Source organism: Macrotis lagotis, chromosome 1 (genome assembly GCF_037893015.1).
Source record: "Macrotis lagotis isolate mMagLag1 chromosome 1, bilby.v1.9.chrom.fasta, whole genome shotgun sequence".
Classification (NCBI taxonomy): Eukaryota; Metazoa; Chordata; class Mammalia; order Peramelemorphia; family Peramelidae; genus Macrotis; species Macrotis lagotis.
This window is the reverse complement of record NC_133658.1, coordinates 166,513,286-166,585,374: the sequence shown is the minus strand read 5'-3', so window position 1 is coordinate 166,585,374 and position 72,089 is coordinate 166,513,286. Positions and strand designations below refer to the sequence as shown.

Genomic DNA, 72,089 nt, shown 5'->3' with positions numbered 1-72,089 from the left:
TTGAGCAGTTGCAATGGGAAACATACTATACACAAAGTAACAGCAAGGTTGTAGGATGATGAATTTTCTCAACAAAGACCCAAGAGACTCTGAAGGTCTTATGATAAAGAATACAGTCCATCCCAAATACAGACCTGATGGTGTCTGAATACAGATTGCAGCATACTTTTTTTAACTTCATTTTTCTTGAGATTTTTTTGGGGGGGGTATGTTTGCTTTTACAACATGACTATTTTTGGTAAGATTTTTCATGAATACATATTTTTTTTTGTTTTTGCAAGGCAATGGGGTTAAGTGGCTTGCTCAAGGCCACACTCCAGCTAGGTTATTGTTAAGTGTCTGAGGCTGGATTTGAACTCTGGTACTCCTGACTTCAGGGCTGGTGCTCCATCTACTGCGCCAACTAGCTGCCCCTATGAATACACATTTTAAGCTACATCATAATAACTTGCTTTCTCAATGAGGTGGATTGGTGTGGGAGGAAGGGAGAGAATTCAGAAATCAAAGTTTTAAAAGTGAATATTGAAACTTATTTTTGCATGTAACTGGGGAAAATAAAATAAAATAAAATAAAATAAAAGCTATAGTTATTGACATCTCTAAACATTTTTCCTTATTTGGAACTTTCTGCAATTTCCATCCATTACTGTCTATTTCTCTATTGGTTTTCTCAGTCAAAAGGGTTTTATTTTCTAAGTACTTGGGGAGAATTCTCCTTCCTCTTTTCCTGAGTCTTTTCTTTTGAAAGCTCAAAGATTCTCAACCCCTCATTTTCTTTCAATGATTCTTACATTTCAGCTTCTCCTAACATTCTGCTGATCCTCTTCTGAATACCTTTGACTTTTCAATTTGATTCTTTGCATGTGACTACTAGGGTTAAAAGCAATGTATTAGGTATTTATTGCCTGTTAGGGACTATCACATCTCTTTTCTGAACATTATACTACTGGAGATTGCATTGACTATTATTGTCTTTATTTTAAAGGAGATGAAATAGATGCATTTTAAGAGACTTGGTCAAGGTCACATGATTAGTAAAGGCTAGAGACAGGACTTTTAAACCAGTTCTTTCAGCTCCAAGTGTATCCTTTCTATTATTCCAACTTACCTCCTATGAGCTCTATTGCTCTTTACTTTTTAAAAAAATCTCTTTCTCTCTTACATAGATCTTGGTTCTAGCAGGATAGATTATGTATGTTTCTTGGTGAATATTCTATAGGTTGTCTTAGATAGGATGTAGATAAAATAATAATATTCATGCAATAAAATTCCTTTTGTGTAAAGAGATACATCCCAATCTGATACCGTCTATGGATTATGTTTCAAATACAAAAGAAAGACATCAGAACTAAGCCTACCTCTGGTATCTTTATCCTCCATCCATAAAATATAAATATATCAAAAAGTAAAAAAAAAAACAAAAAAACAAAACTTCCTAGAGCTTAAAGAAGGAAAAGTCTCCCTCAAGAAGGCTAGCTTTTTCTGACCTGCTGGTTTGACAGGTTTCCTTTGGTGTACTGATCCTATCAAGTTCTTCAGACTCTCTTGATGGAGGGCTTGTTGACAGAAAGGTGTTGAGGGATAACATTTTTGTTGGAGAAGTCACCAAGGGGTGAAAGAGATCTCAACCATAGGCTGAGTTTCTGTGGGATAAACAGTCACACGCCTTTATTTGAACATTGCCATGGAGAGGACAGGGCAGGGTAACTGTAGGAACAGCATTCAGATGTCTGAAGAGGACAGAACTTAATCACAGAAAGCATGAATAAGACAGTAAAATATTTTGATAAGCTTAAATAAGTTTCCTCGTAAAATGAAGGTATACAGGTAAGCTAACAATGGGCTATAATAGAAAAACCACTAGATTTGAATATTCACAAGAATTGGGTTCAAATCAATTCTGATACTCATAATTTATGTGGGTTTGATCAAGTTGCTTCTCCTGTATAGACCTTTACTCACCTTACTATACACTTGGCATATAAAAAGAGCTTAATAAATAATTGTTGCCTCTCTTTGCTTTACTTGTAAAATGAAGGACATGGACTCAATGGTCTAAAGTTTCTTCTAGTTCAAATTTTTAAAGAGATAATACTCTGATTTATGGAAAGAAATAATTTAAAAATCAACCTAGAAAATGAAGTAACCTATTTGAATGTTACACACACACACACACACACACACACACACACACACACACACACACACACACACAAAGTCAGTAGAATTTTATCGGTGGTTCATTTTGCAGTTTTGGCTGCCAAACAGCTGCAGACTCTTTGTTGGTAAACCAGGTGAAATTGGCCACCAAACCACAAGTTCCAAATAAGGTGTGTCTAGTGCTTTCTGAGAACTTGATTTTTTAAAATTTTCATTGCTTTAAATTCCTTTGTTTTCCACTTTCATTTTCTCTTCTTTGATTTGAACTTTTTTATTTACCATATTATTGAAAAATGGACCAAGGAGACTGCTCTATTCACCCCTATGTCACTGGAAGGAATAAATTCAATCTTTCCCTACTTTGAAATGTGTGTGTAAGTTCTATTCTAGGAGTTCATAGAAAAAGAGTTTGCTCTGGGCAAGAATTGGGAAGGAGGCAAAATTTATAATGAATGCCTATTTTTGACCCCTTTCCATTTATTCTTCTCTCTCATCCTATGGGTACCTATCTCTACTGTCAGGAAGGAAAAAATATCTATAACCTTGCTAAATTTCAAGGAGTTTAATGCTTGATCTCTCCTAGGAGTTTTTTTGTACTTTGAAAGAGGAGTGAAGAGAAAAGGTATTACAAGATGCCTTTCATATTGTACACTGAGTTGGAAAATGTTTGTTGAACTCAAAGAAATAAATCGCCAAAATTTTAGGCATTAATGAGGAAGGTAGAAATATTTTTAGGGGGAAGGATGGCTTCATGTCCCTCAAATAATGGTAAGCAAAACATACTCTTCCTCTAAAAAAGACTGACTTTAGTCATAGGGTCAAAATATATCAAAAGCCTATTGTAATATCACCATGAAGGAATATAAATAGCCAGAAAACTAAGTAGCATCTTGTCAAAAACAGAGAAACACAAAAATTGGGGCTCGAGAAAACTCAAATAATATTTTGTTTTAGGAATTAATACCTCTGGCATACATTTCACTCTGTTTTTGGCATTCAAGGCCTTTTGAATAAAAGTGTCTACAGTATTGAAATAGACTTTTTATAGGTTTTATTACCTTGACCCTTTCCCTCACCTTCTTCTCTCCAATAGATTCTTCATACAAATTCCAGACTAATCTTCCCATTGAATAGATCTTGTCATGTCACTCTACAGTTTAAAAAGAAAAAAAGAAAATTTTTTATGATTTGTTATTGCCTGCCAAGTAAAGTTCAAATATCACTGCCTAGCATTAACCACCTGTGCTTCTTAGGTATACTTCTGCCAAACTAAAATGTTCTCTTTCTCCACACTTTTGCTCACACTTTTCTTTATGTCTGGGGTATATTATTTCTTATGCTATTAGATATTATATTTCTGCTAAATTATAACTCTAAAAGGATTGTCTACCCAAGTACCTATCAGTGATCAGCTCACAATAATTCAACAAATGTGTGTTGAACCTGAGTTAACTGAACCAACCTCTCATTATGAATCAAATATTGGGATTTCAGGTAGTTTAAATTTAGCTAACATTTCTCCAAGGAAAAACAATTCTGTAGGGTTCAGAAAATGAGTTAAAGTCCCAGGAAATGTGTTTTAAAGCCTCAATTGTGTGGGAAGTGCTGCTGTTCCAGGTTCAAGTTTGTTCTCTTTCTCCGTTTAAAGTTGAATTTATATCTAGTTATCCTCTTGCCTCTTTATAGATGAGACAAAATTCAGGTGAGCAGAAACATAGATAAATAAGTGAGAGCATGTACAAAGTTAATTGACAGTCACTGGGAGAAGCTGGGGAAAGAGGAAAGCAGGCCTTTTATTGGGGGATTTCCTTAGTAATTTCCTTTGCTCAGTAAGTAAAACCCATAGATTCAGCAGATGACTTCTACTTTGAGATACCCATAGATACTTCTCATTGATCTTTCCCTCTTTGTTGTGACTCAATTCTTCTATTTCTTTCTCCCTATAGTTTCATTACTGATGATTCAGTTTACATTTTTGGGTAAGGCTAGAAAAGGTAATGCAATTACTACTACTCTTATTGCTTTTCAGCTATTGAGATATTCACTACTCAGTTCATCTCCCTCCAGAATGTGTATATCTCTTTTTTTCTTTTAACAGTAATTTTTCTTTTTGCTTATCTTCTTCTAGATTGTCCTTCATTTCTCTGTATTTATATTCCCAATGTGTTGTTCTTTCTTTTGCTTCTTTGATGTGGCTTACCATTACAGTTTCCACATTTTCCATGACACTCATTATTTTTATTGAGCAGGTCAAGAATTTTGCTCCCATAATTATAATTTTTCTTTTGATTTATTCAGAAATAGCATGTTGTGGTTTTGCATTCTCTTTGAATTCCACATAATTCTTTGTGTCAGCAAATGATGTATAATTTTCTTTTTTCATTATTTATTCAGAGATGCTTAAATTAAAAAAACAAACTAAATCTATAGTATGCATTTTCTTTTATTATTACTATTTTCCCCTGTTAATTTATCATTATATATGGTCATCTTTGAATTTTCTTCTTCCTGAAATGTTTGGTAATTGAGTCTCGCTTCCCTCCTCTGCCCCCCCCCATCTTATTTTTCTTATCAATCACTTTCATACTCCCTTTCCTCTGACTTTGATTTCTTTTGGAAGCATCTCAAAATATCTCAGCCTCCTCTCATAGGGGGCAATTCATGGTTCATAAATACAGGACTCTATCTAAATTGACTTTGACTATCTAAATCAACCCAACTGGATACTGTGGTCTTTCCCCGAAGCTTATGTATGGGGGTATGACACAGCTCCCCACCTCCTTCATACAGTGTCCTGTCCTGCTATTCTCTATTATGCCACACTCCCTCTATTCCTTAGATCTTTGACCTAGCACTGGTAGTTTTGAGCTTTTCCCTGGCACCAGCACTGCTGGCATTACTGACTCTTGATAGACTGACTCTACTTGTGCTACAGAGTTTTTTTCCTAGGCACTGGAAGTTTGAGCTTTTGATTTGTTGAAGCTGTCTGTCATAGCCAGGGCAAATTTCTGAGGCCTGGAGTTGGGGGGGGGTTCCATGATTCTGAAAAGAAGGAAGAGGAAGAGGATATGAAGGCTGCTTTTGTTGTAAATCTGTATCATGTTCTTGAGTCTATTAGTATAGCCTCTCTGCTGGTACATGGAAACTGGGGGAGTGGTGCTGAATGAAGTCAAGGTCAGTATCAGTTTATTTTTTAAAGTACAAAGGACATATGAGGGAAGATGCTATCTGCATCCAGTAAAGGACTGATAAATAGAAGTATGTATAGAATTAGTAGGTGGATTTCAGAAAATCATGGAAAGACTTACAGGAACTAATGCTGAGTGAATCGAGCACAACCAAGGCAACAATGTATTTTTTAACAATTACATTGTGTGATGAACAGTTATGATAGACTTAGTTCTTCTCACCAGTATAATGATGAAAAATATCATTCAAATTCAGAGAATGAACTATGCAGTCTGAATGCAGACCAAAGCATATTCTTTTGACTTTTTAAAATTTGCTTTTTTTCTTCTCATGATTTTTTCCTATTGTTTTGACACCATAATGAATATAGAAATATGTTTAATGTAGTTGTTCATGTATAACCCATATCAGATTAGTTGCTGTCAGATGGAGAGCTGAGGGAAGGAAGAAAGAAAAATATTGAACTCAAAATCTTACTAAAGATGAATGTTGAAAACTGTCTTTACATGTAATTAGGAAAATATTTCAAAAATAATTAAAATATCCCTCAGTGATCTATCCATTCATTCCTACTTTCATTCTATATTTCTTCTGAGATAAAATGTTCAGAAAATCTCATTTAGAATAGAATCCTTCACTTTGTCTCCTCTCACGCTCTTCTTAACCCCTTACAGTCTGTTTCTGACCATAATTTCATGAAAAATACTCTCTTCAAAGGTCTTACTAAGATCTTAGCTGCCAAATCCAATGACCTTTTCTCAATCCTCATTCTTTTTGACCTTTCTGTAGCCTTTGGCAGTATTAATCATTTTTTCCTTGATACTCTCTTCTCTCTAGGTTTTTTTTGAACATCACTTTCTCCTGGTATTCATCTTACTTATCAGACTGCTTCTTCTGTCTCCTTTGCTGGATCATCTTCCAGATCCTTCCAACAATTATCCTTCAGGGTTCTGTCCTGGGTCTTCTTCTCTTTCTCTCTATATCATCTAAGACTTCCATGGATTTAATTACCATATCCAAGAAAATGCTTCCTAAATTTACCTAATCTGCCCTAAACTCCCTGTGACAGATATCTCAAACTGAATCTCCAGTGGATATTTTAAACTCAAGATACCCTTCCCATCCTAAATTCCCCCCCCCTTTCCTTAATACTGTGGAAGGCAATGCAATTAGGAATTGGCAATTAGGAATCATCCTAGATTTCTCATTATCTCTCACCACCCCCTCCTAACCAATATCCATTTTGTTGTCAAGGCCTTTGCAGCATTTCTGTTTCCAGCACCTTCCTCCTTCCATCTTAGGATAACTGTCACCACTCTAGAGTATTCCTATTTCACCTCAAACCTGTATCATTGAAATAGTATGCTGATGAGTCTGCCTGCCTTTAGTCTCTCCATTCTAATCTATCTTCTATCCAATCACCAAAGTGATTTTCCTCAAGCAAGATCTGATTATATCATATCTTTACTCAATAAATCCTACTGTCTGTAAGGTAAACTTCTATTGTCTGCAAGATAAATGTAAAGTTTCAACATTCAAAGCTATTCATGACTTGGTCCCCAGGCACCAAGACTTCTTAAAACTTACTCCCTTGTGGATACTCATTGATCCAGTGACACTGACCTTCTGACTGTTCCATAGCAACACACTCTGTCTCTCAGCCTGGATAATTTTCTCTGGGTGTCCTCCTGGGATGCTCTCCCTTCTTTGCTCTGACTCCCAACTTCCCTGGCTTCCTCTAAATCCCAACTTAAATCCTACCTTCTACAGGGAGTCTTTCTCACTCTTCTTTAACTCTAATGCTTCTCCTCTGTTGATTATTCTGTTCTTATCTTGTTTGCTCATACTGTTACCATGCTGACTCCCCCATTGGACTGTGGGCTCCTTGAATCAGGACTACCTTTTTCTTTGATTCCTCATGACTTAGCAGAGTTCCTAGAACTTACTAGGGACTTAATAAATGTGTATAGATCTACTGACTGCCTTCTATTAATCATATATCAGTGTTTTTCTTCATGCTATTCTGTTTTTTTAAGGAGAAGCTGGATCAAAGAATGAGAAAAATGAGTCTGTCAATGCAAGATTATAACTGAATCATCTGTAAGAATGGAAATCAGGGAGTAGTGGCTAGAATACATCCCTTTGGAGAAGGAGAGATTGAGGGGGGGATTCAGTGCTTACTTGCTTTGGTAAATCATGAAAATAGAGACAGAGAAGGAGATAATATAATATATGATGGGGGAGATGAAGGGAAGCATGAGGGATGTGACAGTTTGGTGATATGGGAGATACAACTGGTGAATAGGATAGGAAATAAGAATGTTGAATAGAAAGTGAATTTTAAAAATGAAACAGTATTGGGAATGTGGGATTATGGTCTTCTGTAGAGGTACTCTGTGTGTGTGTGTGTGTGTGTGTGTGTATAACAGCAGCCAAATTCATCTTCAGTTTTTTAAAAAAATTATTTATTTAAAGCAATAGTGTTAAGAGTGACTTGCCCAAGGTCACACAGCTAGACAATTATTAAGAGTCTGAGGGAAAATTTGAATTCAAGTTTTCCTGACTCCAGGGTTGGTGTTCTATCCACTGCAACACCTATCTTCCCCCCAAGCCAAATTCATCTTGAAGCTTTCTATAAACCAATTTAAATCCCAGTACTCTTCTAACTACAAAACCAGACAAATATTGACACATTTGATCTAATTCTTATTTAAGAAACAGGTGGTATAATGGATAGAACTGACCCTGCACAAGTCATTTAACAACTCTGTCTGATAGTTTCCTTATCGTTAAAATGGGATAAAGTAGCACCTACCTCCCAAGATCATTGTGAAGATAAAATACTTTGTGAGCCTTGAAAGTGTTATTTAAATACTAACTACTCTTTTTGTGGAGTTCCTTTAAAACCAGCAAACTCAGAATTATCCTTTTTTGTTTTGTTGTTGTTGAAGGTGGTGATAGGGGGAGATAGGGGAGGGATGATAGAATCTAGAGGAACATGGCTGGTGATGGTAATTCTTCTAATATTTTAAGTATTATCATTCAGCACTCTTTCCTTGTCCTATATAGACATGAAATTATTAGACATAGTTCAACTTTATAAAATTCCCCCTTGTTCCTTGGAGTTTTTAGCAGGCTTGCATTTTTGAACCAATGTGTAACATATTTGTTCAGGGAGGTTCCCCCTCTTTCCTTCTATGTCTCTTGAGTGTCAGTGGCACTTTTTTTCTAAGCAAACATTTTTAGTCAGTAACAGAGTGCTCCTGTTTGAAAAGTCAACCCCCCCCCCAATTCATTGTGAACTCCCTGAGCCCCATAAGAAGGGCACTGCCCTATTTGGGGGAAAAATTGTGAGACATTCTTAAGCTCTTCCCTTATTCTCTCTGGTATCACCTTGGAATTTCCAATAGAAGTGGGCTAGGAAAGAATGTCTTTGCATCACTGTTAAACAGGCATTATTGTCTGCCCTACCTGCTTGCCAGCCAAATAATACAAACTTATTTGAGATTTTTTTCCCTGCCCCAGCATCAGTTTCTATTAAAAATGCTCCTCTTCAATCAACTTTAAAACCTCTTATGGGTTTGTTGATAGTCTCACAGGATCCTTCTATTCATTATTTTTAGGAGTATTTGAGGCAGTAATGTTCAATGGAAAGAACTGAACTTGGAGTCACAAAACTTGAATTCAAATCTCAACTCTTCTACTGTCTACCTATGTGATCTTTGACAAGTCATGTTAACCTCTTCAGGCTTCAATTTTCTTATCCATAAAATGAAGGGGTGATGAGTGATGAGTGAGATGAGTAGTTAGAGCACTTATTATATAGTTCCTAAACACTGTGCTGAGATTTAGAGATTCAAATAAAACAAGAAAGAAAATTTCCACCCTCAAGGAACTTACATTGTAAAATGGGACACTAACATGTAAAGTGAAGTTAGAGGCAGAGAGATGTGTCTAAGATGTGTCTAAGAACTGGAGTAGACTCCTGGAACTGAGCAAGGTAAGGTCAGAGCTATTCTATCAAAGTATAAGAGGTTGACTCACAAAGAGGAGTAATTTTGTAGAGCTGTGATCTTACTGCATTTATTCAAATATATTTCCTTGAACATGTTGCCTTTATTTTGAAAAGAAAGTCAAGAAGAAGAAGCATTAATACAAAGAGCACTGAAATAGTTCTGGTAAGGAGACCTGAATTCTATTCTCTTCCATGAATTAGGCTACTTTATTTCTCTAGAACTTCATAGTTTCTTCATCTATAAAATAAAGGGTTGAAGTTGATAATATCCAATCATACTTCTTTAGAGATATTCTATACTTTTCAGAAAAAACATTTCCCCAGGTGGTTTGACCTCACCTCACAACCCTTTTACCACCAGTTAAAGTGCTAAAGGTCATTACCTGCCAAAATAGACAAAGAAGCCAGTTATAGTTCCTGTCTCAAGTGGAAATAAAAAACTGCTCGGTATTATACACTTTCATATAGCTTTTCCTAATTCCCAGGTCACCTCTTTTCTCTATAAGAGTTCTCTTATCCAGGGAAAGGAGAGGAAGCTTAGAGATCATTGACATTGCTATTCTCCACTGAGTTAGAGATACAATACCATCTTCTCCCCAGAGCATATACAACCTAAAACTGTCTATTAATCCCTATAAGCACAATTTCTTGATTAGAAGCTGCTAAATGAAGTCTACAATTTCTCCCAGATGTCAACAGCCTCAATATAAATCATTCTCCATAATACTAACTCTCCCAGACCTCAAAACAGTTTAGTAACTTTTCCAGAACTACTAAAGGAACATAGATGGGATATACCCTTTTGGGGTCCACTTTAAGAGGAAAGCTTCCTGGCAGAGTTAAATAAGCCACATAAGGCTTGAAACAACATACAGTGGGCATTCTGGACTACCAAGTTTCTATGTTATCTCTCCCTCATCTCCTCCTGTACCACATTTACTACTTATCTATACAGTGGTATTTACTCACTGAAGAAGAGCTTAACAATGATCTAGAGATTGAACATTTCATACTTCTAGCACATCACCCCCCCTTCTTTTAGGCCAGTTGAGTTTCTGCCCACACTGTCTATGACGTGATGATGCATTTGCTGCTTCCTCCTCTCAATCTAGGTACTTAAAACCTTACATCTAAAAACCAAACAGTTTGAGGTGTAATTGATACCTTGCAAATAACCCTTTTTTGTCTTTGCATGATTTATGTATTTATGTTGGGTAAGTGCTCTTCAGTAACACAGAAGCCATTGGAATGTTGTTTTTCATGAATTTGAAATCCCTGAATAAAAAGGACCTTTCCCCCTTACCCTTTTTTTCTGAGCCTGGATCTCTCTATCCATCCAGGCTAGAAGCTTAGAAGTTACTCACTTGTCCCTAGTCTCAGTAGGGGATGGAAGGGCTTGGAAACTTTAACCTCCTCTATTTTTCTATACTGGACTTGGTTCACCCCTCCACTTCTAGGTTTTGCACTCCAAGGGGCTCATCAGTATGATGAGAGGACTTAGTGTGGACATCTGATCAGTAGAGTCGACTGCAGTTCCTAACGCAACTGATTCTGCAGTTTCATCCTGCAGATACTGTTGATTTGTACCTCTACACTTGGCCAACCATATTTTAAAAAATCTGGACCTCTGACTTGTTCAGAATTGGAAACTGCCATTGAGGAAACTCCCTCTACCAAAGCAGATCAATGCCTTTCCTGCAATATATAATCTTAGTTTATTATTTGAAGTCCTGGGAAGTTAAATGAGTTTCTGAAGGTCATATAGTCAGAATGTGGCACAAGCAGTATTTGAAACCAGTTCTTCCAGATTTCTAGCCTAGCTTTTTTATTCACTGTTCATAACACCTCTCAGAATTCAAGGATCAGGAACATTAGCATATTGTTTTTTATCTGTCCCCAAGTTATTGCAGTTTGGGTTTTAAATATAAGATCAAAAATTAATGAGCAATTTTTTCTTTGTGCCTTTAGATCTTGGATTAAAAACTGTGTGTTATTTATAGCTATGATACTAAGAATTATTTAAAATGGAAATTTACATAATGCAATGGAAAGAACACTGCTTGTGGGTACCAGGTCTGCCATTCACTAGCTGGTGTTATTAGGCAAGGCATGATCTCTCTGACTCAAATTTTTTATCTGGAAAATGGGGATATTAATGTCTATTTTACAAGGCATTATGAGAATCATTGCAAAGTATAGATACATGTGAACTACTATTGTGATTAAGAGGAAAACAATAATAATAAATTACCATATCAATTAGACTAGCCCTCTGGCAAAATTTTCAAGTATGAAGAATTGTGGGGATCTTCTGCCCCTCAGTGGATTCTCTAATATTTTGAAGCTTTGAACTTTCTCTTCCATCTTCTCCTAGAGACTCTTTGTATTCCTGGATTGATTGAAGTTGACCACCGCTGACCATACCACTCCTCTCTCTACCCTATCATAAAGTAGTAGTCCTTTACCTACTTATTCAGAAGTGTACTCTGCTAGACTTCAGCATTTAATTGAAAAGAGAGAGTTCCTTTTTAATATGATAGCTAACTAATATGTATGATTACTGCTAAATAACAAGATCCTTTAGGCTAGTTCAGATACATTCCTCTTAAGAAGATCCTTAAAGTCTAATATATTAATTGTGACATCTAGATGGCACAGTAGATAGAGTACTGGGTTTGGAATCAGGGAGATTGATTTTCATGAAAATCCTGCCTCAGATACTTAACTAGCTATGTGAGCCTGGCCGTGTCACTTTACTCTGTTAGCTTCAGGTTCTTCATCTGTAAAATAAGCTAGAAGAGGAAATGGTAAACCACTCCAGGATCTTTGCCAAGAAAACTCCAAACGGGGTCACAAAGAGACTGATGCAAACAAAAACGATTGAACTAAAAATTAAGGTTTGCAAATTGACATATATATATTTATATATAAAATATCTTTATAAAGGCATTTGAACTCTGTCAAGATATTGCTTTGCTATTCGTGCTATTAAAAATTCTTTATTGCTAATCAATACCATTTGATTCTCACAGCAATCCTGTAAGGTAGTTGCAATTATTATTCCCATTTTATATTTAAGAAAACTGTGTAGAACATAAGCTTCTAAGGGCTGGAACTGTTGCTATTTATGTATTTTATTGCTACTCCTTGCATGGTGCCTGACACATGATAGGCAGTTAATAATAATTATTGGAATGGATTAAATTAAAAGATGTGCAAGAATGGAAGGCAACATATTACTAAAGAAAAATCACTCAGAAAAAATACATATAAAAGATGTCATCAGAGAGATTAGGACTGGGAAGAGGGTGGGGCACTCATGTAGTGACAGCAAGGGATAAATGATGGATAGTGTAGGACTGAGTTTGGCATTAGATGACCTAGCACAATTATTTGTTCTCTGGGAGACCTTGGGCAAATCATTCAAATTATCCAAATCTTAGTTTCTTTGTTGGAAAAAATGAGAGATTGAATTCACTGTCCTTTATTGTTTTTTCCAGTTTTAAATGATTGATATTATCATGTTCTTCTTGGTCTTTCAAACTCCTATTGCTCCATTTCCCAAAATTTCTTGTATTTTTTGCATCTATTTTGCATATAAGTATCTCTGCATATGTCATCTCTGCCAATTGAATATAAACTCCTTGAGATTATTAGACTCTTGTAGTAGGCATTAAATGCTTGTGATTGATTGATTAATCCTATATGTCATTGGTATACATATGAGATAAAGAAAACTGGAGGAAAGCTCCCCAAACACTGGATAAATCCCCCAAATTCCCTAGAAGATTTTAAGTAGCCATGAATAAGAGTTGAGTGATATGAGATGACTTGAAAGGTTAACACCTGCATTGCAAGAGAGACTGACCTCATCAAGGATGTAACACACTCCTAGAGGTATTCAAGTAGATGGTTCTATAGCCAATGGCAATAAGAGAATTAGCAATGGCATCTGAACCAACTTCTCTTGACCCCTTTCATTATACAGTCTCAAAGCCCACTTTCTAAAATACACATTTTATCTAATCAAAACAGTGCAGTGTATCCCTGCAACTTAGGGAACCCTTGAAATGAAACTGCTTAAAGGGGTTTCCTTTAGATTCCTTAAGGGCATCCTAGATTATACAGTCACATGAATTTTAAAGGATGAGACTTGTTAAACTTTCCAAAACTCACAGCTAAAATAGGGAAAAGAAAGTCAATGTGTTGCTCATCTAATTTGTATGAAATAAATGTCTCTACTGGATTCTTCTGCAACATAATATAAAATTGAAATGATTTATGGTACAGGCAGCAGGGAAGGCAGAAAAGGACAGAAGAATTCTTAAGGAGGTAAAACAGTGATTCTAAGGAAAGCAGATTATATTCCCACTAAATGAAAAAAAATTCTATTTACCCAAAGCAAGGATTCTGAATAACATTAACAGTATCTGCTCCATCCTCTTGTGCAGTTGTCTTTATCATGTTCTTCATTACCTATTTTCTACCATAAGTATACTATACCTGCACTTTGAAAAAAAATTATACTCTGTCAAGATATTGCTTTTATACACATCCTATTAAAAATCCTGAAGTAAATGATAATAGGTTGATCCTTTAAATATTTCATTAAATAAATCATTTTCGAAGAAGACAACAACATCAGGGAAGTGATTCTATGACAAACACGTGAATTGGATTTGAGTAAGGGGAATTCTAAGCCACCAGCTTCACTTTCTTCTCCAGGCATAAGGGTCCAGTGGCCAGATATGAATCAGGACAACTGGGGACAGACTTTGATGTGGGGCAATCAGGGTTAAGTGACTCGTTCAAGGTCACATAGCTAGTAAGTGGCAAGTGTCTGAGGTTGGATTTGAACTCACTGTTCAAGGGCAGTGCTCTATCCTACTGCACCACATGTATCATTTCAAAATTGCAAGAGGCAGAATGATAGAGAAGAAAGAGTCTTGAATGAGAAGACCTGTGTTCAAAACTTAGTTCTGGCACTTATTAATATGACTTTAGGAAAAGTTATTTAACTACTCTGAGTAGTTCACCAGCACAGTGGATAGAGAACTGGGCCTGGAATGAAGATCTGAGTTCAAATCTTAACTTAGACACTTATTTAACTGCATGACCTTAGACTGGTCACTTAACTTCTGTTTGCTTCCTTTTTCTCTGTAAAATAGGGATAATCATAATATCGATTTCCTAGGGTCGTTATGAGGACCAAAAGGAATAATGTTTGCATAGGCTCTGGTATATATTAAGTGCTAAATAAATGTTAGCCATTATGAAGTCTCAATTTCTCTGTATTTGATGTCAATGAACTTGATGTTCTTTGAGATGCTTTTTACCTCTAACCCTATGATTTCAGGATCTCACCATTTCTCCCATGGTTTTCCAGTGTCCCACTCAGCCCAACAGAGATAACAATGGTTTCCATAAACCTAATAGCCAAGATTTGCTCTAGTTTTGGTTCATTGCTCTGTCTACACAGATCCCTAAGGAGAGAACCCCAGGAACAGGAAAAATGTCAGGAAGAACCAATGCAGAGTTTAAATATACTCTTGTTGTTTCTAGAAGAGCACATTTTATAGCATAATTTTATAGGTTCTAAGTACCTACTTTGTGAGAAACTTAAGAAGCATTTTCTTCTTCCTCCCATTCTGTCAACATCTACCCCTCCCAATGAACATAGGACAGTCCTCATTCTACAAATGAAGAAATTACATTAAGGAACTGGACAGTACCAAGAGAGATAGGTCAGTGGTTGAACTAGGACAACAGCCGGAGTTCTGGGCTTGCCTACTCTGCTGTGGTCACCAGACCTTCCTCCTCCCACCACTATTGAAGCAGGAGATTCAGAAGGGGCCTGTTTTATATTCCTGACTCTCGTGGCTGCCAGGCTGAACTCTGAACCACATAATTTTTTTAAAGGCCTGGGGCTCAATCAGGGTTCCCCAGATGTGACATGTTTAGGAATGGATCCCAGGCAGCTGATGGAATTTTCTATTTGATTATTAATGATGCCAGTCAAGCCTCCTTTATCCCTGGGCCTGCTGTACACATTAGGTATTTGGCCTTTATGAACGTCCTCCAACCTAAACCAGAGGAAACTGCCATCTGAAGCTGTCACTGCCCCAGGAGCCTTGGCCTTTCCAGCTGAGCTCTCTTGGAGGGCTGTGAGGCAGCACTTTTCAGAAATGATGTAAAAACACAGCCTCTCCCAGCAGTTCCCCAGCTCCCCGAGGCAGTGACAGTATCTTGGATCCTTCCACCAGCGGCAGCTGCTTTGGGGTCCCACCAATTCATCACATTTCTGATGGGGAATTGCTGTTTCCAATGCAATCTCTTGGCTCTTGCACCAGGCCCTAGTTACTGCATTTGGAAGTGATTTAAGACACAGAAAGGATACAGATCGAGGAAACTCCAAAGTGTTCTTTTCTATTTATGGCCACCCACTTTCTAAGTTGAGAAAGTAGGATTTGTTGAGCTGAAGGGAAGCTGTCTAACGTTGAGAAAGATGGTAGCCAGCAAGAGGGGGTGGGGCTGGGTGAGCTCTCATCACTACCTTCAGTGGAGTCTGCTGTTAACTCAGATGCCTAGGGGCCTAGTGGCTGGGACTGGGGTGAAGAGGGAGAATTATCTTTGTGTGCCCATTTTTATAACTCTCTGTTACCCTGCCAACTTGGCCTCCATGTTGAATAGTTTCTATTACTGCTTGACATCTTACTGCCCCATCTTTCCCCATCCCATCTGCCAGTTCCATAGAGGTTGAGTTTATTTTCCCCAAGCCTATAAGTATATTCAATTGTCTCATTAATATCTCTTTAAAAGAGAAAGAAAGAAAAAAAAAGTAAGCACTCTATGAAGCCTTCTTGAAATTCTCTAGTGGGGACAACTACCTTAGAGGACATTGTTTACACTTCTTGCATGCATCATGTATAACCCTAGTACCCAAACTCACAGGTCTGAGATTCTTTCCTTAGGAAGATCAAGGCTTCATACCTATATGAGGGGTGGGATAATGTTGGCCAGACACTTCAAATCTCTTTGGTAATGGCAGTTGCTTTGGGTGCTTCTGCCTGCCAACTTTGAGAGAGAAGATAGATGATACCAATCGCACTTCAGGTTACTGAAGGAAAAGACTCTGGATAGGAACTGACATGAGAAAATTTTTCATTATAGTTATTTATGTAGGTGTCATAACCCAGCATTAGACTGTAAGCTCTGTGAGGGCAGGGACTATTATGTCTTCATTTTGCATCTCTTCTAGCAGTCCGTGAAGTTAATTGTAAATAGCAGGTACTCAAAAAAATCATCCCTGTTTCTGGAATGCTCTCTATCCCTACTTCCACTTCCACCTTATTTTTTCAAAGTACAGCTGAATCTCCCTGTTTGTAGTCACAGAAGTATTTTACCTTATTTTTGTAACATGGGTTGTAATGAACAGGCACAGATAACCTCTGTCTATCTCTTATAGACCATGAATTCTTAAATTTTTAGGGCATATATATGTTGCAAATTTGATATTTTTTATATTTTGACAACTGTATTTGATTTCCTTTGCCAGCATATTTTATTTTATCCACTTAAACACTTATCCCGAGAAGAATCCCTGATTGACCATAACAGCAAATAATTAAGGAAGCCCTGTTGTAGACCATTTGAGAGTCCCGGGGTGCGGGGGGAGGGTCTAGTCATATAGAACTTCAATAAGAGTCCCTTATTTGTCTGCTGAGCCAGAATAGCTCGGGGCTTAGAAAGAGGAGACAGTTCTTGCTGGGTCAGGTAACAAGATATGATTTTCAGTGAGGGTTGTAGGACCCAAATACATACCTATCCCCATATAGACTGGCTCAGGGCAGTTAGGTGGCATGGGGGATAACAGTGCTGGACCTGGATTTAGGAAGTCTCTTCTTAAATTCAAATGCAGCCTCATTCATTTGCTAGCTATGGGACCCTGGGAAAGTCACTTAATTCTGCCTCAGTTTCATCATCTGTAAGACGAGATGGAGAATATCTTTGCCCCAATATCTTTGCTGAATGTAATTTCTTTGCCAATATCTTTGCCAAGAAAACTCCAAATGGAGTCTCAGAAAGTTGGACACGATTGAAAAATGATCCACATAGCCTCAAGGGATGCCTGCCTAAAAGTCAAGAAGTCTTAGTATGGTGATGGAGTGCATGCCAGTGGTAGAAGTTATAGAAAGGAAAGTCAGACTGGCACCAAGTGAAACTTATACACTGAAGAGCATGAATGCTTCCAGAAGGACCAAGCATCGCCTGTTTTGAAGTTGTTAGAATAATCCAAAGGAGTGGAAGTACAATATAGCTAATTAACAACCTTGCAAAAACTATTTTGTGTATCAGTAAGGCTTAATCACCACCCTCTCAGTTGACTGTATCAATGGCTATAAAGTGATTGCATCCTGTTGTAATCATTCTATTCATGGGGGCTATGAATCTCATGCTTATTATTGTTCTCTAGAGACATAAATTCATATTGTCCACTTCTCTTTGGGGAGATCTAAACATGAACCATAAATTTTACTGTAACTAATGGGACTCTAATGAGCCAATGATTATGAGAATAGAGGAGCCCCTAATTAGAGGTGAGCACTCCATGAATGAAGTTGGAGCAAACTAATTGGCTGAATATAGGATCAGGAGTAGTTGCTAGACAAGTGCTACTTCAGTGCTTTTCTTTGTGCAGATTTTGCATTTACTTTTCTCTGTATGTTTTGGCATCTCCACCCCTAATAATATTGAAGCTCTCTAAAGTCAGGCAATGTTAGATTTTTATTTTCATATCACCAGGACCCATCACAATACTTTGAACTTAGTAAATGTTTTCTGATTTTTTTGGGGGGGAGTGGCAAAGAACTAGAAGCAAAGTTATTCATCAATTGAGAAATGGCTAAAAATTTATATTATGTGAATAAATATATTTGTCCCTTCAGAAATGATAAATATGAAGAGTTAACAAAAGTGTGGGAAGACTTATGTGAATTCATGAAGAGTGATCTAAGCAGAACCAAGAAAACAAGATGCAATAAATACCTTGAATTCTGTGGAATTTTGATGAAGTTTTATCTGGAGAAGAGTTCACAAAACACACCTTCCTCATTTCTTTGGAGAAGTGAGGGACTATGAATGTGAAATATGGCATATACTAACAAACTGTTGATGCATTTGTTGGTTTTTCTAGACATTTTTATCCTTTTTAAAATTCTTTGCTACAAGCAATGCTCTTTTGATAGGGACAGGAGTAGGAATACATTCAAATTTAAATATTATGTAATAAAAAGATAATAAAACAATAAGAAAGTTAAAAATTGTTTTTAATTACATGGAATAAATGGAAAAGGACATTAAATGATGAAAGAACTTCTGGAGTTCTATCTTTCTACTGCCTCTTGCTTGCCTCTTCTCCCAACAGGATGCCTGAACTTTCCCAAACATATATTCCAATTGGCCATTACCAATTGGATGTTACACTGATGATATAACAAATGATTTGTTTCAACGATTCATTATTCCCATAAGAAAGTGTTTTGTTTTCCATGACTTACAGTTTTTCATGATATTTATATATGGCCATTGTTTGTCAGAATGCCCAAACATGACTATTTTTTTTCCCAATTAATCATGTTTTCTTTCCTTCTCTTCTCTCCCTCTCTTCAGCCTGGATGCCCCCACCTCCTTCCATTCCAACCTCTCCCTCCTTTTTTTTGGGTAGTGCCAACAGTGGAGAAGGAGGAATTTCTGGAGGGTTGCCAAATTTGGCTTCAGATCATTTCTCTTCAACACGCACTGGCCTCTGAAAACCAGATTCTGTTTGTCATTTGCTTTACTTTGCTCTCCCAGCATTGTGTCATTCTGATGGTAATGCTGATGGATTTCAAGCTTGCCTCGCAGAGTAACGCACAAGGTTTTCATAAGCCCATTAATCTTAAAAGAAAAACTGTCAGATGCAAACAATACCCGTATGGCTGATGTTGCAAAGGCATACTAACTCTTAACATCCATTTCCAGGGAATATTATCTTTCAGAGACACTGTGTTTTCTTGAACTGAATTCTAATATACCTGTGTTTTAGGTTTTCATAGGACTGAAAAAACTAGCTTTACAAGCCCTAGGTGGCTGATTAAAGGCAATTCAGCACATTTGCCAAAAGCAAATAATAGAAGTGATCCCATGACAGGGAAAGGAAGGCCATGATTACAAGAAACATGTAATTACATTAGTTTTCATATAATGTAATATAAGTAGTTCTTATTAATGCTAAATTGGTAAATCATTATATCCTGAGGAGTACTGCAGCCTGTGCGTAATATGAAGGAATTGTTAGTAGCAGATGAAATGCTTGGGCCAAATCCTCTCCCCTGTGGAAGAGTTCCTAACTCAAATGCTCCTATTTGGAAGGCATTTTCCCTTTTTGTTCCAAAGTTAGCAAAATGTGTGGTATGAATTAAGCATCTGAGATGGCTCTAAACGTCATTTGGAAGTTTGCCAGGCCACAAGCAAGAACAAGCCAGTAGCTTGTTTTAATTTAATGGTGTTGAAGTGTTCCACTGTAATTAAGCATCTGAAAATTAAATAGAAACAGTCATTAAGCCCAGCAATACAAAGCCACCAGACCAGAGAATATAAATTATTTTAAATAGAAGTCCCCCCAAACTTTGTCATTTGGGCTGAAGATAGCTCACTTCAATGGGGGAGTGGGTTGAGGGTGAAGGATAGGATGGAGGGACCACTGGCATTCAATGACATCAATATTAATGAACACGGACAGTTAATCTAGGGGGATTGAGGCTGTCATATGTTCAGCCTTTTTTTTTTCTCTTAGTAGTAGTAATACTGGGTTTAAAAATTGCTGAGGTGATTGGACAAGATTAAACCCAGCCCATGTATTGTAATCACACCCTATTTCTATGAACTTGGTATTAATCATCACCTGAGACAGTACAAAAAATAAACAAATGACACACAAAGATAGAAGTAATTTTTTAAACCTCTGCCATTTTACGTTGGAACATGCTTGTTAGCAGTGTTGTCCTTTTCCCTGTTCGGATCCACAGGTTATAAGGTTTATATAGTTGGCAATACTCCATCTGTTTTGCTCCCTTATTTCTTGAAACTTAAGGAATGCAAGGAGGTTTTCCTATGGCCAGTATAAGAAAAACTAAGCACTGAGTATAATACTCTATAGTTCTTTAGGAAACTTTTTCTCATGTCAAAAAAAAAATCTGTCAAATAATTTGACTAAGCCAGGTGATGATTTATTCTCCAGCTCACTGTAAAAGGTCTTGGAAACTTTGGTTATATGTAAACCCCATTGGTAAGGCTTTGGTATAGCTAATGAGAGGCAACCCCACACGGAGGAGTGTGGGAAAAGTGTTGGATCTGGAGGCAGGAGACCTGGATTCAAGTCTCAGCTTTGACATCATTCATGGATTGTTCAACTAGCTTCAAAGAGGCATGTGGTGTAATAAGGAAAGCATTTGATTCATGCACTGTATACTTCATAGAGACAGCAAAGACTCATACTAATTCCACCTCTAGCATTTGCTTGTTGTAAATGGTCATGGGACCATGAACCAAATACTTATCTTTTCTGTACTTATTTCCTTATGTCTAAAATGGGGATTACCTCACCTACCTAACAAGATTGTTGAGTATTAAATGTGTTAATTTTTATAAAAGTTCTTGTAAGCTTTAAAGTAGTATATGAATGTCAGCTATTTTTATCAATAGATTATCTTTCTGATGTTCTGTTTCCCTATACAAAGGGGGATGAAAAAAACACTAAATGTGTCATAGGGAAATACTTTGTAAACTGTAAAGCACTGTATAAATATGGACTCATATTAAATGTGCCCATATAAATTTCCTGGATTATCCTAAATATGTTCTCTTTGTTCCCCAGATAACCTTCTTCCTAAATGGATTGAGAATAATCCACATACATAATTTAGACAAGAATATAGTGGACAAGGATATAGTATCAGAACCTCTCTTGTCCCATTGATAAAATTTGCTTAAAGATTTACAAAGATTTTACTCTCACAAAATTTAGTAGTTCACAGCATTATTTTCCATTTAAAGGATTCGGAAACAGAGCAACAAAATGAGTCATTCTAATTCGTCTCCATAACAGTTGATATCAGAGCCAGGATTCAAATCAAGGTTTATAATTTCAAACCCAAAGCTCTTTTCTATCAAAGTGGGCCTAATGTAGCCAGATGATAGACATCAACCCAGGGTGATTTTATTTCACAAGAATGTATTTTGCTAAGAGCTTTCTGACCTGGGGGGAGGTGGTCACACTCAATATTATCCAATGACTGCTACAGGGCAATCTTGGAATCTTTATGCTTAGGTGCTACAGAGGAATTGGTAAGGTAGAAATGATATCTGTTGACACTAGTTTCATCAGCAGACAAGCAAAGTCAACATTGGTGGATTTGACATCACCTGAATTTGTTTTGCCTATCTTGATTGCTTATATGATGACTAAACATCCAGTTGGCATTTTTTCCCCCACATAAGCAGCAGTATTTCCCGAAAAATATAGTCAGGTGAAGAATGTTTTATCAATAATAAGAATCATGTTTTTTTTGGAAGCAACTGCCCAGTTTCCAACATAGTCCCTAACTTTGTCTCTGCTAGGCTGCAATCCTTAAAGGTCCAGTGGTATTTCAGGGGTTCCTCTTCACTTATATGGTTTTACTGCCTGGTTGTAAACCTCTCCTCACCTCTGAAGCCCAGCCTTGAAATGGTTTCTATTTGTACAGATGGTAGGAATGTTTCCTCTGAGCAATTTTTAAATTAAAAACACCCAGTGTTCATTTTATTTTGCTAAAATTATAGACTTACCTTTTAAACTCCTGAAATACAAAACCCAATTATTTTATTTTTAACAGATTTAATGTATTATATGTATGAAATAATGTATTCTAATATAGGTTGCTCCAATTTGAAAATATCAAGTGTATCTTAATTTTTCTTCATAACAAAACATCTTTGCTATAAAACTCAACAGAAATTGCTTCCCTTTCCATGGTCAATGATTTTGCAATGAGTCTTCTTTTTCACAGAGAGAAAAAGGCTTGAGAGTGTGGATGGCTTGGAGAAGTACATCACCACTACTGGTAAAGCAATTCACAGATTCTTTCTGTTGACTGTGGAAAGGCTCTTAAAATACTGGCAGCAAAGCAAGGGACTCATTATTAATGACTTGCTGTTTTTCATGACCCAAGCAAGAGAGCTTCCTAGAAGCTTGTGTCAGAGCATGCACGCCAATCTATATGTAAACAAGAGTGGATTACCAAGGCTGAAGAACTCCAGGAACATGATGACTCCCATATTGCTTCTGCCCTCCAACTTCCTTGAGTAGTGTGCCAGTGTATGTACAGTCATGCATTCCCATATCCAGAGTATACTTCACTCCACCCTAATAATAACCTATAACATATATATATATATATATATATATATATATATATATATATATATATATATATATGTAGTGTGCCAGTGTATGTACAGTCATGCATTCCCATATCCAGAGTATACTTCACTCCACCCTAATAATAACCTATACCTATATCATATATATATGCATATATATATATATATATATATATATATATATACCTAGAATGTTATGATTACAAAGCACTTTATAACCTCAACTACATTTTAACCTTACCACAATTTATTAGATAGGTGGTACAAGTATTATGATGATGATCCTTCATCTTACAAATGAGGAAACTGAGTCAGAGAAGACTGTAACATTTCAAGCTCTCTGATCTGACAGTCAGACCCTCTTACTCCAGATTTTTTTTTGTTTTTCCAGACAATCTCTAAAATAAAGACCAGAGAGGGTGGCAACATTTCAATGGTCCAGCCCATTTTCCTTCCACTCATAAGGCAACCCAATGAAACATGGAGGAACTTCAAAGATTTAGTGACATGGCATGCAGTGATGCCCTTAAAGACTTCAGCTCTGCTTACAGAATATCTATTTCAATCTACTCATTAAAACCTGAAGGATTGAGTTTCCAAAAGGTGAAGCAATTTGCTGATGACTGCCAAAGTGATTAAGGGACACATACAGGAAATGAATTGCTTTTAATTCTAACTTTAAATTTAATGTCCTTTCCACTGCACCATGCTGCATTTCTCCAGGGCTCCCTAGAAGACCTATTGGGATCACATTACACCTTGACTCATTCATCAAACTTCTCTTTCCCCTCTCTTACTGCCTTATTATCCTATTTCAGGAAGACCTGTAGCCATTTAGTCTTCTCTCTTGCCATTGCACTTCTAAATTCTCTCTTTCCCCCCATTCTATTCCATTAGCCTCTTTGTGTCTATTGACAACTAAGAGGTGCAAAGTATGGAGATCTGAGCTTAGTCTTAGGAAGACCTGAGCTCAAATCTGATCTTAGATACTTACTAGCTAGTGATCATGATCCTTGGCAAGTTACTTAATATCTCCCTCATTTTCCTCAACCACAAAATAGAAATACTAACAGCATTTACCTTCTAGGGTTGTTCTGGGGATCAAATGAGATAATATTACAAAGTGCCATTTAAGAGACACATCATAAATTCTTCTTTCTTTTCTTCCTTGTACCTTGGCAGGTTCCTTTTTTCCAATGCTTCCCTCCCCTTCCCATTTTATTCCTTCTTCCTTTTCTGAACTCTCTTCTATAGTTTGTCTTTGGACTCTCTTTTTTGGATATATTTGTATCCCCAGGATTTAAGACATACTAAGACAAAGTGTAGCTTTGTCTTAGTATGTGCTTAGTAAATTTGTTTGTCTACCTATTAATCAGTCTATCCACCTATTCATCCATCCATCCATCCAATCCATATCTCTATTTGTTTCTTTTTCTCTGTCCATCCATCCATCCATTATCCATCTAACATCTATCTGTTCATCCATCTATCCATCCATCTAATCTATCTATCTATCTATCTATCTATCTATCTATCTATCTATCTATCTATCCTATCTATCTAGCCAGGAGAACTAGGTTTTCCTAAACATATTGAACATTAAAAAAATACTATAAGTTTTCAGTGAACTACCTTCAATACTATTTCTCACATGAACAGTATACAACTTAACTTTGCGATCTGAAAATTCATATTGTTCAGCTTCATCACTAGCAAGTCCCTGAGGTTGAATTCTTCTACATGAACATTGAACAGTATTGATCTTTGCGGTGCTGCTATTTGCAATGAAGTTTTACATTTCAGAGTCATTTAACATACTTTATCTTCATGATTTATCTTATGTAGGAAAAAGTATAAAGAATAATGCAATGATCTTTCTTATATATTCAGTCTTCACAAAAAAACATTTTGATCTTTGAAATGGGAGTAGTCTAATGGCTCCTTATGTATCATTTCAGTTAGATAAACAAAGAAGCAGGAGATACAGATAATCCTTTGGGGAAAGACTGTCTCAAGTTCCTAAAATTGTAGTCCTCATATCCCTTAATTCAAGACCTCATAATTTCTTATTGCACTTTTCTGTTATTAAATAATGTGTTTATTGTACCACATTTACATAGAAAACAGTGTGCCCAAGAATTTAAAAGTTCAAATGTTCTTTTTTTTAGGGTTGTTGTATTACTGTTCCTTACTGACAGTAAGTACAAATCCTTTAGTGAGCATTTATGGCAGTTTGAACATAGAATGGAATCTCAAGAGAACAAGAATGGGGCACCTAAAAGAGTGGATTCCACAGTTGCCTCTGCTTCATGTCTTCTTTTTTTAGGTTTTTGCAAGGCAAATGGGGTTAAGTGGCTTGCCCAAGGCCACACAGCTAGGTAATTATTAAATGTCTGAGACCGGATTTGGGCCCAGGTACTCCTGACTCCAGGACCGGCGCTTTATCCACTGCGCCACCTAGTCGCCCCTCTGCATGTCTTCTAATGAATCTAGTCTCTTAAGTGAGTCAGAAGGAAAAAGTCCTTATTTGATAGGGAAGAATTTCAGAAAATAAGTTATAAAGTGTATCTTGCCACAATAATGAAAAAAAAGTTATTCCCTTTCATATTAGACTGTTTTTTGAAAAGGAATGAATATACTTTTTCTTCCTCAGTGCCATCACCAGAAATATCTTTGTTGTTATTGAGTCATTTCAATTATGTGTGATCCTTGATCCCAATAACAATTTTGTTGGCAAAGATACTGGAATGGTTTGTCATTTTTTTCTTTAGTTCATTTTACAAATGAGGGACTGAAACAAATAGGGTTAGGTTATTTGCTTGGGTTCACACAACTATTCAACGTCTGAGGCTGAATTTGGACTCAAGTCTTCCTGATTTGAGGGTCAATGCTTTATTCACTTTACTACCTAGCTGTCCCTTAGAAATACCTTTAACCTTAAAATTATGACTGAATGGTATTTAAAGAAATTTAAGTCCTAGTTTATCATCACTTAAAATGCAGATAAGCCTAGTAACCTGGGTAATTATTAAATTGCTAAAGGATTTCTCTAATATTGTGAATGGTTAGTGAGCTTATTCTCTTTATTCCTCACATATGTACTTAGGTACCATGGCTTGGAATTCCCCCAGAGAAATAATGTCATTTGATTTCATATCACTAAAGCAAGAATCTGACATTTTGTTTAGTCAGACACAGTAAATCAGGGAACAATGCATAAATCTTGCATGATCATAGATAATGGCACCACCTATTTTCTTGCCATTAGATTCCAAACATGTATAGATATGGCAATCTAAAAATAGTTTTTCTCTCATTGCACTTGTTTGGCATTCTGGGATTTCCTTAATTCTGAAGCTGAAAATATAACCTTTGTGAAAACATTGATTCTCATTGGTCCATATTGAGGAAGTGATCATGTTAAAATTTGGTCTTGGTTATGATTGATTTTAATATCAAGGGGCAAATCTAAGAAAGACCCAAACTTCAAACTTCAACTCATTAAAACAAGAAAAAAATTCAAAACTTTAAAATTTTTTGGTTAAAAACTAAACCAAAAAACCTCATATGTCTTAAAAAATCATCCTAAATTTCCTGAAGCTATTAAGGATAACAGTTTAGATAATCTCTAATGAGCAATCACTGGTATGGTAAGATTTATAAGTGGCAGTATAGAATCAGAATGGTGCAGTTAGGGAGAAAAGTTCAGGATTTGAAGTCAAAGGAAATGAATTTGAATGCCAACTCTTCAATCTGTTACTTGTGTGACCTTGAGAAAGTCATCTTCCTTGGGTCTTATACAAATAAACTGGGATATATTTGACTAGATGACCTCTAAAATGCTTTCTTGATCTCTGAACTGAACTCTGACAAATACTAAGGATGTCTGACTACTCTAAGAAATATTTTAAATCTTAATCAGTGCAAATCACAACATCACCTAAACTGATCAGTCTTCATAATGAAGGTGGGTTATTGGGTATAGTATTTTTTAATTATTAAATTTATTAATTTTAATGCTATCCAGAATATTTCCAATCATGTGAATATCATTTTCAGTTCAATAAACTCAATTTCAAGTCTTTAGAAAATACTTTTTAGAAATATAAAACCAGACTAAAATTTCCTGGAAGATGGCACTTCTGTGCCATGGGGCTAATGTGTCAAAACTGAGGTGGGTCTTGCAGAAAAATCCACCAACCAGTATTTCAAGGTGTCCTCTTTGTCCTACTTGTGTGTTGGGCCCAAAGACAACAAAGTTGTCTAGGAGTGGCAACTCTCTTTGTACTTCCAGCAGAAAGTCTAACAAGAAAGACAGATCACCATGTTTCTAGCCTGTCTTCAACCAAGTGAGCTTCCCATTAGAACAACGCCCATGGGATGGAGCTACTGAAGATTAAGTATGGATGAGTTCTTCATTTTTCTAACATGAACAATGGATAGTTGCCTAATACTGGCACTCACAGACTGGTAAATAGAAAGCAACAGTGCTCACCTTGTTTAAAGAATAGCATTGCCCAGGCAAAGGAGAAGGGATTTGGGAAAAAGTCTCTCTTTGGCTCTGCAAATTCTCCTTGCTAAAAATGACTTAGGCTGAATATACAACAACAACAGTAACCATGTTCTGCCTTTGTCCAGAACCTTATACCTCTCCAAGCATTTTCATATTCATTTGGGTAGGAAGCACATGTATTCCATGTCTCTGTTTTGCAGATAAAAAACAAAAGCACAGAAACAGATTGGGTTACTTGCCTTAGGCTGCACCCCAAGATGATGACAGTGCTAGAAATAAAGGCCTCTTGATTTCTTCCTAGTTCATTTTCTCCTACAATGCTATAGCTCAACATTATGGGTGAACTAATCTTATAAAAATGGGTAATATAGATTATATGATTAAAGCATCGATGTCTCTTTCACATGTACAGAACCCTATCTTTGGTTTCCTAATATATATATATATATATATATATAAAATAGGAGCAAGGAAAACAGATATACGTGTGTGTGTATGTGTGTGTGTGTGTGTGTGTGTGTGTGTGTGTGTGTGTGTGTGTTTTAGGATAGAGGTGGGAATTTTTGAAAGGATAGTAGTAGAAAAGAAAGTGGATAGATACTCTCCTCTTGGTTTCATATCTCTAAAATGGAGGTTTTTATTTGTTTTGTTTTGTTATGTTTTTGCAAGGCAATGAGCTTAAGTGACTTGCCCAAAGTCACACCACCTAGCTATCCCTAAAATGAACCTGAGTTTCAGAAGACTCTTCCCCCCCAACTCCCAAGGTCTCTGGATAGATTCTGAGGTATGGAGTCTTGGAAACTGTGTGTGTGTGTGTGTGTGTGTGTGTGTGTGTGTGTGTGTGTGTGCAAATAGATCTTAAATACAATATAATTGTTTTGTTTTATAATCATATATATTTTATTTAAAAATATGATTCTGAGAAGGGGTCCATGACCTTCCCTAGACTGAATGTCAGAAGGATGATACAAAAAAATCTCAAGAAATCATGGATTAGGTGAACTAGATGTTACATGTAAAGAACATGTAATACAAGACCGTATCTAAGCTGGTTTAACAGCCTTAACCTGGGGTCCACAAATATCCAAGGTGATCAGTTTTAGGAGGACCCATAGATTTTGATGAGAAAAATTTTTCTTTATTTTCCCTGACCTCTACCTGAAATATAGTATTTTCTTCCATTATTTGAAAATATTATTAGAAAGCATCCATATACTCAGTTTACCTTCTAAAAGACTCTACAGAAAAGTTCAAAAACCCTTAGTCTAAGGTTTAAATTGTACTGATCTCAAAATGTCTCATATTTTGCTAAAAGGCATGTTCAATGCTCACTACTCCATTCTCCTAGGTGAGCTTCAAGCCTAAATAAAAGGAGTCAGGAAAAAAGCACCATTGACTAATAGAACAACAAGACATTCCAATAGAATTCCTTTTCCTTAGTCCTAAAACTCCATGGATAATCATCTGTGTTGCTGAATTTTTAACTTCAAATTCTTTTTTGTTCAGACCCAAATGTTTGTATTTTAGATGAATTTGGGCTGAAGTCCTTACCTGCTTCCTGATCATCACATGGAGGGGACCCTAATTCCTGAAGGCTATGCCAGTAGAGGGCATGCTTTGGCAGGTTCTATTCAAACTTGAAAGGCTTAAAGTATTGGCCCCAGGACAGAAGGTATGCCTGTCATCTGAGGCTCAGCCTAGGTACATTCTGAGAGCTCTTCAATGGTTGGCCACACAATGAAGACTATCTCAACTGCAGTAACTCTTAAAACTTTCTTCTCTAAGTTAGAGGTTGTGGTCTGCATTGGTAATAGGAAGTATGCCTATTAGTGAAATTGTGAATTTTAAAGTAACAGAGTATTGAAATAAGATAAATGGGACAGAGAAATTCAATTAGATTAATAGGCAATGAAAAATCTTCAACATTCAAAATATTACACTATTCTGCTTTAGTCAACTCCTTAAGTCAAACATAGTAAAATGTTCCAAACTTACCTATATTTAGTCAGTCAAAAGCATTTATTAAGCACCTACTATACTGCAGGCTTTGTGTTAAGCATTGAGGATACAAGAAAAAGCAAAGAGACAGTCTGCTTTCAAGGGGCTCATAGGTTACTGGAAGTGACAACATGCAGACAATTATTTACAAAGAAGATTGGAGATAATCAGTAAAAGGAAGGCAATAACCTTAAAGGGGATCAGGAGAGGTTTAACTATTCTATGTATGAGTATCTAAAAAGATCATCAGTTCCTCTATGATGTATTAGGCGGTGATAGGCTTTCACATAACCCCATGCTTAGAGAAAATATTCATTAATCCAATGAAAATTTACTGAATATCTACTGGGTAACAGGGTTTGTGCTAAGGTTCCTAACACAGTTTCTGTTTTCTAGGAGCTTGAAGTTTATTAGAGGAGCTAAAAACCTCTATAAATGCTTGCACAGAGTACACTCTTAGAAATGTCTATTGATTCACTTCAGTAAATAAATCTCAATACAAGGAATATGCTAAAGGCCAAATGAAAAGTACAGAGGAAAATTATTTTAGAGAAAGAAGACTTCTCATACTGATTGAGTGATGAGATAAAGATTCCTATAGGAGCCTTTGAAGGATGGGGAGGGTTTTAGTGGGTGCAGAGAATCTAGATAAAGTGTATGCTAGGAACAAAATGCTAAAAAGCAAAAAAGTGTGAGGGATGTCAAAGGAACTATCGATTGACTAGTCAGGGTAGAGCAGAAGATTCATGGAGGAGTGTTACAAGATTTGGCTTGAAAAATTGATGATAATTTTAATAACTCAGATTTCACTAATAATTTAAGGTTTATATATCTTTTTTAATGTAGTGATGTTATATAGAGGTGTTTGTTATGTAGAGATCATTACAATGTAAGGTTTAATATTTTTATTAATTCAATTTTATAGTCAAGGATACTGTGTCTCAGGGAAGCTAAGTGACTTTCCCAGAGTCACACAAGCTCAAACAAATATAAGTTTGAAGCAGATTTCAACCATAGATATTCCTGAAACCAAATCCAGCAATCTTTCTACTCTTCTTCTCAAATGCTAGAAGTCAAGTTAAAGAATTCTTTTGTGCCAGACTAAAGAATTTGGAATTCACCATGGAAGTTTTTTTGTTTTTGTTTTTAATCTAGGGAGAGTAGAATAGTTAAATAACTGTTGGAAGATTAATTGGGTTCTGCTGTGAAGGACAATTTGCAGGCAGGAGAAATCTAAGCCTGGGGAATCAGTTAGGTTAAAGCAGTAGTAAAGATGTTAATTGTAGCCCAGGCTGGTGTCTCCGTCTAAAAAAGGACTTCAGTTTATGTGGATCAAGATCAATCCTGGGACACTGGACCCCAAAGAGAAGAGATTCATAACTTCTGTTACAAATTATGGATCATTATGCCCCAACCTCAAAGCAGAACTCTGGGGAAAATATACTTCAGAAAACTTAGGTATGGTTAATGTCTAGTGTTCCCCAACAAAGGATTAAGAGATTCCCTTCCACATAATTATTCATTGTACAAAACAGTAGATATAAAGTATAGGACAACTATAAAATTATCACAAAAGAAATTCTGAAAACACACAAAAATCATAAACATACATTCATACTATTTAAAGCATAATGTATTACTAATAACTTCAATTATACTCTCCCCAAAAGTAAGAAAGACTTTCAGGCCTATTTGAGAATCAACTCAAAGTCCCTATTTTCTATAGAACTAAGCATCCATGGTTTATCCTCCTGAAGATAATTATCTCCTTTGAAAAGGGTACAACTTAAGGGCACACTTCTTGTGAGAAACTAACATCTGATTTAATTACTAGAGACCTCTCAAGCTCATGAGAAAGCTGGCAGAACTTAAAGCACCCATTTCTCAGGTTTTTTGTTCAGATAAATGAAGCATTCATTTGCCAGCCCCAGTCCTTTGCTCTGAGGAAACTAATACAAGCAAGTGAGATATTACTTGCCCTCCAAGAGGTTACATTCTAATAGGGTAAGACAATATAGAAATGGGTAGCTGAAAGATATTGTTTGTACACAAGTAAGACTGCAGGGATGGCTGTTTGATGGAGATTCATTTTCTTACTTGAGTTGTGGAAGATATAGTAAGGGCATATTATTCTTGATTCTCAGTCCAGTACTCTGTCTACTAGATCATGCTATCTCAATTTATATTTATATGGGCATCTAAAGTTTACAATGAAATAGAAAAGCAACCAGTTAGAGCTGTCTTTGTAGAGCTAGTACAGTGTTAATTTAGGAAAGAAGAGATGGTGAGTAGATGGTTTCTGTTTGTTTAAAAATCCTTATTAATGCCTTGAAGATAAAATTGTGTCTGATCAGTAAGTACAGACATCAGCAAACCAATGGAGTGGCTTTGAAGGACATTAGGGAGAAAAATTATAGGAGAAAAATCTTGATTTCAGGATTTAATATTCCTTACCAATTGTCACTGATAATATGCCTTAAGTGAATTAGAGAGTGCAACCATAGCTTTGGGGGGAGTATTGAAGTCTGCATTTTGTATTGATTTTGCATATATTTTGTAATAAAAATATGCAAATATACATATATGCATGCATATACACACATGTGTTTATGTAAATATATTTACAGTTGTATATGTTCTCTCCCCAGACAGTATGTAAATTTCTTGAGGGCAGGTTTATTTAATATTAGTCTTTTTATTCCTAGTGTCTGGTACATAGTAAGTTTTATTAGATTTTTTGTTAACTGATTAACATACAGGTATGATTTTCTATAGTGCTTTAAAAGCAGGCATTTTTCATCCTTTTTTGTGTTGTGGACCCATTTGGATGTATGATGAAACTTATGAACCCCTTCTCAGAATAAAGATTTTTACTTACATTCAAATTGAAGAAAATTCAAAATTTCAATGAGAAGTTAGTGACAATAAAGATCTATTTTTTTTCCATCCAAGTTCACAAATTCACTGAAATCAATCTATGAATTTCTTCAGGTTAAGAAATCCTGTTTTGCTGTAATGGCAAAGCTGAAATTTAAAGATGGATATATATATATATATATATATATATATTAACCCCAAAAGGGTAAATATTGAATATCATCTCTTTAAAATCTTCTCGCACAATGGTTCAGCTCTAAGGAAGTTCTTCCTCCTTTGAAGAAGACCAGAGATATCAAGAGGATGATGTCTTGACTTGCAAGTGAATTGGATTCAAGTGAGGCAGGATGTAGCAGGAGAACTTGGCCTTTTTAAGCTAAGGTATTTCCCAGGTCTTAGTTTGTCTGAGGCAATGACCATTTAGTAATGAAAGGCTAGGTAAGAGTTGAGGTAAAAGTTGGCTTAGCTTGCTTTCATAAAGTATCAATCTGGGAATGGAAGACCATGAGTTTCTGACCAGGACCAAAACAATTGCTATTTACAGACACTCTGAACAATCAAAACCCAAACAATGAGCAAGAGAAGTCTGACATGGGGCTATTATCGACCAATCAGTGAAAGCCAGTGTTTTGGGTTTAAGGACATAGACAAATAGCTCTATTTGAATCACAATAAACTTTATCAAAGCCTGGTTTTCTGGAACTGTATTTCAAAAAATTATAAATAAAAACTACTTGAAAGAGCTGCTAAAGTAATTTCCCTCAAGTGCAGTTCTGACCACTTTCCTACTCAATGATCTCTGATGGATTTTAATTGAGTCTAAGATTCAATATAAAGTCTTTTGTACAGTTAAGTCTTTTACAACCTGGACCCAAACTACTTTTCTAACCTATTTTATTCCATCCAGATAAACTGTATTTTTTTCTTTTTTTTCCTTTTTGGCTACTCCTCAATCATGGCACTCTATCACCTATCTCCATGTTTTTTTCATAGACAATATCTCTTAGGCATAGAATGTACTCTCACCTCATATCCACCTCTTAAAGTACCTGGTTTCCTTCAAAACTACTTAGACAATACTTGCTACACAAAACTTTTCTTAATTTCCTCTAGATCTCCCCTGCGATAAATATATAGATTATGTATTGTCAGACTATGCACACAGTGATATTTCTTTTTCAAATCTATTTTATGGGAGGGGGGGAGGCATCTAGATGCCTTCTCTTACTCATGTTAAAAATTCCTAATTCCCTAGGGAATGCTAAGCTCAGAGAGATACTTGGAAAAAACCCAATTAAATTAATTCAAACTAGGGTATAACATTAGTAACTGACATTTGTATAGTTCTTAAAATTTTTTTAGTCCTTTACATATATTATCTTATTGGAATAGCACCACAAAAAAAGCAAAACAAACCTTTGTGATGTGGATGTTATAAATGTTTACAAGGAAACTGAAACCAGAGAAGTGATTTGCTCTTGGTCACACAATTAGTAAATATTAGGGGCTAGATTTAAATTTAGCTTTTCCTAACTAACTCCAATGCCTGATAGTCCAACCATTTCAAATGTGTGTTTTTTACTCCTTCTTGTCTTCCTCCTTTCCTCTCAATCTCTGAGCAATCTCAAAACTCATAAGGTATGAATGGGTGTCAGGGAGACTGGACACCATCAGGAATATGATTATACAATTTGGATAAGGTGACATTTTGGCCTTGTTATCCACCCCAGTAAGATTCACTCTTAGGATTTCTAGACTTTTTTTACCCTAAGCTGAACTATCTTTTATGTGTTTGATGTCCTAGTTAGAGTATAAACTCCTTGAGAATAGGGATTGTCTCATTTTTTTTTCTTTTTGCATCTATCAGCACTTAATAAATGGTTTTTCTTTCATTCTTTCAATTTCAAATTTTAGGGTGGTGCAGTTTTTAAGGAGCCTGTTGGGAAGCCTCTAAAACCTTATATTTTATAGTAGGTACCACCTACTTCAAAATCAAACTCAGTCTTTTGTAAGACTCCTCTTGAACAGCTTCTCTAGGTGATGTGACTGCTTCTACAGAGAAATAAAAGATCTTGTTCTCCCAAGAAAATGAATAAGAAATACAAACAAGGAGGGGGTGGGGTGGGTAGGAAGCAAACATACAGAGAGGAAGGATCTTCTTACTTGCAGAGGAACTGCCCAACCCTTCTTTGGAGAAAGGACAAACACACTGAAGTTCTTTATTTTCCTGTTTGTCTTTGACATCTGAAGAAGCTGCCTCATTAAGAATGGGACTACTCATGAATGATCTTTAAAAGTCATTGTAGTTGCCTATTTCTGGGTCCTTCCCCCCTCTTTCTTCTCCTCTCAGTTTTTTCTTGAATCAGGAATTTGTTCATATGTCACTTGACACCTCTCTCTGCTCACTGTGTCAATGCCAGGAATCCTGTCTTTAGCTCTTACATTTAGGACATGTGTCCCTTTAATAAGGAGTTTATTCCAACTCTTACAAACTTCAGCTACACAATGTCCATCTTTACTCCAGTCTGTCAAGGTTGTGCAATCCTGTTTTCTCACCTTTGAATTAAGGTCTTCCATGTGGAGCTCTGGAAAGCATATTGTAAAACAAATAGCTTGTAAGTCTTGAAAACATTTTAAGTCTCTTCCAGCTTTCCGAGGAGATGATTTTATAGAGTCGATATATGCCTCAAATATTTATTATGATGTTTAATAAAAATATCCTTATTAGCAAATCAACACCAGCAGGCCTAATAGTTGCTCATTCAAAAAATAAACATACAAAAGAAAAATTCTTAGTCATAGAATTCTGGGCAGAGAAAAGCTTTAGAGATCATCAAATTCTTTCCTTTACCCCAGATGGGTAAACTGAGACCCCATGAGGTGAACTGATGTGAAGCACTTCATTATGGTAGAGTAAATTTTGGATTTAGAGTCAAAAGAGGTCTAGGTTCATATCAGATTTCTAACACTTATTAATTGTTTTATCTTGGACAAGTCAACTTTATTCTTTAATTTTTGTTTTCTACAAAATGGAAAAGAAAGAAATGATTAAAAAGAATATCATTAGTACTCATCTCACAGTACTGTTGTGAGGATCAAATGAGACAATGCATGAAAAATGCTTTGCAAACCTTAAAGTGCTATCTATCCATTGATTGATTCATACATCCATCCACTCATCTAACCATCTCTCTCTCTCTCTCTCTCTCTCTCTCTCTCTCTCTCTCTCTCTCTCTCTCTCTCTCTCTCCCCCCCTATGTTTTTCTATCCATCTAGCTACCATCATCATCATCATCACCACCATCATCACATCATTATTCCCAGATGACCCACTAAGTGATTAGATCTAGAACTGAACCTGAGTCCTTTATTTCCAATCCAGTGCTCCCTCACCTACATCTGATTACCTCCTTACATTAAACAGATAGAGAAAAGGAAAGAAACAATGACTTTACCTCACAGCTTATATTATGAACATATATACCTAATTGGTTGTTTTTCAGTCTTTTCTGACTCTTTGTAACCCTATCATTCATAACCCCTTTCTTTGCAAAGACATTAGAAAGTTTTGTCATTTTCTTTTTCAACTCAATTTTTTATAGATGAGGAAACTGGGGCAAACAGCATTAATTAACTTGCTCAAGGTCATATAGCTAGTAAGTTTCTGAATCTAGATTTGAACTCAGGTTGTCCTGACTTCAGGACTGGTGCTTTATCTACTGTACCATCTAGATGCCCATAAGTAATTACTTAGAACTTATTCATCTAAGTATATCAGACTGTTTCTATGAATATTGTTCATTAAATGAGAGTTGCATGCCAAATATCATGATACAAAAGCTAATAGGTACTCTTTAAACAATGAATGTGCTCAGGTAGCATACATTATTATGTCTAGCCATACCATATATGCACATGCATGGAATGGTTCTAAATTAATTTGTTCTTAAATGTCTCCAGTATTCTCCAATATTAAAAAATATGAAAATTGAAAGAAGAGATCAGAATCCCTAATCAAAACCAAAATAAATCTTATCCAATCACTCTGGTAGAGGCAGTGTAGAGTCAACACTAGTTCAGTGTGAAATGATGAGTGGCTCAAGCCCTTAATCCAGTCGATCATCAAACTTCACTGGACCTATTCATTTGAAAGTTTCACAGCTCAAGAAAGTTCCCATCAAGTCCAGTATGATTCTTCAGTACAAACCTAGCCTCCTATTTAAAGACAAATGAAGGCTACAGCCTCAGCTTTGCTCTGATTCCATTCTTTTGGCTAACTTGGAGTGAGGGAACATGTGAGTTGCATGTTCCAGCTGCCAGCTCAGCTAGAATGACCTAGCTTATATTTTGTGTAACATAATTACAGGAGAAAAATTAAACCAAGTAGACTAAGTGCTTGCTGCACTCACTTTTACCTAAATCAGAAGCATTATTAAGAAAAATGAAATAGACAGCATCTCCAGTGGTATTAGATTTTAGGGAAGTGAGCCCTTGGCTTCTTGGTCTGTTGAGAGGTAATCTTCAGAATGAGTATTTCCCAGCTTGACAGGATATTAATTCAGTTATCCACTTTGCCAATTTCTAAATGCTTGGAAAATCTGTCAAAACTAATTTCTTCAGCATACCCACTCATGAAGTATGTAGTTTCATAGCAGTGTGGGCATCTGCTGCTCACTTGAGATTCAGCCCCCTAGTTCTTGGGCTTCTGGTTGCTTCTAAGGAATATTACCTTGTTTTGCTGGCTAGGAAGGCAATTTCTCCTGAGATTGCTTATGATTTTTCTTTGATTTTTAGCTTATTTTTGAAAAAAGTTGAAGTTCCTAATTTTGGGGGCTCATATTCAATGAATTAAATGCCATCTAAATGAACACACATGCACACCTTTCATAATTCACATAAATTTATAAAAGAATAAAAATATATTGAGTCCAAATATATGCACACACATAATGAACTCTACTTTGAGGTACAAATAAATAAGAAATTCAATTTTCTTTTCTAATGATGAATTCCTTAAATGCAAAATAGTGTTAAAAATACAATAAAAGGGTGAGAGTTTAAAAATTTGCTCAAGAAATACTCAGATATGATTTTTAAAACTAAAAGGCAATAAAACTCATAAGTAGAATTAGTCTCCCTGAATTGTTTTTATTTTTTAAAAAGAATCATTGATGCCTTTTTTAACTATACTAACAACATAATCTCCCTAAATAGCTTCCTACCTCATTGAACCCTCCTTAAGCAAAACCGACTAACAAAGAGATTATGTCAGACAGTTTATGCAATGTTTTTTATCCTTAATCTCCCACATCTCTACCCAGAGGGAAGAAATAGGTATCATGATCTGTTCTTGGGGACCAAGAATGACCACTGTAATTTATTAGTGCTGTTTTCCTTGGTATACCCCCTTATTTTTATAGACTTGTACCATTTTAGAGACAAAAAGCTTCCATATAAATCTAGTCCAATGCTCTCATTTCTCATTCCTCAGATGAGAAAGATGAGGGGAAGTGATTTCAAAATTTTTCTTGAAGTCATATGAGTGAACACATACACACACACACACATAAACTCCTTCTGTAATACACACATACTTATGTGTGTGTGTCTCTATATACATATATACATAAATTAATAAATTTGCAAAAATATCTTGAGTTCAAATATACATACACATGATGGACTCTGCTTTAAGGATTTCTAACTAATGGCTAAAACTTTAATGAGGTTAAGTGAAGAAAAGTTTTATCCCTTGCTCTCAAAATATTATTTGTTAATGACTTTCTAGTTCTGCTATTGTTATAGTCAGATTGGGAAGTTTTCATTTTCAAAATGTAGGTATAAATTAATAAGTTGAGTAAGCACCTCTCAGAATTAAAATAAAATAGCAAAATATTCTATCTGAGAAAGCTTATACCCTGGGCTATCCTTTTGCACCACCTTTTTTTTTAGTTTGTTTTGCAAGGCCACGGGGTTAAGTAGCTTACCCAAGGCCACACAGCTAGGGCAATTATTAAGTGTCTGAGGTCGGATTTGAACTCGGGTACTCCTAACTCCAGGGCTGATGCTTTATCCACCGCACCACCTAGCCACCCCGGGCTATCCTTTTGCTAAGGTACAGAGAAGTATCTGAATAATGTTTATAATATGTCTTAGAGAACCATGTTTAAAACTGAAAATAAGTATAAACACACATTTTTATTCAAGCTACAAATGGTCCTGGAGCTGATCTTAAGTCAGCTCAAGGAGTTTTGTCCAATTTTAACTCCACCAGGGTGCCCAAACTCCTCTACAGATTGCTCTCATTCCAACACATGTTTGCATTTAACTATTCAACTCTGATCACCTGTGTGATTGAAGGGAGACAGAAACTTTCTTGCTTTTAATGGACAGTGGAAAATAGAGGTCATATTATTCTTTTGGTTTTTTTTCTTAATTTACTCTTTTGTAAAAGGACAATATTGATCCAGACTATTGCCTCTTAGAAATTCATGCACTGATTGAATTCACACTTACTCAAAGGCCACCTAATCTAGCACTCCTCTCTCTCATTTAACAGATAAGGAAACAGACTCCAAAAAGTTAGTTGTTCAAAATCATATAAATATTAAGGGTCAATTGTATGATTTCAATTCAGGTCCTCTGTTATGAACTTGAAGATTCATGTCCATAGCCCATTCTATTATAGTGTTACTGATCTTAAGTTATAGTCAGATTTGGAAGTTCTCCTTTTTGAAATGTAGATATAAATTATTGAGCTGTGCAAGCACCTCTCAGAATTAAAATAAAATTGCAACATATTCTGCCTGAGCCTTATGACCTGGGCTATCCTTTTGCTAAGGTACAGGGAAGTGTCTACATAATGCTTATAATATATCTTAGAGAGCTCTATTTAAAACTGAAAATAAGTATAAACATACATTTTTATATTATAATTTTAATATAATATAATCATAATCTCATGTTATAATAATATTGCCACAAGAGGTAAAGCAGTTTTACAATCCGATGCTTCAGAATCTCATTAGCAAAACAAAAAGCATTCTTTTGCATCTACTCTTCCATTCATTGTTTTCTCTAAGAAGCACTTTGCTTAAGCAAGACCTACCTAACTGCTTTCCAAGAAGCAATGGGAACCCAATTTGATGCAAAGTTGTATATCGGTATTTCGAGTCCACAGAATCAATGTTATTACAATTTTTAGAAAGTTTGCTCTCTCTGTAATACTGATACAGATTTTTTCAATGCATACAATCTACAGACCCTGTCTAATATTTTCCATACTGGGCAATGAGATCACAAACTCCAAAACATTAAATCAAAACCTTAGGCATAACGGGTCTTCAATAAAACTCCATGGCTCATAGAAGAAGGGGAGGGGGAAAGAAAATTAAAACCATCTCAAGGTAGAAAACACATACATACACATAAATGAAGAAGGAATTTAGCTATCAGGACAACTTCGGATAAAAAGAAAGGAATGCTGTCTTAGTACACCTGAAGTGACTACTGCTTTCTCATTTGGAGTGAAATGACAAGAATGGATTAACAAAATAGATCAACAAAAATAGCCTAACTTGAAAAGGAAAAAAGTCCAGTTTGTATCATAAAGAAAACTGATCATAGTACACATTTTGCCGAATCTTTTTCACAGTGACTTCAGTAATAACTTTGAAGATACAGGTGGATGTGACATGTTCTATATAGAAACAACTGACAAGGATGCGATTTGAACGAGAAGGCGTTCAAGATAATGCTGAATAATTAATTCTTCTAAGAAAATACCAAAAAAACAGTCATGCTTCCAGACGATCCTTGGATATAACTAATGAATATAGGAGATAGAAAGTAGGAGAATTGAAAATAATACTAGGATTTATTTTCAATGCGTTTGTGAAACTGGATGAAACTGTGGTTTTAGAAAAAACCCAACAACTTGAGGTTCACTGTCCATTTGAAGTTTAGGGAATCTGGAAACCATCCGTTTGCAGGTTTCAGTATTCTTCTATGGCGGAAGTTTTATTAAACAATCATTCATGCAACGTCACTAACCATGCCATTTTTAGGACTTGAATTACACATTATTTACTAAAGATTTTAGGAAGTGAGTTTTAATAAGAGCTCATAGAGATCCAGGTATCTGAAGGGCTCGTCTGAGAAAGAATCAAGAAACGGGTTCAATTATGTTTTCTTATAACTAATTCATTTTGCATTTACTATTTGTCAGTGCAGGCTAAGACGTTTCTAAAACAGCAACCCTAAGATCCTAGAGCAGCTCATTTCAAGATGGTTCCAATTAGATTCTGCTCATGTAGATGTCTCACATGTGTAAATATTTGCAATAGAGCAAACATAATCCACAAGGGCATCCTCTAGTCAGCGGCACCATCATCACACTTTTATGTATTTGCAAGTATGGCAGTTGCTGGGCACTCCATTTCTCTTCTTTTTACAAATGTCTACACACTGTGATTCCATTTCTGATTCTTTGTACCATACTAGCACGTTTAAACCATGAGCTTTTCTCTACTAATAATGCTCAATCCAATACAAGCTATAAGCTATTTGGCAGTGTTTTAAGTCTTCCCATAATATAATTTTTAAAAATATTTTTACTTTACTTAGCATACACCATTCAAAAAAAGAAGAATTTAAGAATGCCTGACACCTTCCAATAATTTGCTACACACACACATCCCCAAAGGTATCTTTTTTCCTAAAGGGGGGAGGGTTAATAAGGTAAGTAAAAATCCAAAAGAATAACTCTAATTATTTTTCTGCCCCTATAATTTTTATATTTATATATAGTGACAATAGTCCACTTCTCCAGAAAATCATGAAATAATATTCAGCAGTAAAGAGAATTAGATATTGCTTATTAACATAGATCGACATCTGTAAATACATGGTCACAGAAGAGAATTTTATTTTGCTATTTAATATATCACCTATCCAAATATATATACACATACTACACACTCACTTATAGACAAACCATTGTTTTTATCCTTTTTTATATTTCCTACTTTGTTTTGGAAGCCCTAAATAAAAGCTCCTCTTTTTTTCTACACAAAATAAAATAATATATAGTATCCAAATTCCTACATCTCATGGTAGAATTTTTCAGTTTTTTCTTTTTTGTTGTTGTTGTTTGTACACAGCCTACTTTATCTGGTCCAATTTAGTTGCAATAAAATTGGGAGGGTAGGTTGTTTTTAACGAAATATTTTAATGATTTATTTTTTCCTCTCTCCACCAAAATGGATTTTGAAACTTGTCTCCATGAACTTCTCTCACACCCCCTAACTTTGTTACACTCCATCACCTTGACTAGTCAGTGTCTTTGTTCTTTTCAAGTGAGATTTCTGACATTCAGCTTTCCTTATCACACTAACCATTTTCCTGAGAATTCTCGTGGAATGTCAGCAGGCAATATAGAAGGAAAAGCCACTCCATCATGCTTCTAGCTGCTGACTTTAACCACTTTCCGATAATAAACATCTTGAGCCTAGCAAATAAAATGAGATGCTTGTCAAAGATCAGACTTAGTCCAGCCTATGTAACATTAAGGCCGAGTTAAAATAAGCTACATGGATGGGTCTAGGGTAAGGCGAGAATGGCTGTTTATTGATTTTAGAAATATTATTTAATACTAATTGGCACGATCTTCAGCACCTTCCACTTACAATATGATGTGTTTGTGTGTTCAACTTTTCAGCGGCAGGTGCTGTGCGGAACATCCACAGCCAGGATATAAACACGGTGGTGGAGAAGGAGGGAGTAATGTCTACGGGGCGCCACGGGCGGTCTGAGCTTGCACACAAAGTCCGATTCAGCCGCCCTCGCCTATTCGCCCTCGCTGCGGGTGCACAGGTCCTGTGTGAAGGCAGCGCCAGCTAGGCGGAGGACGTATTTCGTAAGGCGAATCCCCTTCCTTGTCATCCTCTTCGTTCTCTGACTAGATCGCTCTCGGTTCATGCTGATCTTGGGTTTTAGAAAGGCCTGGATTGGGGCAGGACCTCCTCTCCTCCATCCTTGATCTCCTTTACTTCTTCAGGCACCCACTCCTAGACGAAAAGTTTCTTTTGTACCCAGGGAGCGAGACACAACAGACCTCAGTCCGGGACTTGTCTAGGCAGCATTGCGTCTCCTCTCCCTTCCCCCTTTCTAAAAGACAGGTTTATAGGAGGACATGAAATTTGGCTTCTTTGCTTTTGATTCTCTGCTCTCTGCAAATAATATCAGTCTTAAGGAAATGATTCTTAAAAAATAGATTGGATTTCTGCCACATTGCCACTTTCCAGTCTGAACGGAATAAGACTTTTGCATAAGTTGGTTCGGGATCCCCAAGTTGATGTGCAGGCAAAGAGGCCCCCTGAAGATCCACCCAGACTGCCCTCTGGAAGGACAAGTTGCTATCTTTCTAACTATGCAACTTGCCACTGAAGGCTGGGACCGGCGCTAGGATTTGGAGGTTTAGATGATTATGTATTGGTTTGAAAACTCCCATTTGATCTCAATCCTTGAGGTTTCCTCTGAAACTTCAAGGACTCTTCATGAATAGGAAAGGCCCATTTGAGAAATCGTCCTGAGTCTCGGTTTCCTCAGCTGTAAAATGAAGGGGCTGGATAAATTGAAATCCAAAAATGGCATTCTAAGGTTCTATAATTATTTAGCCTAGTAGCCAGGTTACTGCCCATTCACCGATTTTCCGTTTTCTTCCTGCGGGGCTCCTTTAATTTTTATTCCTCTCTACGAAGTCCCCGAGTTCCCTCTCCACAGTCGAATCAGAAGAAACTCCCCCCACCCCGAATTCGTTCAAATATCTCCCAGGGTCTGGGGCACTTAGATACCTGTAGAGATGCAGGCACTTCAGGTCGAAATAGGGTCAGAGTTAATCCTCAAATTCAACAAGAAGTCTAAGACATCACGCAGATACATCGGGCTTTTTATTTCCCTTTATCAAAAATCTCATACTTTGTAGATCGAAACATTAGTGTACAAATACTGTTTCCTTGTTTCCTTTGAGTTTGTCTGTGTATGTGTGTGTGTGTGTGTGTGTGTGTGTGTGTGTAAGAGGGAGTTTGAGAAGAAACCCTCGGAATGACAGTGATGCCAGGAGTCCAGATTATGGCAAGGAGCCCAGTGACTACTGGCAGAGGAGTTAGCCCTCTGTGACATTACTGGGCCTCTGTGCTTTCAAACTCTGACCCGCTTTGCTCTGTTTTACTTTTAAGTCTGCCTTGGAACGACAGTGATGATCACCATTAGCTATTATCATTGTTATTATTTTTTAATAACAATGGAATTAAGAAAACCAAAACAGGACAGGCTGGGGGGGGGGGGGCTTTTATAATCCTCGAATTTGTGTTCCTTCTTCCCTAGAGGGCCATGTGCCTGTGAATTGCTTCTGGGACCCAGAGCCGCGACTGATCAGATTCCCGTCAATGTGGGTCCTCGACACTCGCGGATCCTGCAACCTCCGACCAGTCCCTTCAAGTATTAGTTGCCTCTTTCAGCGAATCCCGAGCTCCAGCAAGATCAAGGGGTCCTCGACAACGACTATTATTGTTAGCTCTGCTGTATGGGATAGAATCCTTATACCAAAGGGAAAACAAAACCCCAAAAGAAAGTTCCTGGCCGTCCTTTCCTACCTGGGGATCTATCCCCTTTGGAACAATTTCGGGTGAAGAGGGCCATGACCTCTGACTGGAGAGGAGTTAAAGTTTACCTGGCTTTTTAAAGGTCTGGTCCTTAAAACCAGCCTCCAGGTAAACCCCTCAAACCAAAGCAGAGGCTGCAGCGCAGCGAGTAGCCTGCTTGCCAACAGGGGGCGACAAATTGTTAGCTTTTCCCGCAGCGGAGGCCGGCAGCAAGCTTTTGTGTGGTCCAAGTTCGCTAAACTGGCTGCTGCGGCGCTAGCTGCGGCTGCTGCTGCTGCAGCCGCCTCCACCAACCTCAGCAGCAGCCACAGCAGGAGCCGCCTCAAGCCGGCCCCATAAGTGCTTGCATTGTTCTTATCGCTATTAATATACCTTTCCTTTTACACCTTTCACTCGAGGGTTGTTTTCAAAGGCGTCTTCCTTCACATAAGATGCTTTAAATAGATTGCAGTCGAGGTTAAAGCTCACATTTTACCTATCAAAAACTATTAGGGGGTAAAAATAACTTCTTCAAGTCGAGTGCTATGTATGGCACAGTCTTTATACATGCATATTCAATAAACCTCAATCCATCCTAATAAGAATAAAGCTAGTGTTTATTATTGCTCTTTAGATTTACAAATCACTTTCTTTACAAAGGAATTCAGTATCTTTTGGGGCTCCTGTGAAAAGACGGATTGTGAAGTTTAAATGTTGGAGCGGTATTTTATTAAGAAAGGATTTTGGAATTCTAGGAGCGCCAAAAGAATTCCTACAAGGAGAAACACAGCATATCAATCTGTGGGACCAAGAGGCCCTGAAAACCGTACTGAAACTACGCAGGCTTATCAGGTCTTGGTTGGATCTTGAGATCCTTATACTTAGTTTCACGAAGGAAGGCCACTAACAGGATAGTTGGTAGAGGGAGAGTGGCAGAGACGCCCCATTCGCTGAGCAAAATGAACTGAGCCTCAATCAACCTTTTTTGTTCTGATTGGTCCTCCTTTTTTTTTTTTTTGCGTGTGTCCTTTTGAAAGCATTGTCTGTAAGAACTTTTAAAACAACACTCACCCACCCCTCTCAACACACCTTTGCTACTGAATTTGCTGGTTCAGACTTCTCGGTATGCCGTTGAAGCAGACCAAAGCTAACCCAAATCCAGGCCTCCCCCAATTAAAGATTAATCCCCAAATTGTATCGCTTGGCCTGCAATAGAGAAGGCTTTCTTTGGCGGGGAAAAGAAAAACCGATTTTTTCGATTCCCCGCTTGCGGCCTTGCTGTATCCTTTCCCCCTTATCTCCTTTCCTCACACTTAACCAACCGCCACTCCATATACTTTCAAGCTTCCAAAAAGTTAGTGTTTAGGCTTTTTCTTTGCCTTTCACACAACAGATCCTGCTCTTGGTTATGCCAAGTGACTATTCTTGCCACTAATTTAAAATCCAATCTTTGAAAAAAGGCCAAACCGTGTCCTTGGTTCGTCTCCTTGAGCCTTCCCTACCCTATTCCCGCCTTCTTAACTCCGGATCAATACAAAGATTTCCTTCCCCCAGCTTCGGTACGCCCGGCTTTTCGGAAAAGTTCCAGTCGGAGCAGAGTGGGGATTTATGGCCCTGCTCCTTTTAATTGACATATTCATATATGCTGCTTAGGAGCTAACGATTCTCTTCGGTCAAGTAGTCAAGGTAAAAGGGTCAGGGCCAGCCTGTTATCTGGGCCCACGCTGATCTTTTCCATCTGTGAGTCTTTGCGGGAGAAATAACTGCAGCTCAGATTGGCAACCCGGACGCGGTCCTGACAAATTGCACACAGGCGGGCTCTTGGGTTTCTCGGCCTAGGCATTGGTCTTTGGGTGCGACATTCTGTAGCCTCGTAATCTCTCGCAGAAGCAGAGACTTTGAGACCTGTACTAGAAAACCCCGACACCGGTGGAGCAAGGGCTCTCGTTTTCTTTACTCGGGGTTTTTTCGCTATTTCCCCCCTCTCTCCCCCTTCTTCCCCCCCCCCTTCCTCTTGAACCTCTCTCTCTTTCTCTCTCTCTCTCTTCTTCTAGGCACATTTGTACCGTGGCACTTTCTGCTACAAGGTTTCTTCTCTAAACTAGTTTGGAACTGGGAGTTCTCATAGACTTGTGGTTCCCTACTACATTTTATAGCCAAGAAAAGGAAATTCCCGCGGGAAAATACATAATTGCCCATTTATTTCAAAGGACAAAAACAATTTTCAAAAAGTGATGAAAATAGAACATTGAAATCTCTCCGTCCCCTAAGGTCTATGATGAGAGAGAGAGAGAGAGAGAGAGAGAGAGAGAGAGAGAGAGAGAGAGAGAACGAGAGAGACAGAGACCCTCAATCAAAAACTCAGTCCATGTACGGTCGGATCACGTTAGAAGCAGATTTCCAAAAATTGGGTGTCTGAAAACCAGAAGTGAAAAATATGTTTGGGATGATGCTGGTGACCAACATCGAAACAAAAGACTGGAAATAGTTGGATTATTTGCAAACGTTTTCTTAATGGGCAAATTTGACAGGGGAATGGTGGAAAGGGACTTTGCTACCTCTATCTAGCCTGGACAACTTTCAAAGATCCACCCTTCCTTTTAGGCACAGTCATTTTTCACCTCCTAGAAGAAGGAATCTGTCTGGGTGGGTGGGCTAAGCCTGAGTGTGCGGGAGTAGAGAGTTGGAGTCTCTTTCAGTCAATGAAACAACCCCACTACCCGGATCCAAACGCCCCCCCCCCCAAAAGAATCGAATTCACAAGTATTTAAAAACGACACCAACACCAACTCCAACAGCTGCCACACCACCACCACCAAATCCGGCGGTAGTAAAGAATAAACAAGGAACCTGACCTGTCCCTAATCGAGGGCACACACTAGTTAGTGCATACACATCGATTGTCTCAAAGACAAAAAGCAACGTGCAATTATTTTCCAATTATTTAATAAATGAGCCCTGGGAAAGGGAGAAGAGAATGGAAGAAGAGATTTGAAGGGTTCGAGGCTGCGGTCAGAGCTGAACACTCCAGGCAGGAGGTGCCTGGCTGGGTTTGGGTTTTGGTCTGGGATGAGTGAGACACTGGTTTGGGGCGGAGTGGGGTGGGGGTGAGGGTGAGGGAGGAGGAAGGGCTTGCGGGGGGGGGGGTGGAGAAGAGGAGGGTGTAGAGGTGGGAGGAGGGAGGTAGAGTTACACACCAGAAGGGAAGACTAGCCGGAGCTGCCGCCGGAGCGAAATGACGGGAACCAATGAGATGCCAATGAACGCGTCTCCGGCGTGACCGCCGAGATTGACGTGGAGGACACGTCAAATTGATCCGAATACACTGAAGCCTCCTGGTCAGACGAATTTATCCCAATCGGATGAAGATCACCTTGGGGTTTAAGGGCTGCCGGAGTTGGAAAGTGTCCTGGGAGAGGGTCACCGAGGGGCTGCAGGGAGGCAGCGCCGCCGCGCTCCGGCTCCCGCTCCGGCTCCCGCTCCCCAGCAGGAGCGTCTCCAGTTCGCCGTGGGGCCGTGGCTCGCCGCTTTCGCTCTCCCTCCCTCTATGTATCTCCGCCCGCCCCAGAGCACACCCGGACTGCGCCCGGCCCAACCCCAGCAGCCGCTCCGGCGCCAGGCAGCCGGCCCTGCGCGCTGCTATGGGTAAGGGAGGCAGCGGACGGCCGAGAGAGCCAACTGACTCGGGGCTCTGCTCCTTTCCATGATCCTCGCTCTTTCCTTCTGCTCTCCCGCCCCCTGGACTGCAGGGCCTGCCTTCTCTGGCAGGCTGCGAAGTCGCGTCGGCCGGCTCACCCCCAGCGGAGGGGCAGAGCTGGGCGCACTTTCTTTCGCGAGTGCTGTGTGTCTGTGTGTGTGTGTGTGTGTGTGTGTGTGTGTGTGTGTGTGTGTGTGTGTCCAAACCCAGAAGAGATGAGAATGCAGTACTGGGTGCTTTGCTCCCCCTTTCCTCTCATCCCCGCCCCATTCTCTTGCCCGTCGCAATGGCACCTACTTTGGGGAGCCTGTGTCAGTTCACCCTGCTTTGACTGTTCAGATCGCAGGGACAGACCGGCTGAGCTTAAGTACATCCATTTTGTCTCTTTTCTTCGGAGGTTCCTTGTTTTGGACCTGGATTTGTCCGATCGACAGTGGTACAGGAGGGAGCCGGAGGAGAACTTTCTTTTCTTTTCCTTTCAAGCGGACCGAGTCTTTGTGGGATAGGCAGGCTTTTCTCTTTAATTCTAACCACTGAGTAATCATCGCGTGTTTTCTTCTCGACCCCTCCTCTTTTTGCCCCGGATCCCTTCCCTAACCCATCCCTTTATAGAGCAGACCTACGGAGAAGTGAACCAACTGGGCGGTGTTTTCGTCAACGGGAGACCTTTGCCCAATGCCATCCGTCTTCGAATCGTGGAACTGGCCCAGCTCGGCATCCGACCGTGCGATATCAGCAGGCAACTCCGAGTGTCTCACGGCTGCGTGAGTAAAATCCTGGCGAGGTACAACGAGACCGGCTCCATCCTCCCGGGAGCGATCGGAGGGAGCAAGCCCCGAGTCACCACTCCGAACGTGGTGAAGCATATCAGGGACTACAAACAAGGGGATCCGGGCATCTTCGCCTGGGAAATTAGAGACAGACTCCTGGCCGATGGGGTCTGCGACAAATACAACGTGCCTTCGGTCAGCTCCATCAGCAGGATCCTGAGGAATAAAATTGGGAACCTGTCCCAGCCCAACCCGTACGAAGCCACCAAGCAACCTCCCCCACAACCGGCACTGCCTTACAATCATATTTACCAGTATCCTTACCCCAACCCTATGTCACCCACTGGGACCAAGATGGGGAACCATCCCGGAGTTCCTGTCTCCGCGGGGCACGTCAGTATCCCCAGGTCTTGGCCCTCTGCTCATTCTGTCAGCAACATCCTGGGCATTCGAACTTTTATGGAGCAAACAGGTTAGTAAACTGAGTCCAATGCCAGCCTTAAAATATATTTAGTCCACTTAGAACGGAAAGTCTCTCTCTCTCTGTCTCTGTTTCTCTCCTCTCTCTGTAGGTGTATTGGGGTATCCTTGGGTGTTTCTGAAGGCAGTTGCAAGGACTAAGCGTCGAGGGGGGGTGAGATTTGGTCTCCCCCCCACACCCCAGACAACCTTTCAAAAGACTAGCAGTACTAATTTGGGGGGCGGGGACTGGAGAGTTTAGGGTCCCGGCCATCTGTGGGAATGCTTGGACATCTTGAACTTTTTATGAAAAATGTGGAAAATATTTTCTTGGGGATGATAGATTGTCGACCACAAATTCGGAGTCTTGAAATTTCGCTTTTTCAGTCTTGCAAAAAAAATGTGAGCGCAGCGAATCCATATCGCAATCTCCTTCTGCCAGATCTAAGCAAAACAAATTATCTCCATCAATTTATTTGCCCTTTTCCTGGAGGCTTCAGTTTCTTTTCCACTATACCTTCAAAGGTCATCCACCCATCATAATAAAAGAATATTGTCTTCAATTTTATCATTATCATCATTATTATTTTAAAAGTAGGCTTGTTCTTCTGGGGCCTGTGGAGTCTGTGGATTGGAAGCTATACCAGTGATTACTTTGGGAATACTTTATATTCGAGGCCTTTTTAGGGTTTATCTTTTGTGGTGACTTCATAGTCAAATTGTTGGTCATTAATTTCTCTTCGGGCTCCTGAACTTCGGGGAGAGGCTGCTTCATTGTTTTGCTTAGGGGATATGTAAAGTTTTTTTTTTTTTCCATGAAAAGTTAGTTGTTGAAATTATTTCCTTTTCTGTTCTGTGCATATGACCTCTGCCTTTCTGTGGTTTGCCATAAGTGGGTAGGTATTAGGTCCCTCCAGTGATTCTCAAGGAGGTAGTTAGAGTTTTCTGTGGTTAAAAATGAGGGAGATGTAGCAGAAGTCGATTGGTGATAGGGTAGTAGGGTTGCTTTAGAACTCCAGGAGCCTGCAAAGGGTTTTGCCTATCTACATAGCCATTGCTTCTTTGAAATTGGTTTTCGAAACCCAAATGCTGCCCAGAGATTTTTAGCCACTTCAGACTTCATTAAACTCCTCAAGAGCGATTAGTTTGTTCGTTCTGGCTAGTCAAAGTTCCCCACCAGAAGCACCGATATGTAACTTTTTGGACAAAGGAATATAAAATCAGAATGCTTCTAGAGAATAATCATTGAATAGTATGTAAACACACATATCAACACGTCTATGTTCAAACTATTTCTTTCTGTTTACTTCTTTCCCCAGAATGTCACCCAAAAGAATTCCCCAAGTGAAACTTTTCCCCAGATCTTAATTTGTTTGGATTTTAAAAACAATATAGAAGGGAGGAAATTATTTAGAACGCCTCAAACGCAGTCCACTCATCACCGCCCAAAAGAGGAAAAAAGTTGAGTGAAAAGGTCCATTCTCAGACAACAACAATTCCCCCACATTTGTATCCGAAGGACTCAGTGTTGGAGAGAAAGGGAGAAAGAGTTGAAATCAGATTGCAGCCCAGAGAAATTGAGCAGGGGCCTGCAGACAGAAAGCGAAACAAACTTGGATGAACCGGCTTCTTGCCTACTTTTGATTTCTTTCCGGGTTTTAAGGGTGCCGGGTGTCCCACGGCTCTCTCAAAGTTTATTCAGTGACAGTCACGAGTGGGATCAATGTTTGTGAGTGTAAATGACTCCCTCCCTTAAGGCGAGGCTTCCTGACCCAGGTGATTCAGCCAAATGGGCTCTCCAGGTTCCCAACTGTCTTCTCCCAATCTCTCTTCCCACTCAAGGGGCACTGTCGGGGACCGAGGGCTCTGCCTACTCCCCCAAAATGGAAGACTGGGCCGGTGTGAATAGGACGGGTTTCCCGGCCACACAAGCAGTGAACGGAATTGACAAAGCCGTTATGGAAGCAGACATCAAATACCCACAGGTAACCAGGGCCAGGCGAGCCTGAGAAATACTGAAGCAACAATTAAGAGCATCCCATTTTGATTTTCCCATAGACCCAGCTTAAAAGGGGGAGGGGGGCAGCAATTAGTATGTTTCTCTTTTTTTGGTTAAATGTAAAGATTTAAAACAGGCCTGCGCTGTTCCTTTTTCTTGGCTACCCCTCTACTCCCCAGCATTTAAAAGGTTGGCTTTGCAGAGGATTTATTTATACTTTAGTTCGACTTTTTGGATGTAAGGTTAGATTTCAGGGCACAAATCTGATGCTTTCTCAGCGGCCCTCATCCTGTGAACAGTGTGGAGCAGCTGTTTGAATTTTCCCACATTCTTGTTTGCCCTCCTGTGTCCCCTTCCTCCCAATCCCACCCCGGGTCAATTAAAATGCCATTGCTTTCAGCCAAGTTAACAAATGCAATTTAGAGTAAAGGATACGCTTCAAGATTAATAACTGGTAACCTGCTTTCCCTCCTAATCCCCCCAATAATAAAGGAAATATTGGTGTTGGGGTGGGTGGGTTGGGAGCTAAGATCGGGCTTTCAAAAGCACCTGAAGGGCACCAAACATTTGACTCCTGGTCCAGGAAAAGCCGGGTGCAGTATTGACAAGCTGATTGGTAATGCTATCTTTCTCACTTTCTCGCTCCTGTCCTTTAGCCCACTCCGAGTCTTTCCACGGTGGGCAGCTTCCTCCCAGCCTGCGCCTATCCCTCCTCCAATCAACACGGAGTTTACGGCGGACCCGGAGGCGGCTATCTTACTCCGGGCCATCCTTGGCCGGCTCAGGGCAGTCCCCTGGCTCATCACGGACCCGGTGTGACCGTGCACGGGGGAGATCTGGCCACGGCCATGGCGTTCAAACACCCCAGCAGAGAAGGTAAGAAGGCCTGGAGCCACTGACTGAGAGAGGTCCGACTGCCCTAAGGAAGTTCCTAGATAGGAAGAGGAGGGTGGGAACTTAATTTCAGGACCACATTGAAGCTGAGGTAGGGTAAGGTAGGAGGTAGGGTAGAGGTGGTCAGTCTATAGGAGTGAAGCAAGAGAGACATGTAACTGGAAGAGAAGTGAAAAAAAAAGTATTTTTATTTTTAAAAATGTGGACATATATGCATATATGGTCATAATTCTATAAATACAATTCATTATATATGTAGACAGTTATTACTTTTTTGGATATAGCACACTTACAAAATAATTATATTCAAATACGTTTTAATTGCTTCAAAGGGATTTAAAACAATTTTTTTTACAAATAAAGGTCACTATTCTCATAACAATACTGAGGTAGGTTATAAATAGACATATAAATATACATATATACATACATATTTATGTGTGTGTGTGTGTATGTGTGTGTCCAGACTTGTGATTCCATTATTGTGGGAGAGGTTAGAATTAGATGACCTCAAAGGTGACTCACATCTCTAAACCTATGATCCTATGATTCCCTTAAATCCCTGCAAGCAAACCCTCTCCACCTATGTTGTTTTGGTTCTGCAGATCACATGCAATTTGTAGTCTTAGAGAAATATTTTCAGCACCAAGACCATGACTTGCCCAATATCATATAGTTGTGTGAAAGGCAGGCCTCGAACTGAGATCTTACTACCCCAAGATCTGCCCTCGATCCCACTGTACTGCCTCATTTTGAGCAAGGTAGATAGCAATTTTTTTTTTTGCTGGACCTTTAATTTCAGATACATGGAACTCTGTCAAAGCAAGCGGGCAAAAACTCTGTAATTTATGATGTTTAGAGTTATCCCAGGGCGCTGAGAGGACTTGCCCAGTTGCAGAGCTAATATATCTCCATAGTTTTTTGAACCATTTTGACTCTAGACTCTTTCTCTATCCATATATTAGGACATTTGTCTGTCTCTAGTTTGAATCTTAACTCTGTGACCTTGGCATGTTATTTATCCTCTCTGGAACTGTTCTCTATCTGGAAAATGAGGGAGTGAGTGAAGCCTGTCTAAAGTTCTTCCAGCTCTAAATCCCATGGCCCAGACTGAAAAAACCTTTCTCCTTGAAAGCACATTTCTTACCATACTTCATTTTGTCAGCCAGATTCATTGATTTAAGTAAGGAAGAAATGCTGATGAGTCCACTTTCTAATGACTTCTCATCCTCTATCTAGTCTAGGGTTTTCTGTTATTAGATCAAAAAATCAATAGATCTTCCCTGAACTGGGTTTTCAAAAATTTGTCCTGTAGTAGGTCCTATTATGCAATACATTCTTCAAATATATCCCTGCTAGTTTAGGCAGCATTTTCTTTTTGTTTAAATAAACCCCAGGAAATCTGGCCCTATTTCCTTCCCCCCACCCCTAATTTACTTCCCAGATTCAGTGACTGTTTAACATGGATTCCTAGCCACTTACCTATTGGATCTTGCTTTCTAAAATTAGGGAAAGCTGATAATTTCTAGGATAATTTGAACTCAAATTCAGACATTTCCTTGTCATTCAATGTTAGCATATGAAAGGTTCATTGGACTGTGAATGTGAGACAGATTAGATTTGGGCTCTATCATTAATAGCTTGTCACCTTGGACCAGTCTCCTCTAAGATAATGTCTGACTTCAATTGCTATGAGTAGATAGTGTGAGGTAGAAAGAGCACTGGTCCTGGAGTTTTGAGAGTACTGTATTTCTACTCCCTACTCAACTTCATTTTCCTCACTTGTAAAATAGAAATTGTGGTAGACATAATAATACTTACCTCACAGTATTGTGAAGACTGCAAATCATAAAGTATTTACATAAATTTGTGATATTCATATTTGTCAGAAGGGAATTATAACTGAATCAGTTAAAGGACAATGAAAAAACAAATCAACAGAGTGCTTGTGGGCTGATACTTAGAGGGTTTCTGTAGAGAAATAAAATTCCCAGGATGGGAGTTGGTTTCAAGATAGGGTTACAATATAGGTGAAGTGGACTCATCTCATGTAAGGCACATGTCTACCATATTTTATGAAAGACTGCTGGAGTCTGGGGATTCAGTTCACATTTTATGAAAAGCTTAGAACAGATTAAAAAAAATAACCATTTGAAGGAAGTACTTCTCCAAACACCAAATCCTAAACAATATGGAGATAACTTTGTCATAGTATTTCAAAGTCTAACAATTGGTGAATTTTTAGCTAGTGCAATTTAAAAATTTTTAGTTAATGCAATTTTAAAATGACACTTGAGTTTCTTCCCTGTTTGATTCCCTTTTCAAGGGCCTGTGGATCACTTTTTTTTTCAGGGAAAAATTAGAGATCTGGGGAATAAAATAAATAAATTCCTAGCCCAGAGTTTGGCTTACTCAGGCCTTCAAACTATCTGGGTTTTTTTTTTTGTTTGTTTTAGATTACACAGATTTAAATGGAAAGGAATTATCATTCATATGATTCAAAGAAGTAGCAAGTGACTTCAGTTGGTAGCATGTAAAATTTAGCAGTTGTAAAAACCAAAAGTAGGATGAATATTTTCATTGATAAGAATTCTTTCCTATATGTACGATTACTACCTACCTACACCTTTAAAAAGGTGATGGGAGAAGCAATCTATTAAAATATTATTTTACTCAGTGACTTACAAAATCCCACATGAGAAAACAAATCAAGAAATGTTTATAATGCCATAAAGGCAAATATATTTCAATTCCACAATTCTGATTTCTTCCTTGAGGGCACTCCCTCTAGTTATGTGGAATGAAATGCTCCTAGGCCTTAGAAGATGATTTTATGAATTGCCTTATATCCCAAAATTCATCAATTTATGGCCTACCAACAGGTGATTAGTCTCCCTGGAATTTGCTAGGCCAATTGGTCCTTAAGCAATGGAAATATAATACTTCACAAGGCTCTGAGACAAACTTTTCAATTATGAGCTGGACATTTCTCCCTCTTTCTGATAATAACTTTTAAATGAATATATGATAATTTGGGAAATATAGAACTCTATGTAAAACTTTTGAATGTTTTACTCATTTTTACATTTCCAACTGGTGTCCTTTTCTTCATTATAAGGACATATTTGCATACATTTTCAAATCTTACTCCCGCAAAAATTAGACTAATAGCTAAATTAATGATTTTTTGGTTTGAATATTTTTAAAATCAGGGTCCTTGGTTCAGAATGGTGGAACATTAAGTATCCAATTCAAAATAGCTTGAAATAACCAGGAAATAATTTCTGCTGGTAATTCTGTTGAATTAGGTTATATCAAGAGAGAACACAAATGTAATTACAATAATGTAAATACTCTTCATTTAAAGGGTAGAGATTATTAAATAGATTATTTTAATTGAAATCTCCATGCAAATTTAGAGATATTAATTTTCCTTATTTTAAGTATCCTATTCCCAGTTCTAAATGCAGCACTGAGTTTTTAAGCATTTATGACATTAGAAGCATCATAGTTTAGGAAATTAATCATTTTAAAAGAAAGCATCATTTCCTGAGAATATAAATTCTCATTGAATCTTCAACTTACATACATTTCTGGAAATATCATTTAGAACCAAATTGACTAAGTTTCTTGTTTGGAAGGTGAAAATAGTATGCCGGTGAAAAACAATCAATTTTGGTAATCTAATGTCAGACTTTTGAACTGGTAAACACATCAAGTCACAGCAGTATATAGAGAATTGGCCTGAGATTTAAGCTCTGGCTTGTGATTTTTTAAAACTTGTTTGGTATTTAATCTCTCTGTACCTCAATTTCCACATGTGTAAAATGAGAATTTTGGACTTCATATCCTTTTGTATTCCATCTATCTCTAGATGTAAGTTGAGGGTGAAGAATTCCTTGGTTCTATGAACACATAAGTTTGGATCTTGTCCCTGTAACTTACTAATTATCTGACATTAGGTAAAACACTTAATCTCTCTGTGCTGCAAACAGTTATTCCCTTAGACTGTACAAGTAAATTGTTCCTCTTTTTGGATTGATGGATTTTCTACACTGGTATTCCCCATGTCAGATGAAATTACAAGTCAGCAATATATATTTTATTTTCACATATATGGATATAAAATAAAACTGGAGTTCTTTTTTTTTCCAGTACAAATTAATTGAATTTTACTCTCCTCACTTTTTAATAATACCCTAAATACTTCTTCTGGTCTCCTACATTTTGCTGGTTAGCCTCTACTGATTTCAACTTATTATCACTATGGTTTTAAGGAATTTGAAAATTCTCATGATTTTTGAGGACAAATTAAAGGACCATCTCATTTTGCTTCATTTACACCGTCCTGGTGGCAAAAGTCAGTCATTTATAGATTTTACCACCCACCACTCTTCTTCTAGCGTCCTGGGCAGTATAGTATTGTTTACACAGCACTGGTGATCATTTCAATGTGGTCAGAACACCAGGACAGTTCCCTCAGGACATTTGGTATTGAAGTAGCAGTTTGGGAAAACATAGAAACTTTACTGTAAAATCGGTCCTGTCTTCGCAATCAATCACTGGGCTATGAACGAGTCTCTGACCCCCAGCCTTCCCAACTCAAGATTGTAGGAGAGACTCTGAAAATTTGACTAGGTTAACCAAAAGAAGAATTTTCAATGTAGATACCTGTTTTATAGACTAGAAGCCAGAAGTCATAGTGGTTAGAAACTGGGTCTTAGAGTCAAGAAGACAGGAGCTCTGACACATAACTGGAGCTGCATGAGATTGAACAACTCATTCAATTTCTCAGTGGCATGGGCAACTCTCTTAAAGATCAGAAATTATATAAGGAAGATTCCACACCAGGGATTAATTCCTTACATGGATAAAATGATAAGTTTCCACTAAAAAGGAAAAAAAAATAAGGCAACCATTTAAAAATTCTTGAAGTATTCTTGTATATTTACCCTGCCCTCACAGAAGTTGTCTCTGTTCTTGGACCAGTTGTCCAGGCATCCTAAAGGGAGACCTTAAAAGGAAAAAAAAAATATCCACTCTTTTTTTTTTAACCAAGAGTGATTAGCAAACATCTCTTCCATATCAACCAATTGAAGTTTAAAGGAAAGTCTCAGTGACAGGGATATTCACTGGCCCTTACTCAGCCAGCACCAGTAGGAATCTTTGTCAGGAAGCTGGGATAATCAATCAACTCATTGAGAATCATTTATTAAATTATCATTACTTATCAAACTCAAGACACTGTTCTAGGTGTTGGGCATACATACAAAGACAAAAAGAGAGACAAAATTGCTGCTTTTGTAACTGAAAGGGAAAAAAATTAACTTCTTCCTCGAGTGCTTCCCTTAAAACTTGTTTGGTACATGGGTACATTTCCCTCATTTCCCAACTACAGACAGAATGAATACATATTAACATTTATGGAGATCAGCACAGTGGGCTTCACCTGGACAATTGACTTTGTGTTTATAGCAAAGCTTATGGAAGAATAAGGGGAAAATTGGAGTAAAAAGGGGTTAATGTGCGGAAGGGGCTGGTGTTGCCAGTAACTAGAGGTTTAGTGGGAAACACCAAAATCTGTCAGGGAGGGTTATTTGTAAAATTTCATCTATTTATTTTTTCCTCTGTTTCTAAAGTCAAAAGGATATTGGCTGAGGCAGCCTCAAATGTTTTCTAAACAGTATACTCCTTTTGATGTGTGGAAGATGGAAAGAAATTGAAAACAACTCAGACCTGGGCACTGAGAACAGTGTTTTGGAAAGAGAAGGGTAGAAATCAAGAGTCTCCTAGTCTTTTAAATATCATGACCAGAGAGAGACATGGTTTTCAAAACAATACTTTTTTAAAAAACTGGGTAAGTCGATGAAGGACTCAGGGTGTGTTTATGTGTGTGGAGGGGAGGCTAGGGCCAAGGCCAGGGGAACGCCTGGCTCCCCACCCTTGCTTGGAGGGTGCACACAGGTGCGGGCCCAATCCCTCAGGCAGCTGGAGAAGAAGCATTTGTCTAAACAGGACCCTCCCGGGGTTAGGGGAAGGTGAAGGCTTTCAGACGTTTGGAAATCCAGAAGTCACTGAAGTGAAGGTGTCCTGTTCTTGTCCTGCCAGTGAAAAATGTCTGGGAAGGAAAATAAAATTAGGATTCTTGGGGAATGGGGCTTAGCATTTCTGGGAGAAGTGAAGAGATAGAATGGTGTGTGTGTGTGTGTGTGTGGGGGGGACGATTGTGCAATTCTGCCGTCACTTTTTGGCTTCCAGTAGCATAAATTGGGTCTCTTCCCAAAACCTTAAATAATAGAGTGAAACATTCAATAACACATGACCTGGTAAATACGGTGTCACTTAATATAGCGGCAAGCATTCTTCTGTACTTGGTTATGACCAGCAATTAGGAGCCAGTTTATGCCCAGCGGTCAAAAACTAGGCGGGCTATATAAAGTCCAGCCCTCTTCCTCCTCCCTCCTTAAAGTGCAAATTATCCGCCTATTTCGGAGGAATTCAGACCGCACTGAGTCTTGCATAGTGTATAATCTCTGGTGAGCCCTCCCTCCTTTCTTTCAGCTGGTGGTTCTCTGGTTCCCATTGCTTTGCACAGAACCAGGGCATCCAACAGGGTCCAGCAGCTTCTCTGGGGGCTCCGAGACTCTCGGGTCTCCTGCCGCCTTCTGTGCGTCGGGTTGGCGTGTGGTGCCGAGGCTCGAGTCCGTAGAGGGACTAGCAGTCTGAGGAGCAGAAGGATAGTAGGAGAAACTGGGTCTGTCTCTAGCTAATGTACATTGCCCCAGCCTGGGGGCATTGGCCAGCTGCCCTGGAGAAATTAGGACTCTCTCTGTTCGCTCTCTTCAGTTCAGAGCTACGGTCTGCAGCGCCGCCCGCCGCTTAGCTGCCCTCCTTGTCCCGGAGCGGAGGACGAGTCCCCTTAGCTTATCTTCTTTCCCGACTGCGGAGTCTTCTTCCCCTATTCTGCCCAGCCCAGCCGCATTCAGTGATTCCAGTTGGCACTGCCTTTCTTCTTGGGGAATTGCCATATCTTTTGTCCATGGGTAGAAACGTGTAGTCTTTGTTTCTTCTTCAAAGCATGGACTCCAGTCCTGGACCAGACACGTCGAATTTTCTTTCCTCTCTTAGCGACCGAGGAGCAGCAGCTCTTCTCTCTAGGCCGGGTTACAGGTGTATATGTGGGAGGTAATCGGACAGGACTATTGGACTGCGCCTTCGTTGAATCGGAAGGCACTTATATACAATCTTCCGTTTCTCTCTCTCTCTCTCTCTCTCTCTCTCTCTCTCTCTCTCTCTCTCTCTCTCTCTCTCTCTCTCTCTCTCTCTCTCTCTCTCTCTTTTCTTTTTCTTCCCCAGTGGCAGATCGAAAGCCTTCCAGCCCAGTCGGCAAACCCCAAGACACCCTTAATAGCCTACACGGACTGTCTATCCCGGCTTCGTCTTCCTAGGGAGGAGCAGCGGCTTCCCGGCGTCTAAGAGAACTAAGAAGGGATGGGACCTGTGAGAAGGGAGGGAGGCTTGACCGTGCAGATCAGGTGGGAATAGGCACCTGCAAAAATGGCAAGCGGTTTTTTAAGAGTCCTAGGAGGATGCTCCGATGCACCGGGCGGCTTTGGGGAGGGAGGAGGATTGGAGAGGAAAGGAGCTGAGATCTTTGCCTGCCCTGAGAGGACCGAGGTTATCTCTCCAGGGTCAACGCCAAGCTGCCTGTGAAAGGACTAAGAAAGCAGGAACCCGCGGTCCGCCGAAAAGGATATGCTTTCAAATGTATCCCCGCCTATCCCCGCCCCCCCCTTTTCCCAAATTAGGGGAAAGAAGGGTAAATTTATCGCTTTTTTTCTTTTGTCTTGTCCATTTTCACTTTCTCATAGTTAATTGGATTATTTAACTTTGCCAGACTTCGAAAAAATATTTTTGGACTTTATGTATTTCTCTTTTAGGCTGTCTCTCCTCACTGACCTGTCTACATTTTCTCTTTTGATCCCCCCCCTTTCCTGATTCTTGCTTATACTTTGGTTCTCTTTGTTTTTCTACATCTGCTTTTCTTTCTGCCTCCATCTTTCTCTTCCCCTTTCACCCTCTTCTCTTTCTTTGTTTTTTGCTGCTCTTCCCCCCCATCGCTTTCCCATCCCCCATGTTTTCTTCACTCCTTTCTTTTGCCTAGAGCTGAAAATAACCTTAGAAATCACCTGATTAGATTCTAATCCAATTCCCTCACTTTATGGATGAAGGGACTGAGGCCTAGTTTCTATTCTCTTCCATCTCCCTTATTGAACACCCTGTTTAGTTTTTACTGTTTTTAGCTTTCTCTGCATAAGAGAATAAGTGTCTAAGTCCAGGGACCTTTCTTGTCCCCAGGCATAAAACTTAGAAGTGATCATTCAATTTATCTCCTGGACTCTTAATCCCCCACCTTCCTTTGGGCTTCCCAGAAACCAGCCTTTGCTCAAACCGTTTTCTCAAAGAATCAGATCTCCAGGTCTCCATTCTTCCCTGCCTTCTCCCTGGAAGATCCAGTGCTGCAAGGAGAGTCTGTATTGCCAGAAGTCCACAATAGGAACTGTGATGATTGCCTCACTGCCTAGAGAAATGGACAAAAAAAAAATCACAGCATTTTATTTTATATTTTTTATAACATGAATAAAAATCCAATGAAACTGCTGCCTTTTCAGCCCTTGGTATATTTTCTAGAAATCCATGTAAACCTCAGCCTTTTTAGGAAGCTTCCTATTTCACTATTTCAATTATTTCGCATGAACAGAGGAGACTGGAATAGGTTGTAGGAGAAAAGAAAAGATATCTTTTCTACCAGAACATTTTGGAGTTATGATATTTTGAGAATTTTCTCCTTTCTTGGAAATGCTGACTTCCCAACACAGTGAATCTGACTAATATTAAAACATATCATTATTCTGGGTGTTCTGAGGTTCCATCATCTTTTAATTTCAACCACTAATTGCTGCCAATGTTATGGATTGTAAAAGTGTGTAAGAACTTCTGACTTGTGAGTAAACTGGTGGGCAGTAAAACTTGAGAAGGATTTTTCTAAAGCCATAATAGCTAATAAAATTGTCAAGTTCAGAAGCTTTTGACCCTTGATGTAAAACTGCTGTTTAATAGTTACAAAAGCATTAGGGTGAAAGTTTGTGATATTACCTATTGAATATGACTTACTGTTGAATAAAGAAAATTATCTTCAAGGATTTCCAAACAAGCAGGCAAAGATAATTCCCCCCCCCCCTTTTAATGCTGTTCCTCCTCCTCCTCCTCTTTTCCCAGCCTGGAGTAATAGAATTTTCAACTTCAAGGATCTCAAAGTAATTTGATTTTGTATCCTACTTTGAGTTTTACAAAGTATAAATCAGCTATAGGGGCATCTCATTTTTTTTTATCATTTCCTAAAGTTTAGGCAAGGAATAGGAAGGAAAACTGGCATCAAATTATTTGTTGATCTGGAGAAAGGTTAAAAAAATTATAAGAACTGGAAACAAATGACTGAAATGAGTATTGAGATAATCTTTGCTTTTAGTTAACTTTTTTCTCTCTTTGCCCCAGAAATTATAGTCCATCACAAAAAAGTTAGTTCTCACCTGATTAATTAATGCCCACAATTGTCACTCTACAGATGGGGAAAAAAAATCATATAATAACTTGTGAATAGAACTCATTTCTAGACCACAGATTCCAATTCAGTCACTGGATCAATAAATTTGCTAGAAAACTGCTATTGTCTTATTTTCTTAAAATGTAGTGAAAATAATTGAATACATAGAAAATTTGGACAAGGAGTTGGGATACTAGTCATTGCTCTGTTCCTAGCTAGCAGTATGACTCTGAGTAAGTTATGTATTTGGGGGCCTGTATTTTCTGACCTGTAAAAAGATAGAGTTGGATTAGATGATCTACAAGTCTCTTCTAACTCTAATATGTTAGGATTCTAGGAATTTTATGATTTACACACATAGGTTGCCTTATAATAAAGTTAATTCTTAAATGACTAAAGGAGAAAAAGAAAATGCTGCACTTATTGTTTTCTTAAATAGTAACCATTCTAGGTAAAATCTAAATAAAATTATTCAAGGCTATAAAACTTATTGTGTCTACTGGTAAATGAGTTGTATTTTGTATATGTTTGGTTTTCTGTAATCAATGATTTGCAAACTCATGGGATTATTATTAAATTATATGTATTTCTTTTAAAAGCAGATATGTGACTTTGCTTTCCTAGATGTGTAGTCACACATGGTATGCTGACAGAATCAAGTGATATCCACATGGGCTACAACTGCTTCAGACACATTTGTTGGAAACCTCACTCCTCTTGAAGATGGAATTCACAAGATAACTTTGAAATTTTATGCAGGTTTTGAAAGTTCATTTCACAAAAAGAAAAATAAAGGTCTCCATTTAGCAGACAAGTAGATTGAGACAAAGGGATTAAAAAGGTTTTTTTAAGGGCTATGGAGCAAATCAAGGAGATGTTTCAGAACAGAATACAGTATAATGCTGTATTTATTTAATGCATCTTTGGGATGCAACATCTCATTACGCAAGACTTAAGACACCAATCTCATGATTATTGATGTGCGTGTTTTCTAGTCTGGAAGTTTTAATTTTCTCCTTTCTTATAATTTAATGGTAATAAGGAAGATCCCCAATGAAGTTGTTGGAGGACCTCTAAAGTGTTTTAAAGTTCTAAATCTATGATGCTAACTCAAATTCTGAATCTACCAGTTACAACATGTTTACCTTAGGGGAAGAGCAAAGACTCTTCTTAAGACATTTATGGGTCTGAGTTGTCTAGTTTCTTCCAATTCTGAATTTCTTGACTCAACTCCCTTCCTCATTTATGGTTACACTAACATTTCTTCTACTTTTCCTTTCTTTAATTGGGGGACATGATTGAAGAGGTGGAAAAAAGAGAACTAAAGCCTTTTGTCTAGTATTTTCTTTGAATGTAATTCATAAGTTAGAAATAGGATAAAGGAAGCATTTCCCCTAAATACTGTATAATAAAATAAGAACCAGTCAGATATACTGTCTACAAATTGCCTAGGTGGTGTACTGCCAAATAGTTTTGGTGATGCCCCAAATATTTTTTATGTTCTGTAGTGGTAGGACCAGGTTCCTCATAGTTGAAGAACCCATTTTATGGAATTCTTGAGGGATAGGTAAAACTCTGGCAAGGAAACCAATGTAAGAAGAAGTTCCTTGCCTTTCATGAATTTATTTTCAATTAACACAGTTTTTAAGATATGTCTATTGGAGAAGTTATTTTTATGTATTTCTGTCAAACAACTTTTTAACATTTGTCATAGATAAAGGAATATTAATGAGAGCTAAAAAGGAACAGAAAGAGACAGAGATAAAGGGAGACAAAGAGGTAGAAGCAGAAAGAAGCAGCAGCAGCAGATGATGATGATGAAGAAGATGAAGAGAAAGATGAAGTAGGAGAAGAGGAGAGGTAGAAGAAGAATAAGGAGGAAGAGAAGAAGAGGAAGAAGAAGAAAAGGAGGAGGAGGAGGAAGAAGAGGATGAAATGAGAGAAATAAGAAGGAAGAATAAGAAGACAGGATATTTCTATTATAGATTTTTTTAGATTAAATATAGCATAACTTCTCCACATATTCAAAGGGAAGTTATCAAATTTCCTGATACAAAACTGGCAGTGTCATGGAGATAGAAGTTTCAATAACAATGAAATGGTTTCTCTTAGCTAAGAACAAGAAACAAAAAACAGCCAGTGGAAAATTCTCACATAATAGTAAGTAGTGGCTATCCATGGCATTTCAACATCTACTACTTCTAAGCAAATTCTTTTCAGAAACCCTAATTTCACTTAAAAGAAATATGGAATTGTCTCCTTGCAGTTAGCCCATCACTTGAATGAGTTGAAAGAAGCACACAGTTCAGAGCATTCATTGACAAATGTGTTTGCATTACTTTTTTTCTTCAGCTGTCTCTTGACTCTAAGAGGATGGGATTTATTTAATTGAACTATAGCTGAGGTTAAAGTACATTGTAGACTTCTTGGCATTCACCTCCCTGCATCTAGGATTACATTGACCTAGGTTTCTTTACAAAAGAAACTCTACCTGCTTGAGGTTATATTAGGTAATATGAAGTTTAGAATCTCTCCAAAATTTGCCAAAGGAACTCACTTGAAAGAAGTATGTATCTAGATATACTATTTAATTAGAAACATCTGATTTCCACTTTCAATAGTTGGGAATTATAAATTAAACGGTATTTGGTCTTTACCTTGACCTTAGCGCCTGAACTTTAGCTTTCTTCATTGAGGAAATGTCCTGTGGGTGAGATATTTCTGGTTGGTTAATAGTTGGCTTCCAACTTTCTTTGGCATTAAAAAAAGGACAAAAAGAAGGAATCATTCTCCCTTGCTTACCCTCCCCCCTTCTCCCACACCCCCAGCATTCAGTAAAATGAAAACCACACATTTAACTCCAATCCAGCTATGAATTGTGGAACAACTATATTCAATGCAGTCAGTATTCTTCTTTGGGGTTAAATGCTATCTCTGCTTCATTTTGAGAAACTCATTTCTTAAGCCTCTCTTGGCCTCTATCTCTATCCTTCAGTTGGCCAGTCTGTTGTCACAACAGCATGTTTGTCTCTGTCTCTCTGTCTTGCCATATATGTGTCTCTTGGTGTCTCTGTCTCCCCTCTTTTTCTCTGACTCTGTCACTGTCTGACTCTGTCTCTCAAAGTGATCTATACTTTTCATTGGAACCACACATGTTCCAGAGTTGGCCAAATAGAATAGTGGAATCATAATTAGAGTTTTCATGGGTGATGGGATTTCAAATGTATTGCAATTTAAACACCTGGGTATTTTTAATTTTTTTCCCCTTGAGGATGAAATGAAGCACAGTGTCTGGTCAAGTGTTCATTCTGCTATTAAATTACATTTCCATCCTGTAAAATTTTATTTTTTCCCCTTTTCTGGTGAAGCACATTGACTTGATATATTATCCTCAATGAATTTTACTGTGTGGGCTGTACAATTTGATATTTTTCTGAGTCTTCCAGTCACTCCTGGGTGAAAGTCCTATCTTACAAAGGGAAAAAAATAGTCTTTTCCAAATAGTTTCTTACTAAATGCTTTGGTTGCATGCCAGACTTTCTAGACCAAAACCCAACTCCCATATGAAATTCAGGAGGAACTCTTCAATTCATTTATCAAATGATGATTTTAGCAAAATTGAAACCTAACATTTGTGAAACCTTAAGAGCTTCCTTGGCATTCTGGTTACCCAGACTCATTAACCTGCAATAGGATATGAAGAACACTGCTTTTGCCACCAGAGGGAGCACATATTGTTCCATGAAGACAAAGGAAAAGTAAACATGAAGACAAGCCTGTACACAGAAGTTTTATTATTTCACCCAAGTTGTGTTCTTTCCAACTCTGAAGGAAAATGACCTAGATGATAGCCAATGAGAATGACTTCACCATGGGCTCTGCTTCTGAAGCAAAAGAAATAAACTTTTTTTTTTAAACTAACTACAGTCATCAGGAGGTAGGCCTCACCAGTGTGCAAATCATTAAATAACATACAAATGAATTAACAGGAAGGCATTTTGGGTTCCTTGAAGAAAGAATTTTCTATTGAAAGACATTTATTTCTCAACACATACACACAATTGAATATAGAGCAATTATATGTGTATTTTAAAAACTACTCACACCCAATGTCCCTTTAAGAAAACATCTGAAAACTTCAATAATTTGGTGATGGCTGTTTAGATTTTTCTCCCATTACATGTAATCCGTTCCTTTTCTATGCCATTGTGTACTCTCATTTAGCTCTTGCTCATTATATTTAGGTCATAGAATCCTGTTATCAGTCTTGAGCTGGAACTAACCTCAGAAGTCACTTATTCTAGTTCCCTCATTTTGCAAATGAAAATCCTGAGACCCAGTAAGTCAAAATTGCTTTCAGAATGTCACATTGGAATTATTACATAAAAGTAAGTATTAGATCCCAGGATGTGTGATTGCAAATTCAGTATTACACCATATTGTAATGCTTCCAACTTAAGATTTTTAAGGTTTTTATTTTTAATAATAACCTTATGATATATCTAGTGTAATGTTATTACTTATTTTATGAATCAGAAAACCACAGAAGGATTAAGTGACTTGCCCAGGATTGCACCCAACATATAAGAGTTATAATCTTTATTCAAATCCAGGTATCCTGACTTCATGTTCTGGCTCCCATTTCTACTATATCATGTCTTAATAACAACATACTATCCTAATATTATAAACAAACAATTTTTATTGTTTCTTCAAAACTAGTAACCTTATAAGGGTCAAAACACCAAAGCAGTGTATGCTATCTCCTATCCTTTCCCTAAATTTCATAGGCAGAAAGCAGCAACAAAATCAATTAGAATTGATGAATGAATTTCTGCCTTTGGATAAAAAGTTCTTTTTCTTCTTTCCCACCTTTCCCTCTAAATCTTAAAATAATCGGGGATGAAACGTGATCCTTTACCTATTCTTTCTTTAAAGTCAACATTTTCAATGAATTTAATGTCAAATAGTTAACAACTACATGCTGGATATATATATATATATATATATATATATATATATATATTATATCTATGTACATATATATATATATATATATATATATATATGATCTCAGAAAGAGAAAAGTATCATCTAAGCCTCTACACTCTTATCAAAGTATTTGACAGCATTTATTGTGCCCAGATCCCTTTGGTAATAATAAATAATTTAATGTCTGTCAATGTCCTGGGGAGTCAGTTAAGACCTTATAAATGGTACAGGGATCAAAACTGTGGGTGCTCCAACTGTTACTCATGATGATTTCATATTGCAGCAGCAATAGATCTAATTGAGGTTTATATAGCAGCTCAAATATTATTTAAGTTATGTTATGTTATGTGGTCATGTCTGAGGCCACAATAACAGACTATAAGAATGATGTTAAAGGATAGTCTTGGTACCTCACAGAAGATATTCACCTTTGTCTGAGTAGAACATGCAACATCACTGGAAGTTCATTCTACCTTGAATATATCTAGATAATCTTTAGGATAGCAATTTGGGCTAATATTTGCATTACTTGAAATACTATTTGAATTCCCATTATATGGAATCCTTATCCTTTTTAAAGAGGCCTTGTCTCTTGTTACTGATGTAGTATATCACCTAGGTCTGCCTTCCTTTTACTGAAAGGACACTTTGGCCATAGTAGATTGTGACTGGAACAGACCTTGACAGAACTAGGTTAGCATCTTGAAGAGTTAAATTTAGTTCATCTTCTCAAAGGAATATCTATTCTATTTTTAAGATCCCAGAGAAGGCATTTCCAAAGCAGTTTTGAGATATTCATATTGTGGTTGATAGGTAAATGTACAGCACATTTTCCAACTCCTATTCCCAGTATTAGGCTTGGTCACAGAGGTTGGCTATTGCCTTTTCTTCAGGGATCTAGGGGCAACCCTAAAGGGTTGTGGATCATTTCTAGTAGTGTTAGTTAGGTAGCACAGTGGATAAGTGCATCTGCCTTGAAGTCAGGAGGAAGGGAGTTCAAATGTGGCCTCAAACACTTCCACTTAACTGCTGTGTGACCTTGGACAAGTCACTTAACCCTGATTGGTTCTCATCTAGGGTAATCTTCAGTTGTCCTGATTCATATCTGACCACTGAACCCAGATGACTCTGGAGGAGAAAGTAAGACTGATGACTTAGCACGGCACTCCCTCACTCAAATTCAATTCATGTGCTTGTCATAGCATCACATTCTTGATGCTGTGTTCTTTGAAAATGAAGGACAAACATCATTATTATTATTCTTCATAAGTACCCTCTGTTGATCATTCAATTAATATCAACCACAGTTAATTATTTTTTTACATAGTGATATTAACTAATTATAGTAAGAATAGATGGTACAACTATCCCCTTAAAAATTCAGAGTGCATTATTCCTCAAGTAATTATAAAGTTGAAAGGAAAAATGATTTAGCCTCTTGTTCAATGAAAAACTTTTTTTTTCCTTCCTGGAGTTCTCATAAAGTTCTGAGGTATGTATAGCTCTCTGTTGGATGTTAAGGGCTTGTGTTATTATAGAGTATGAAATTACACCAAGGTCATTCTTCATGAAGTTGCCTTTTCTTATGATGCTTTTGGTGGTGCTTTATTACTGTTCTAGTCTTTCTGATGGCATAGTTTAAGCAGGAAACATTATAGAATGTGACATTCTTTCCTCCACTTCACCTTTACCAAATCCGATTCAAGTGATGAGAGTTTTCTGTCTAAAAGAGCTCCCAAAGCTGAACTCCTTCTCTGATATTCAGAGGTATGTACAATTCTTTTAATCAATCCTAGTAACTTTGTCATCTGATTTTACCCAAGGACTCCCCAAATTCATTAACTGAGTTTTTTGAAACTAATTTATGCCTTGATTAATTGAAGCATCAATACCTTGGAATTATTCACACTTACTTTATGACAATTGATTGATTCATTCTGTATCTCTAAGAAGGAGAACTGCTCACCAAATAAAGGTACAAGGAGATATATAATATCTTGTTATTTACATTAGAGTTGGTATCCAGGACATTTGTCTTAGAGATAAAACATGAACCAATTTCTGAGATTACAATAAACCTCCACTAAAATCTTATATTGATTTCTTATTATGTTAAAGAGATGGCTCTCAATTTTTGAAGACTTTGCTATCAAGTTCAAGAAGGAAAGACTTTGAGTAGATTCTTTGGTGGATCAAACATTCTTTGTCTGAGAAGCAACCTACCAATATTCTTAGAGACTCATCACTGGACCGGTGTCATGGTGATGAATTTTTTGACTATTACAACTCCAAATAACATTGAATTATAGAAGAGTTATGACCTTCCAAATTGGAAGGGAATTCTAAAATCATTTAGTCTATCTTGAATGAGAATCTCTTATATAAAATGCAAGTGGTTTATCTAGTCATTGCTTGAAGACCTCTAATCAAGAGAAACATTGTCTACTGAGTCAGCATTATATACTTTTGGACTGTTCTAATTCTTGGGAAGTTTTGCCTTTACACCAAACTTAACTTTTCCTTTCTGAAACTCTTACCCATTGCTCTAAGATTTGTCTCTTGGGATCAAGAAAGTCAGATATATCTTCTACATGACAGTCTTTCAAATAATTGAAAGGAGCTATGAAGGAGTTTATTATCTTATAAATCAATGATCCTCTTCAATCCTTCTTTTGCCAATTCATTTTTTTTTTTTTGGTAAGGCAGTGGGGTACAGTGACTTGCCCAAGATCACATAGCTAAGTAATTTTTACGAGTCTGAAACTGGATTTGAACTCAGATCCTCCAGACTCCAGGGTTAGCACTCTATCCATGGTGCTCCCTAACTGTAACCTTTTGCCAATTCTTTAAGATTATCTTAATATAATGTGAAATTTTGAATCCATTAAATTATAGCTCTGAAGGAAATGGTAATATCTTCAAAAATATCAATTTTCCATATTATTTCAAAAGAAGCTAATTTCAGAAGATAATCTTTAACATGATATTTAAAAAAGTACATGTCCCTAGATCTTGTTATCCTTTTTTCCTTATGTAAAGAGAAGATATAATATGTTAATTTAAATTTTTTTTCTGAACACAGCTCTTTTTCATCCGTGGTAGATTATATACCAATTAGATATGACAATGACTTCCAAACCCAGATTTTTTGAAAGTTATTCTCATAAATATCAAAATAAATAAAGATATGAATATTCTTAGGAAGAGGCTCAAATGATTTCTTAGAAATCAACAAATGTCACATTTTAAGAAAGTAAATGAATTTTAAACATATGAATGGACTTTCTCTTATAACATGCATACATTGAAAACTTAGTGGAGTAATATACTCAAGAGAACTTGGAGATGTCAGAAAACTATAGACTTGAACTGGAATCCACCCCAAATCTTTTGTTACATCCAATACACTTGTATATTTGGTTTTTTTTTTTGTGGTGGTGAAGACTTAGAAATTAAGGAATGCCTATCAATTGGGGAATGATTGAACAAATTCTGTTATATGAATGAATGGTATATGAATGAATGTATACTATTGTGCTAGAAGAAATGAGCAGAAAACCCTGGGAAAACTTACATGAACTGATGCTGAGTAAAGTGAGCAGAACCAGGAGAACACTGTACACAATAACAGCAACATTGTGTGATGATCAACTATGACTGGCTTAGTTCTTCTCAGCGATACAGTGATTCAAGACATTTCAGAAGAAAGCATGATGAAAAATGTTATCCACATCCAGAGAAAGAATTCTGGAGTTTGAATGCTAATCAAAGTATATTATTTCCATAATTTTTGTGTTTACTCTTTCTTTTTTGTTCAGTTTCTTCTTCCACAACATGATTAATGTGGAAATATGTTTCCGTGATTGTACTTGTATAACCTACATCAGATTGTTAGACATCTTGGGGAGGGGAGGGAGGAATGTAAGAAAAAATTTGAAACTCAAAATCTGGGTAAAAAAAATGAATGTTGAAAACTATCTTCACATGTAATTGGGATAAATAAAATACTATTAAAAAACTCAATAGACTTGTGTTATTTGTATTTTTCAATGATGGTGCTTTCCCTAAGAGCCAGCTCCAAATGCCACTTGCAATTAAAGTTACTATTTTTAAATATATTCCATGGTTTATGGTAAGGCTCTTTTTTTCCTGTTTAAACTTCCAGGTTGCTCTGCTTAACAGACCAAAGTTTCAATTTCTTTTAAATTTGGATAACATGATAGTCAAGTCAAACAGTTGTGGTCTTCAAGATAATATTTACACTAAGGCAGAAGAGGCCTATGAAAGAAAAAAGGGCAAAGAAAAATAATGTTCAGGTCATTATGGTCATGTGGAAATGATTCTGTAAAGGAAGTAGAATAATGTAAATGTCTTAGGTAGTGTCTCATTGAGCCTGAGAGGTCCAGTCAATTCAGCCAACTGTGTTTGTGGTGTCAGGAAAATATAACCTGAGAATGTCATCTACATTAGCATGGGTTCAGAGCTCAAAAGAAGTTGGAGTATATGACAATAAAATAAATATATAAGTAAGAGGGAGAATTGTTTTCAATTAAATCCAACAATTCCTTTAAAAAGTAAAAAAGTCATAGGTGTGTGATTCCTGCAAGATCATTTGGCCCTGAAAATCAACTTTTTTTTTTTTTTATACATTTTCACCTTAGGAGGGAAGGTCTGATAGAAATTTGGTGGGCTGGTAATCATTCAAAAATACCTAATTCAAATTTGAAAATAAACTAAACAAAATAAAAAAAACTCTATTCCATGATTTAACCATTTAGAATTTCATTGATAACTGTTTTGACCAGGTCTGTAGTTTCAATAATATAATAATAGTACTGCTTAAAAGTTTGCATAATCACTTGCATTTTACATATGATATCTTGATCCTCACAGCAACCTTATGAGATAACTGCTTTTATTATCTCCATTTTACAGATGAGGACACTGAGGCAGAGAGAGAGAGAGAGCGCGTGCGAGAGAGAGAGAGAGAGAGAGAGAGAGAGAGAGAGAGAGGTTAGTATTTGCCAAGGCTCACATAGCTAAATATTTGAGGAGAGATCTGAATTCAAGTCTTCTTAATTCCAAATATTTTATTCAGTAGGCTACTTCCAGAGAAGAAATTCCTGTCATTGAAGATCAAGACCTCCTCTGTGACTTTTAGTTCCATAGAGTTGTTTGAGGCTTTCAAGAAGTTAAGTGATTTGTTTACAGTAAACCAGATAATATATCTCAGATTTGAGACTTGAACCCAGGTCTTCTTGACTATCTATCCTGATTATTTTATAATCAAACAAAAAAAGGCAGAATAATGATGATGCTAGTAGTTAATACATATTTATTTTCCTTTAGTGTTTCTAAAGCACATTATAAAGCTTATTTGATATTTTGGACAGTTCAGTCAGATAGTTGCCAACATTATGGACATTTTACAGATAAGGAAACTGATACCTAAAATATTTAAGTGACTTGACCAACTTCAGGTAACTGGTGCCTGAGGCAGAATTAAAATTGAGGCTTTCAAGACACTTTCCTCTACCTCCTTTAGAAAAGATTAAGAGATCAAATGAAATAAAATGACTGGGATCACAGAAATTCCATTATTGGTTCTCCAGGTCAAGGAGACTATTGATAATAAGCCAGTTCTTATATACAAAAGGGCATATTTCTATTGTTTGTCTATGGGAAATAATGTTTTGATTCAAGCTACAGTTCTAATTGTTATCACTTAGTGGATAAAGGCATGTCCCAAGTTATATCCTAGACTTGACTTCTTTTTCACTAAATGCTATTTCTACAATGAACAAACATAGCAAAAGAGCAAG

The 72,089-nt window shown here is 37.6% G+C and overlaps 1 protein-coding gene across 1 annotated transcript; it reads left to right on the top strand.

Annotated features, from left to right (window-relative positions):
- Positions 1-47,079: 47,079 nt before the first annotated feature.
- PAX1 (paired box 1) lies at positions 47,080-61,879 on the top strand. Its single transcript, XM_074209334.1, has 5 exons — positions 47,080-47,497; positions 48,162-48,791; positions 50,621-50,763; positions 51,434-51,653; positions 59,028-61,879. The coding sequence occupies exons 1-5, from the start codon at positions 47,215-47,217 to the stop codon at positions 59,117-59,119; spliced, it is 1,368 nt and encodes a 455-aa protein (XP_074065435.1). The 5' UTR covers positions 47,080-47,214; the 3' UTR covers positions 59,120-61,879.
- The last annotated feature ends 10,210 nt before the right edge of the window (positions 61,880-72,089 follow it).

Bases quoted from the DNA above. Each gene is read 5' to 3' on its own strand.
- PAX1 (XM_074209334.1), top strand. From the start codon at position 47,215: ATGAAGATCACCTTGGGGTTTAAGGGCTGCCGGAGTTGGAAAGTGTCC. The intron at 50,764-51,433 runs GTAACCAGGGCC...CCTGTCCTTTAG, and splicing joins CAGACATCAAATACCCACAG to CCCACTCCGAGTCTTTCCAC. The intron at 51,654-59,027 runs GTAAGAAGGCCT...TTTCTTCCCCAG, and splicing joins CAAACACCCCAGCAGAGAAG to TGGCAGATCGAAAGCCTTCC.